The following is a 62,282-nucleotide window of genomic DNA, read 5'->3' as shown; positions in this document are numbered from 1 at the left end:
CGACGCATTGGATTCTATCGCTAATAGCAATTAATATATATATATATATATATATATATATATATATATATTTTTTTTTGGTACAACAATTAATATATTTTTTCTGTTGAATGAAATTAAATGCAAGAAATTTCCCAATTCTTTGTCAAAATACATTTGTAATATTAAACAAGATGAATCATAAGTATCAAAAAACATTTAGAAACCAAAAGACATTGTAACTTTTTTAGTTTTATTGCGTTATCACACTACTTTTGTATCAAAAGACATTGAAATCGTATCTAACATAGTATTATTGCATTATACTTGAAACTAAAAGTTACAATCAAAGTCTCAAAATTATATCCTAAATATAAGTATGTGGACACGAAGGTGGAAGGATGATGCGGATCTGAACGTGAAGGTATATGTGAATGACCTTGTGAAAAGACTCCATACTTTAATGGAATTGCTTTGAGAGGAATCCTCCATGAAGTGTCTCATTCAAATTCGGACACTAAATAGAGTAGTTAAAACTTCCGGTCTTTGCCTCGGTCCTCATATCTGCCCTGTGAATGAAAGAGTGCAAGTCCTCATCTACCCCGTGACTACAAGAGTGCAACGATTAATTGAAGCACTGATGATAATAGGAAACCAACCTTTAGTTGAACTGAACTTTCCGAGTGGGAGATCAGTCGCAGGAGTTCATTCAGGGGATGAGGAAGGTGACCATGCAACTCACATGGGTCAAAAGTAGAGGGTTGTTATCTAACTAGTCGCTACCCGGGAAGAGCCTTTGGTTCAATCCGTTCCGCAGTTCTAGTTTCAATCTACTTATAACTGACTCTCTGTGAGACAGGCTTCCCACTATAGCCGTGGATTTCCGCCTAAATCTACAAAAGAAACGCACAAAACAAGCAATAATAATTGTAAACAAGTAAACTAATGTGCAATCTTTAGATGTATGAAAAAAGAGCATAGACAAACAATATTTTTTTTAATTAAAAGAACTCGCTTAGTATAAATATGGTCTCAATAATCCAATTATATAGAAATGCTTCGATAGTGCTCACTTCATTAATCACAAAATAATCACAGAATTACAAATGTTAACTCAACACGGAATCCTTCAACTTGTACAACCATCTCATCTCATGAGAAAGATAAAAGTGAAATAAATTTTTTAAAAAAATGCGTTGCAAACACATTAAAGTTTTCCAAATTGAAAATTTGACTCAAGTCTCATATTGTTCTTTGGTTTCGTGCCAAACAACCTTTGTAAAATACTCTTTCTACCTCTTAATATAAGAATATTTTACAAAATTACGGGTGTATTTGAGAAATAAATTTGTCCAGAAAATGTGTAACCATTACTAAATTAAAATTTATGTATGAATGCATTCGATGTTGATTTTTCATATTTTAAGACAATTGATAGTATTATTAAGAAGTATTGTTGGAAGAAGATTACTGAATGCATCTAGATATTTATAGATGATCGTGTTTTTTTTTTTTTTGAAACAAATGGTCGTGTGTTTAGGGACAAACACTTTTGAGTTGTGAATAAGCATTATCCATGTTAATTTTTTTTTTACTAAGGTTTGTTTGTCAACATTGTGAGGAGTAATAGTGATTTCATATTCTAAATCAAGTCTTGATTTTTTTTCATAATTCTTTTTCTACAATAAAAATTACTTCATTTCATTCCAAATTAAAAGAGTAATTCCAAATACCGTCTTATTCTAATTTTTTGTTGAAAAGGAAAGGAAAAATTTTCTCACAAAACCAAGCCCGTTTTGGCTACTTCTTCTCTCTGCACCTCTTTTACAAACCTTGATGGTCTATTTTATGTTTATAGCCCTTTTTCTTTAAATCTTCTTTACCACTTTTTTCAACTATCACCCACACATACATCAACCTTTCAAAAAAAAAAAAAAAACACATATATCAAATTCATAAAATAATATTTTTTCCCGATAATTGAAGAGTTTATTAAATGGTGTAATTAGAACCGGTCCTAAGATTTTTGGTTCATGGGCGAAACAATAAAATTGTGCCATTTTAATTATTTCAATAGTTTTCTAACATTTTTTGTTGCAAAAGATTCATTTATAATCAAAATTTTAAAAAAATAAATTCTCAATATAATTAACCAAACCGAATTGAAAAGATATATATCTATATAGCACTACTAACTACTAAGTAAAAATAATAATTTTGATGCCCTTGAAATAATGGTGCCCTGGGCTGCCGCCCCTCCCGCCCACCCTCAGGGTCACCCCTGGGTGTAACCATAAGGATAAATAGAGAGAAGCTACAAACGAGCAGCATCTTTAGAATCAAGACACCTACTAGCAAACACCAACTCCTCAAGGAATACAAAAATATCTTCAAGAACAAGATACACTCGAGACCAACGACGATAAAAAAACACTTCTAAAGAAGAAGGAAAATTATGGGTTGACACCCTTTTTTCCATACCACTCCAAATGATATTTTTTATTTATATTTCTCCTCCCTTCTATCAATTCATTTTTCTCTCATCCACTAAACAAATGTCATATACAGGTGTACAATGGAGGGTTGCCACATAGGATGGTCTATGTATCATTACTCAAAAACAATACTATCATCTAAATCACATTGGGGTGAATTTGTTTCTTGAGCTTTGCCGTAGTTTTGATAAGTTCTCAAATACTTCCTCCTCCATATCCGCGCAAAGGCACAACTTATTACCAACCTCCCCCGGTATTCCAACTTCTGGAAGGTCTTCATCAAAGTTATCTCGAGAATTTAAAATGGCTACATCTTGTCGTTTTTTCTGTTTCGCTTTTGTATTTTTTGATCCCTTGGTCCCTTTTTGTGGGTGAAATCATTCATTTCTCATTACGAAATCCAGTATCTCTAACCACATTCTCGTGTGCCTGCTCATTGGGAGGGCATTGACCTAAAACTTTGAAACCAAGCGACTCAGTTTGAATCCATTGCTCGATAACACTTTGTTCTTGAGTCTTGATCAAGACTAAAAATACATTTTCTGTAGTTTTTTGTGAAGGCAACAATTTAGTTTAAAAAAGAATCCACGTTGTTTCAACATTTTGTACTTCACTCCTTGAATTATTACATACTCTTCAATGTGGATTCCCTGTGACACCTCCAAATTCATACAAGGATAAAAAGTAATTTAACGTAATATAAGAACCTTACTATAAATTATTACCAATATTACAACAATAAATACATAGTAATATATATATATATATATATATATATATATATATATATTTTTTTTTTTTTACTATAGTGAAACATAGTGATCAATGCTGGATCCAAAATAAGTTAGGCCATACTATAGGTGACCCAACAAAAACAATGTAAACCCCCTGCAGTTAAATGCAAATAGTGTCTACAATTCTAAACAAACTATAGCTCTAGGTAGAATCAGAAATACAAGAATGGAATTGATGTTACAATGCACGTGAAATGAGTTGTCGTTTCATAACTCATTCAAGAACCACATTATGAAACCGAAAAAATGTTCTAGAAGCCACGGAAACTGGTTCGGTCCAAAGAATCAAATCAACAATAATGTGTTAGGCATAGATACCATATGTCGGTAATAATCTAAAAAAATAAAAGTGATTGAATATAACCACCTATGTCGGTACCAAACTCGTCACATTTGTCGAAGACACTTTAAATTCAAATTTTGAAGTGTCGGTGCTACATATTATTGCCCTGCCCTATCTCAAACTTTCAATTCAAAATGTGCTCTCAAAAGAAACTTGGAATTGGGCTAGTAGATTTAGATGTGTGGGCTTTGGATTAGATGAAGTAACGGACCCTTAAAGCAACCTCATAACATCAATAGAGTCATCAAGAAGATGTTGCTGACTACGTGAATGTGTGAGATTGTTGAATGTAGACAATCCAAATTTTTTTGGGAGGAGCGGCTACAATACATACCTTACAGATATCCATGTTCAGCTGCACATCCCATCATTTTACATAAAAACCAATCACCTATTTTAATTGGTTTTTTTCTTCCTCTCCCATTCACAATGAACACTATTTTTATCATTATTAGACAGCGCATTTAGCACAACAAGGCTTAAGGGCTATCAATTTTATTTATAGAAGATTTTGGTACAATAGTACCATCCATAATCAAGAAATATCGCTCTTATTCTGAAACTATTTGATCAATAGACAAGTTCCAAAATCAGGAGAAAGAGAACCAACTCTAAACCCTAGGCCTAAACACATTCAGCACCTTTTGGTGTAATGATCTTTGCATGCTCTCTCCAAATCCTAAATAAAGCTGCGCGACCATACGACACATCATGAGAACTAACATATCGACAGTGTTTTTTGTGCCTCAATTGCTTCTCTGAATCACACAGTAATAGCAGAATATCAAGCATCAACTACAACATCTATCTCCCATGGATTAACCCTGATTGATGCACTTAGAGATAGAACAGCCTACAAACACTGACACAACGACCATGCTCGTACAAGGATAATAGATTTTTTATAGACGAAGCTTTATTCATTGTGCAATTCCTTGTCTACAGGCAACATATTTGTATGGAACTATATCATTCCATCCTTCAAAACATTGACAATGCAATATTCTGCCACAACATCGTAGGGACTCTCTCGAAATGAGGAATATGACGATCAATTAGACTATCGGCCTATATTGTTTTTGAACCATAAGTAACATTAATCCTTTAAGTAACTAACTACATTTTCTATTTCAATTTCGGTGGCCTAATTTGGCTTCTTAAAAAAAAAAAACTACGTTTTCTCTTTTGCTCCAAAAGCATCCCTGAGTCCCTAGCAGGATTCACAGTATGAACTAGGACAACTTTGTCTTGCAAATATGGATTATGTTGCAGTAGCTACTCAATAGGTAGAAGCTTAAGGCTAATGCCCTTAAAAATGTCCATGTCACCTACCTACCCTTAAACTCTTCCTGAATCTCTTTCAATTTAGCAGATGTAAAATGAACATTTAATACAGATTCAAGCCTACCTATATGAATGCCTACATGCAAGATTTTGATGAATATATCAAGCAAAAACTCCATTATGACTCGGTGTTCACAATGGTGTGAATTTACAAAGCTTGAATATATCTGTGTGGGCGTGTTTGTGTTTTGTTGTGATGAAACTGGAATTCCTTGATGCATTTAACACACCATAGAATTCATTATATAGGATCGCCTTTAGCTCAAGCTATTGGGCTCAAAACCATTATAGCTACCAAAACCGGGAACCTAACTGTCAGCTTGACAGTTAGCGGTTACCGAGAGAGAGCTGGATCCAAGTTCCAGTACTAAGGCCTGTAAGCATTCAATCATCAAACCCATGGTCTTTGTGACAAAGGTTTCAACAGACATCAAGATCTGAAATAACTCCAGGAACTGTCCTAATCCTTGGAATAGTTCTTGGGGTGTGAGGAATATCCTATAAACCTCCAGTTAAGTCGAGTAGATTAGCAAATAATCTTGATGACATGACTTATTGAAGATGACCGTCTTTTATTAATGCCTTTCTATCTTTTAATTCATAACCAAAAAAGTTAGTTAATAAATGAATGTTCGGAAGAAGATAAAATATTTTATGGACATTATATCATACAAATGAAATTTCATTGAACTGAACTTCTCAAAAAATTATACAATGACATCATGCATTATATAAGATATCAAGAGATAATTGCGGAGATATTTCTAGTGCGATTCTCACTTGCTTTTCATTCCCTTCATATTTGCTACTTGGTTCGAGTTATAGAGGCACTTGAACAAATAAGGTGATGGTATAATAGACAGAAAAGTAGTTAATGTAATGCAACATTCAAAACTGAAAACAACATTGAAATATGAATAATTATTTCCTAAAAATCATCAGTTAAAAAAAGAACAGAAGCAAAAGTTCAGTACTGACAAGTACTCATGCAGGATACATTAATCAAGTGAATTTTAAAAGGAAATCGTCACACGGGAAAGACGAGACGGATTGTTTAATTGACATTGAAAATGATAACATCATCTTGTCCTTATATATACAGGCCTCAACCTCAACAGTTATAGGTTGCATAATCTGTTAAACACAGTAATATTGACTCCAAAGTTGAGCTTGAAACAACAAAACAGGTACAATTATCAATAGGTGGTAATATGTAAAAATTATTTTGAGATCATTTACTGGTCTGTAGTAGATGAACGCTTAAAAATCACTCAAAATTTTAACTACGGCATCTTCACTTTAAGAAAAAGTCCTGAGTCCTACGTTTGAAACAATGATATAATTCAGTTTATATTTGACATAAAACAATTTGAAACGATCATTAACTTTCATTTTCTTGTTGTTTTCCAAACTCGATCAATAGAAATAGAATCATAGTATCAATTGTCCTAGTCATGAACACGAGTAATACTATAAACGTTTACTTACAAGGAACCACAACAATTAATGTTCAGAGTTTCAAACAATATTTAAGTATTGCACGTAATGTTTTTTTTTACAGCCAATATTATTACTCCAAAACTCTCAAGATGAGAGAAAAGGTGCCCAGAAAAAAAAACACAACACCCCAGCATATAAGCAATACAGGGCGGCCCAATGCCGGACAAATCGCACCTCCAAAACATGACAGCACCATGAAATACACCTGCTGCCCAGCAGCAGCTGCCACGTACAGAGGCAGAAAACCTACCTAAAAAACACCTAAACTGAGCGCAAACCAGCAGAAGAAAAGCAGCAGCCCCTATCCGACAGCAACAGCCTCAAAAAACACCAAAAAAATTCCGATCCTATCTAAGTAAACAATCCCGAGGGTTCCAACACCACTCATAATACAAACACAACGCTATTTTCAGCTTACTCATACTCCAATACCAAGCTAGAGCCTTGATATTCTCCACCAAATCCTCTATCACAACCACACCATTATTAAAAATAACCTCATTCCTTCTCTTCCAAATAACCCAAATGGAAGGAAGTCAAATCAAGCAAAATCCCCGTTTTATTCTCCTAGATGTAGCCTCATAATACCAACATTAAAAGTGAGCAAAAAGATCGTGTGGTATTAAGAAATTAAATTGTAGCCAACACATCACCCTTTGCCACACCTTCAACCCCACTTCACAAAAGAAAAGATGCAATGTTGTTTCCTCCACCTTTCCACACAACACACAATTATTTGATGCCTCCACATTCAACACTCCTCTAGACGCTAGGTGCACCCTTGTCGGAATTCTATCAAGTAGCATAGTCCAAGCGAAAGCCAAAACATTTGACGGAGCTTGGCATTTCCAAAGGTAACCAAACACACGCTCATCACCTTCAAGAGTATTGTCATCAATCATAAAAACAACTACTCAAGTATCTTGTAACATGAATTCACCGAAAAATCCCCCCCCCCACAACACCACTCATCTCTCTCCCTTCCCCAACACCAATGGAGTTCCGCTTCCCATACAAAAAGGTCTCTACGCTGCAAAAAACTCCATCTTCTCTCCCCCTCCAAAGAACTACAAACCTCCACTACATTACTATATTTTTGCATTGAAATAAGAAAAAGATCACAAAAGGGGATATCGGATCTCCATCTACGCTTCCAAAAGCTAGTACTCCTTCCGTCTCCCATCCTTCTAACCACCTCATGGGTTTAGTCGTTTATTGAATTATATGCATGCTGGACTTTTTGGTCCGTGTAGCAATAGAATGGGGAGCCCACAGATCATCGACGGTAATCACTGAACCACCCACTCGCAAATCAAATTTTTGTCGCTACACCATTAAATATAATTAACGTTATTTGCACATAATTACACTCCAAGGATGTTCTAAGTAAGTAATTCCCATGTCACCTTCACTACCCATGTTGGCCAGAACATCCGCACACTGTTAGCTTCTCGATACACATGCATGATCCTAATCAAATTAATCAAAAAAATTTTGGAAATAAAAATTAATCAAATTTGATTATAAAAATAATAATTTTGAATTGATTTATTTAAATTATCCATGCATTTTCTTTTTCTAAAATCTAATGCGGGCCTTGGTCTACTGTTGACCAATTACTTCGAAAATAGTCGAAATTCCAATGACGAAAGACATCATATCTAAGTAGAGTTTAGCCTTCCTCTTTAGTTACGATTGAGATAATGACCTCATTAATATCAATTTCATTAAAACAACCGGAAAACAAACATGTTCGTATTGAACCGACATCAATCATGTCACTGTCTTAACGATAAGTAAAGCAAGGAGAGTTATGAGTTTTGACTTCTTATGGCTTTGTTTGAGTGTTTGGAGCGGAGGGGAGACTTTTTGAAAAAAGAAGGAGCAAGTAGATGAAATAGAAGACATTGGGAGGAGAGAGTTTTGGAGGTTAATTTTTTATTCATAATAATACAAAATTTACCTCATTTGGAAAACTCAAAAATTGTATTGTGGAAGATTTTGGGAAGTTTTAGAGAGTTTATATAAGTTTTTTAAATTCTTTTTTTTTTTTGGTACATTGAGTTTTTTAAATTCAATCTATGCTATATACTATTTTTAAAATTAAAAATATATTAATCATAATTTTTAGCTTACCATTCTCTAAGAAACTGCTCTCCAGAAAATGTGAAAGATTTCTTCATTTTTCTATTTATTTCTCACCTCTAAAACCCTAGTTTCCTCTCCAAATTCCCAAACAAAGCATCCTTTTTGGTTAAAAGGTAATTTTCACTTTGTATTTTATTAATGAATTATTTATTGGAATTTTTTTTGATCGGTTGGTTTTAAGGGTGAGATGTTAGATTGACTTCACGTAAGAATTTCTCCAAAAATTGCTCAATTAAAAAAATAGAGAATCAAACGTGAAAAAAATAAAATAATCAATGTGACCCGGCGCAGGGAGCCCAAAACATTAGGGTTTAAATATTCCAATATAGCTATTTGAATAAGCAGCATAGCATTCACATTCACATTGACACAGACACAGGGATGCCTGGCTGCCACGAACTTCACCCGGCTCTTCGCGATGTCTTCGACAACATCGCATGCAAGGTCACTCGCCTCTCCAAAGCCGAGATATCTCGTCTCACCGAAGACGAGCTATCTCGTCTCATGGAGGCCGAGTTATCTCACCTCTCCGAGGACGAGATGAATAGACTTATCAAAGCCGAGTTTTCTCACTGCTTTGCTCTCATGGAAGGCCTGCTATCTCTACTTTTCCCTCGTAAAGCCAAAGACAAAGAGATTACTCCCCCTGAAGATGAATACATATCTGACTGCTTGCCTCTTTTGATCTTCAGGATATTTGTTTTGAGTTAGTACTTTTTTTCCTATCTCCCTCACACTTACTTTCTTTTTCACAACCCATTTGGGTTGGTATGGTGGTGTTGGCTTGAAACCTTGGAGTTTTGCTCTTCTCAAGGTCTCAGGTTCCATTCTCTCGATGCCAATTTCAGTGGACTAGTTTGGTTTTTGAAAAAAATATATAACTTACTTTCTTTATCCATTTTACTTCATTGCTCATCTCATCTTGTTGCTTTCTTTCTTGATTTAGGTTTCATTGGCTATATTTTCCTTGCACCCATAACAACTATTTCCTCAGATTTGTACAAGGTATCACAATCAATCCATTTACAATTTGTACACAATATGATTATTGTTATTACTAGGGTTTAACAATGTTCTTGTTTTCTGAATTAACGGTGTTATTTTCTTTATTATATGTTTGTTTTGGTCAAAGTGGTGGTTGAACAAAAGATATTTATCTTCTATTCATCAAGAAAGATTGTTATCTGCTATACGTGATGTCTTTTACACTAAAAATGCTGCTCAGGTAAACAAACTTGTCGTGGATCATTTAATGGTTTTGTTTTCAAATTGTACAATTGTCAAAATTATAGTGCCGGTTTCTGATGGGTCGGTTGTTAGCTCATTGCGTGCCAGCCAGTGTTAGGTTGTGTCAATTTTTTTAAATAATGGTCGGATTATCTGATGTAATTAATGAATATTCAACAGGAACGATTGAATCCTTCAAAGAAGCCCATTGTTTTGTCTAAATATTCAAGAACGTCTCCAACTCTGAAGGTGTTGTTCCATGTCGTACTTTGTTCTCTGTTTTTATTTTTCTAACCGTAACAAGTTTGGCTGGCATCATATGTTAGTAAGGAAATTAAGACAATTTTTATCTCTATATGCTACGGTATCTTGCTTTGAAATTTAATACATGTTATATGCCAAGTGATACTGTTTTCAACTTCAGGGTTTTAAAGGCATTGGAGAAATCTCCCGTCAAGAATTCTACACGGGCTTTAGACAGGTTAGCTTCAGATTATATCATATAGCAATGACTGTTGTTGAGGTTTGAATTAGCTTAGTTTTGGTTCTTTGAATAAGTATTTTGAATAGCAGGCTTATATCAACCGAATCGTGGTTGAGTATAACATGTTATAGATGGTTTTAGCTATAGCGAAAAATCAATAATATACTTATCTAGGCACAAACATTAGTAGAACTCTTGCATCTTGTTTTGTTCCTAATTTGATCTGTCAATCATACAAATTAGCTTTCACTTTAGTCTTTATGACATTCAACAGACTGGTGTACCGAGTAACCCTTTGAATTATGTTTTGTCCAATGGATTTGCCAACTGCAGGGAGTTGAGCGGTATCAGGAAGGCGCATCTAGAGCTGTTGTTCCAAGCCGTAGATCTACTGGTACGTGCACATCTTTCTTTTAATTGATTTTCTCTGTCGAGTTAAGGCGCAGATTTGGATCCCTTGTAAGGAAGAAAATTTGCAAAAGAAAAGTGTTTAAGTTACTTGTTTTTTGACTCCTGAAATGGTAGAAACTGGCAATATAAACATCTACCCTTTTGCTGTTTATAATTTAAAGATCCATTGCATGTGTAATTTTAATGCTATGTTGTACTTGAGTATTTGCCTTTTACTGTGCCATGTTTCTAATAACTGGAGTTGATTATCAATCTTGAACAAAATAATTAAACTGATGATGCTTCTGTTGATGCTGTTGTCTTTGCTGTTGCTGTTTTTTTATTCATCGTTCAACATACAATATGCATAAAGATGAATCTTTTGTGTCCTGCTTCTTGTTGTTACTATGAATGAAGCAAAGGTTTAAAACTTGTAAGTATTTATATTAGGAAGGTGAAGAGAAAATATCATCAAATGTTGAGAGAAAATGAAAATGGAAGACTAAAAGAAAGGTATATGTGATTTTAAATGTGATTGATTAGACAGTGGAATTAAATGTGATTTTAAAATTGAATTTGCTTCATTCCTTAGCATATCATATATCAACTTAAACAAGCGTTGATACCAAGTAGATTAAAACTAGTGTTATACTATTGTAAAATTATATCTAAACATTTTGTATGCTGCATAATGTTTACTGTGGTCATCCCTGGAATCAAGTCTAATGTATTATATTAATAATGTGCTTTATCAATTCCTTAGGGTAGGGTCTTTCTATGTGATATTCCTTATTTGACATATAATGAAGAGCTGCATATGGAACAATCTTTGGCACACTTGCTTTATTTCTACATATCGTTCTTTATCTATAATTAATGTTGTCTCCAATTTCTTTGCTAATATAATTTATTCATGCTAAAATTGAAAATGATGTCTATTGTAGGGAATATCGTCTGTCGTGAAGATTTGAATCTATCCTTGTTGGCGAATAGTCCATGTAAGTTATGTCTACAAGTTCCTCAACAAGCTCTTCGTGTTGCTTATTTACTTCTTTTTTATTTTGATGTATTGTTGCTTATTTATATTTCATCTACTTTCCCATTAACTTTATAATTTCTACTATTGCCATTTACTTGAGGGTGAGATACATGATAGCAATATGTATATAAATCATATATAATGTATAAAGTGGAAAGGGGGAAATTGCATTACAATGGTTTCATTTGTGTTGACAACTAAATCATCAAATCTTTGTTTATCATAGTTGATTCTCTTCTATGTGCATGGTTTACAAGGTTTATCTCTCCTTTGCTTTTTGTTAATTGTATACGAAATTTTAATTGTATTCTTGCATTCAGTAGAAACTATTTTTTTAACTCGTTGTTTTCAAATTTCAAGATATAATGGTTCTCATTCCTTTTTTATTTTTGTAAACTCCTTTAAGTTGGGATTTTTTTTATTTTTTTTAGTTCTCACATAATTGTCAATCATGAATTTTTGGTGCTGAATTATTTTATTTTTTGTATTTGCTGCTTTGATCTCTCTACCTGTTTCAAAAAAATCACTACTTATAATTGTGTTACTATGATATAATTTTCACATTTGTATAAGTGCTTTCTTCCCATGATGCAGACAGAGAGAAACGTATTAGGTAAAGAGAAGTTTGCTCTGAAGAGGAAAGATTCATCAAGATTGTCATTTTACTATTGAGTTATTTTGTAATACACGAAGGTTCTTAGCTTGAATGTCTTATAAGTTATCTTGTTTTAGACTTAATAAATATGCAAAAAGTCCATACAATCAGTGGTCACTTTGATTTTAGTCCCTGAAAACGTTTTTCACTTGCAATTTCAAAGCACTTTTAACTTGTTTGGTCGACAGAAGTTTTTGCTTTAGTGGATACTATTTGATGATTTGGTTTACATTAGAACTTTGAACTCTAATGAGCTTTTTTTTTTTTTTTTCAGAAGGAAAATGTTTAATTTAAAAAGGCTTGACAAAAACCAATTTGAGGATTTATGCTAGGATAAAAAGGCTAGGTTGTTAATAGTGGCAAATAGTGCCGCGATTATAGAGCGGATCAGTGGGTGGCAGCCTCCGTGAACACTTTTCGGTAGAATTCACAGAACAAATCACAGCATTATAGAATGAAAGAAAGGATTTATCTTGTTAGTTGTTTCTTGAATCTATTTCAGTTTAAAAGATATAGAATGAAGATTTAGTACATATTCAAGCCTAATTTTTTTGATGAATATAGTGCGGCCGAGGTAATCAAGTCCTTTCTTGCATGTACATAACAAGAAAGGAAGTGACGAGCATAATCAAATGTTTGAAAACCAATTAAATTAGAATTCAACAATCCCCTTATAATTATATCCCTTGCCGGAAAGGGAGTATATGGCCTTGGGATGGGTACACAATTTTAATTGACTATGCACTTTGGGACTGTCCATAAAGTGAGCTGCCAATTATATTGGTTTGGTTGTTCGTCTTGTGACATTTTGGGGGAGAAATTGCCTTGAGAAGACACTGCACCACACATTGTTGCTTGTGACAGATTCATTTTTTGTGAAGGATGAATAGTCCTTATATTATTAGAACGGAGAGAAATTTGTTCCTGAAACTACAATGATGTTGGTGTTGTCGGGTTTGTGTGTTGCAGCACTCATCGAGCTCAGATTTGTTAAGTCACATGTCGAGCTCAAATCGTACGTAGCATTAAGAAGCTGAAGTTGCAGTAGCAAGTATAGATGTATCATCCTTCATTATTGTATAAGCAAGATAACATTTTAAATACTATAGCTTAACAACAAAATGAAATTGATCGTAAGGATTATCCATAGATGGAGAACCAATTTTTTTTGCAGGTTATGATATTTATAAAGTGTGTACTTAATTAGATAGCATGTAAAACTTCACATAACCTTTTGTGGATGATTAGTAGCTTAACTCAAGCTTAATTGTTCAAACTGGACCGATAATGTCGGTGACACGTGATCGATGAAAAAGGTGCACTTGAGGTGCTCTTATTCAGAGTTTAACTTGAGATGGCCGATTGCTTAGATAATACGTCTTGTTGACGAAATCTTTCGGTGCCGGTAAAGTTAGATTGGTGCGCCAAAGGGGATTCTCGAGTTGTGTGACGGAACACTCGTCGAATCCTATCACAGTATGTAAACAAGTGTCATTTTTTGACAATAAATTTCAACTGAGCTGAGAATGGTGTTGAGGATGTTTAGTCCTAACACTGTTTCAGTCCTGTCGCATGAGAGTGTTGGTGCTACAACCAAGACTCATGGTATGCCAGTTTATAATGGATAATGATATGACATAGATACAATGATAAATCTAGCTTTTGGGGCTAACTGTATAGAGCACCTATTGTTAGCCAAACAAGATCATATGCGTATAAGAATTTAAAACTTGTAGTCTCCACATAGGAGTCTGCCAGCCTTGTATTAATCAAGGTTTTGCAAATTGAATATGTGAATTCAAATGATATGAACAACCTTGTATATAAAATCATTCAATATGCGAGCAGTGTATTGAAATAATTGTGTTTGACATACGATACTGAAAAATAAAAGAGCCTGAACTGACAATGATGTCGGGGACGTTTGATCGGGTTGGTGTTGTCAAACCATTTAAGCTTTAGTTCAATCCGAGGAGGAATCGGTCCAAGTAGGAGAATTTCTTTTCTTCTGTTCCACTCTTGAAGATGGAGTAGAATTTTTCATTGATTTAGTAACATAACATCCGAGTCCTCTAGCAAGAGTACTTGCCATAAAGGGTAAAATATTGTCTGTACCAACGACAATGTCGAAAATGTTGAGTTGGCTCATTTGGAGCACTTGTCTGTACTGTGAGCTGAAGTGGATTTTCATATTCTCAGTCCGACGACAAGAAAATTCGACGATGATGTCAGAGATATTTGGTCAGTGTGACGGAGCACATGTGAAAGCTTACATCACTGTCGTGTTTAGACAATGATGCATCCATGTCGATGATGATGTTGGTAAAGATTGGTCGACGAACAACACGTTTGTCGAACATTCGGAGATGCTAAATTTTTGTTTGCTTTGGATTATCACATGAGAGAGTAACGGCACTGTGGCATTTTATTGTCATGTGATCCCTGCAAAATCATCTTTAAACAAAATAACTAGAATCTACCTTGTTAGTTCGACACAATTTTTATGTGTTGTGTATAGAATTTGAATGTTATAGTCTCCAAATGATAATGACCGATCAGCCTTAAGTTGATGGTTGGTAGGAACTTTTGTATTTGTATGCAGCTTCCCTAGTAAAAAGTGAGATGAATTGCAAGTTGTATTGGCTCAAAGTGATGATACTTCGTGTAAGAAGTTAAATAGAGATTGTGAGTGATAACATCATTGCTGAAAAGTTTACTATATTACAGTGTTGTGACATCTTTTAAATTGGCTAATTTGATATAAACATGGTGGCGAGCATCTTTTGAGAATGCGGGAAGAAAAGACCTGACGATGATGTCAGTGCAATGGAGCACTTCGTGATTGTAAGCCGAAATAGTTTTTTGTCCTTGATTATGTGCTTATAAGATCCAAGGATGGCGACTTACAATTTCGTATGGTTAAACTCAAACTTATTTGTTTAAGATGAAATTCCATTCAATTTCAAACACTATATTGAACTGATAAAAATTATTGAGCATCAAATACTGAAAAGTATCAAGATATGATAACTTAAAGTATGCATAGGTGTAAAATTAGACGAATTGTCAGCCCGAATTGAGTTTCTTCTGCGTTTAGAGGACAAGGCCTCCTGGACTTTGAGCTTGAGGCAAAGATGAATCCGAAGGAGTAACATTTTAGATTGATGATAATTCTGATTGGGGAATTGGGGATGAATTCATCGTGATGAATTCAACCTCTAGTTAAGTTTGTAGATAGCCTTCTTTTTTAATGCCCTTATCATCTATCAATTCATAATAACCAAAAAATTAGGTAATGGAATATTTAGAAGATAAAACATGTTATGGACGGTATCATACAAATGTCATTGTTCGATAAGCACTCAACATTTAACTCCAGGCTCACAAAGGAAAAATAAAAGCAAATCAATTTGTGAACACTGGAAAGTAAGGCAAAAAATATAAGTAATCATCCGAAGGATTTATTACATGTATGGTGTAACTTTTTGATTAGATTGAGAGACATCCTGGGAACAACGCCGTTGTCAACAGAGTTAAACTATGTATGGTAAACATAGCAACTGATAACATCATTTTGTCTTATACATATGCAGATCTCAGCCTCAACATTTAAAAAAGATTGTCTTCTCTCAAACACAATAATGCACTACATAAATCTCTCATCTTATTAACAAGTTAACATGAACAATCTTTCAAAAAAAAAAAAAAAAGTTAAAGTGAACACATATTCTAGAATTTGAGAAAAATGAAATTGACAAAGTTAACAGACCTTCCAAATATAATCAGATCAAATGCAAACAGAGTAATAAAATGACCTCCAAGAATAACAAGTTTCTTGCTACAATCTGCAACTAGCGTATTCATTGAACATATATATAGAGCATAACATGAACCTATATTAAAATGCACATGAAAGTGAAGGTCTTGTAATAAGAATTAAAGTTGTCCAATTAAAAAAACCTATTAGAGCAATCACAATTAACAAATCAAAGATAATTGATAGCCAATATAAACAAATCAAAGATAATTAGTAGAACCGATTCAAACATCTGCTTGAAACATGTAAAGCAATATTTCAAAAATCTTAGTTAATAGCTTGAAACTGCTATTCAAAGATGAAATACAATAAATGCTCAAAAAATGTCACAAATGCAAAGCATCACAATACACAAAAGTGAAACAATAAAAATTAAACTAGCTTTCAATCAATCTGCTTAATCAAATGTAAAACTGAAGATCAAAGCAAGCATACATATACACAGACTACTACATGCTATATAGTTACTAAACTGCTAGTCAGAAAGTTTGGATAATATTATAATTCCAAAGACGTGTCATTTACCGCATTAAAGATCTATTTATCTAACCCATCCAACAATTATGTACCGCAATATGCATGTACAATTATGTATATGACCATGTAAATGAATAAAGTAATGAAAAGTAACATATAGTTGCCTCTTGTATAGCCATTGTAAATGAACCCTGATCATCTTTAGCTGCAACCATAAGACAAGGCACCTGAAAGCCACTATCTTCTCCATGACGAGCAATTTTTAACAAGAGTTCAGATGATGCCTGTAATATCCCGCTGTTCGGCAAAAGAATTTTATCCATCGGATGTATCAGAGAATAAGTGTTCCAAAATGTTAAGTACGACTGAAGATATTTTTATGAAATATCAGTCAAGCAAGGGTTTAAGTATCAGACTAAACGCGATTAAGACGAAGGGCGTTTAAGTACTTTCGCGCAAGGGAGTATATAAGTGAAATTGGGAGCAAAATCCTCATAATTTCTTCTTCCTTCTCTCTCTAGGTTTTGAGAAGAGAACTCTCTCCTCCTTCTCTCTAAAAATCGCCCCCTTTCCCTCAATCTTCTCCCATTAAAGCTTCCAAGTACATGAAATTGGTGATCAAGCATGGATCATAGAAGCTTCATGGATAAGAAACATCAAGAAGAAGAAGTTTAACATGATTGAGGAAACTTGAAGCTAGGGTTTGAACTTGAGCAAGATGGATTTGAGCTTGTAGATGCTACAAAACATTATGTGAGTTCTTAGATAGTTTAACCTTCTGTTGTTTTTGGATTTCCAAACTGTTGTATTTGGATTTCCAAATTCTACTATCTACCGAAGTTGTTACTAGGTTGAGTCACGACCAGGTCGCTCTCTTTAAGACGTTTCGTGGCACTACCCAAAATTGTGCAAGGTAGACTATCAACCACGCCGCCTCCAGGATAAAACAAGCTCAGCTACAACTGTGCGGTTAACTACTGCACTGTAGAAAACCGTTCGAGATATACACCCTCAAATATGGTACTAAGACCACTCTTTAATACTGAAACCACTTTAATATGGTATTATTACCATTCTATTATGGTGCTAAGACCACTCAAATATGGTGTTTCCACCATTCTAACCTTTAAGTTCTCCAAACTATCAATATGGTACTATGACCACTCAAATATGGTGTTACCACCATTTCTCCTCAAATAAAATTATTGAATAATTTTTATATACCGTTAAGATCATTCTTGATTCCGACGGGACATTATTATTTCAAATAGGGACTATGATCTTAAAAGTACTGTTTATTCCGAAGGGACATATATTACCGAAGGGACTATGAACTTAAGACCATTCTTAATTCCGAAGGGACATTAAACCGAAAAGGGGCTATGGTCTTAAGAACACTCTTAATTCCGAAGGGACAGAAAGGAGTAGAAAAAGGAGAAGGACTTGTTAAACAAGTCGAAGGAGGGAGAAGAGATGAAAGACTCGTCAACACAAGTCAAAAAAGGGAGAAGAGAGAAAGAGTTCCCGACAACTCAATGAAACTCTTTGGTGTGTGGAATGCACTGTGTGAGCTCTCTATTTATAGAGAAAATTCACAACTAATAAGTGAGAAACTTTGGGAACAAGTAATATGAGAAACTTTGGGAACAAGTAACATATTACTTTGTGATTAAGTAATTCACATATTAGATCTAGTACAAAAATATCTTAATTGAGTACTAAAATATATTAAATTTAGTACAAAAATATATTATATTATGTACCAAAATATTTTAGCAAAACTTGGGGACTAAGAAAGCACTTTCTAATAATGATTAAATTAATTATTTAATTTATCATTTCCAAATAATAAAAATATATATCAATATATATTTTTTCTCTAGTGCTTATGTACCCCCATTAATTAGAGGTACACCCCCACTATATAAACACTACTAATGTGTGTGTTCCATCCGATGTGGGACTTCCACTTTTTTTCAATTCACACAACACTAGTTCTACCCAACATGGGAATTTGTGTTTAGTCTTTTTTACTCAATTTCGACACATGTTCCAACAATCCCCCACTTGAATTTAAAAAATGGTTTCATAAATAACGTCAAAAACGTCTCCATAAGATTTGCTAGTAAACAAAGGTGTCGCTTACAACTTGAACCTTTGCATAGCGAGTAAAATTCTGATTAACAAGAGTTGCTTACAACATTGAACTCTATCTCAGACATAGAACCCACACACAAACCTTTTCATAAGGTGTATTCTAAAAGCCCGTGCGTTTATGGCCTTGCACGTGTATCCCGGTTTTAACGAACGCTCTAGGTATTCTGCCCCGAATCCCATAGGAACCGGCCCTTAGTTCCACATTCGTATAGGTGAGTCTATCAAGAGTACTCCTGTAGCTATGTACTCTACTCCAAATAGAGTATAGATCTCATTAAGAGTTTCTATTATCTCATCCTTCTATCGCTGCAGGAATCATGCTTTCTTACTTTTAACATAGCATGTTCTATCACTTGTGACTTGTTATTACCCATTGAACCTATTTCTTGGGATCTCCAGTCATGTAGGTCGGGTTACCATCACTTGTGACCTTTGGGCATTAGTCCCATCCTATTGGATGTGTTTAGGACTTTCTTTCTAGTAATTCCTTTCGTCAAAGGATTAACTAATTCTTTATCAATACGTACATGATCTACGTTAACCGTTCCTTTTGAGAGTAGCTAGCTCTCTAATCCTTTATGTGTTCATGCCTTAATTATCGTCTCTAACGATTCTCAATTTTTATAATAGCTGCAGACTATCACAATGAATTAACATTTCTGGAAACGGTTTTATCCACTAAGGGATCTCAATTAGCAAGCATCTTGTCAACTTGCTTCTCCACTAGTTTTCTCTAGTGTTCTCATCTCAGATTCATTCCATAGTGGACTGAGTCAATATCATTTGTTTTAACAAACAACTCCTCTAGTGATGCTCAATGTGCAAACACTAGTCGCTAAATATTCATCTGAAAGATGTTCTATTTTATATCTTGTACCATTTAAGTACAATAGGTTACTCCTAGTGAAGTAATCTTAGAGTCATAATCTTCTTAAGGCACCTCACGACTCTTTCTATAGCATGGCAATGCTTCTCATCCGTCTACTAGTAAACTTGCACAAGAGTTTTACGACATCGACAATGTCGGGTCTAATACATTCAGTGGCTTACCTAAGGACTGCCAATGATGCTCGCATATTTTATTTGTTTAACTCCATCTCAAGTGTTCTTACACTTGGATCATAATATATGATTGCAAGTTTACGGTGAAATAATAATATTTCCTTAAGAACTTCAACTTTTCCTAGGTCTTTCTTATCAATGTTATTGATAAACAATGATTTCACATAATTCATAACATGAATCTTTAAATCGAATATGAGCAAGTCATCTTTATAGAGACTTATGATCGTGCAAATATTATTTGTCACTTTCATTCACTTTGTACTCATTCGATAGCATTAGAATGCCAAATTTTTCATGTCATTCTCCTTAGGAGTTTATTATAGACCTCACAAAGAATTATCTAACTTACATACCTTGTTTTCTTGTCCATGAATCACAAAATTTTTCAGGTTGTTCTATATAGATTTCTTCTTCTAGTTCACCATAAAAAGAGGCAACTTTCACATCCATTTGGAGTACTATCGAGTTATGAACGGCGGCTAAAGGGACTAGTACTCTTATGGATATGATTTTCGTGACTGGTGAATGAATGTCGAAGAAGTCTATATTTTTCTCTTTGTCTAAAACCTTTGACTACAAGGAGAGCCTTGTATTCATCAACCGTCCCGTGAGGTTTTAGTTTCCTTTTCCAAATCCAAATACAACCGATTGATTTTGCAACTATGAGACAAGTCAACCAAGTGTCATGTTTTGTTAGACTCTAGAAAATTCATTTCATCGTTGATTGTTTTTGCCATAATTCAGCATCCAATGAGGATATAACTTCTTTAAGGCTTAATGGATCTTCTTCCAATGTATAAACCAAGTTCATACTCTTTAGCATTTTTAGCTTTCTTACCTCCTTGAGGTTCTATAACATCTCGTATGATGTTTTCATAACTATTTCTAATTACATGAATGTGATTAGATATAGTGCCCCCACTAGTTCTTAATTTTTAGAAGGGAATTTAGTTTACCCCCACTAGTGCCCCCACTATTCTTTAATTTACAGGGGTACTTACTTCATAAAAATCAGCATCTTTTAATTCTATGATCACGTTAACATTTAGGTCTTAAAACCTATATGCTTCGTTATTTATAACATACCTAATGAATACACATTCATAGGCTCTACTAGTGAGTTCAACTCTCTTGGGGTCCAGGATCTAAATATAGTCCAGACAATCCCAAGTTCAAAAATAAGACAAGTTGGATTGTCTTTTCTTCAAAAATTTCTTAATTAGAATTTTTGTTCTTAGACTTGGGTACTCTATAAATTTCAATTTTCGTTACAAAAATTGAACATTCAAGCATATCAATTTTATTTTCCAAAATTCACAGTCATCAATAAATATGATAAAAACATCATTTTATCATTTCTAATTTATGTGTCATCAAATTCACACATATCATAATTTATTATGTTTAGAGATTCATATTCTCTAAATTCTGATTTATATGAACTTTTGGTTCATATTTCTTGACTGCAGTAAATAAAATTGTCTAATCATATAACGTTGGAATCAAGTCCAAGTTATTCAAGTCCAAGTTACCATCAGAGGCGCAGTAATGCTCATAAAAATGCCAAAATTTGATTGTGAAGTTTCTTTACTGCCTTTCAATAATACAAGTACAACATATCAAGAGATTATAATTTGCTGTTGCATTTTATTACTGAAGTAATCAAATTTCAGTTTTTTGCATAAACATTGTTTGCTGAATGGTGAACTTCTATATCAACCTTTCATGATATTTAAAATTAATATCATATTTGTTATGTCGACATGTTCTTATACTTGCGGCCCTTATGACTTGGTTTTGCACAATTAAATAAATTGTGATCCATTGTCATTTTTTCAAATCGACATTCCCAACACAGTAAGCCGCAACATCATCATGCATCATGAGAAATTTGGGAATCCATGTGTCGAGGGGAAGTTATAATTATCCACAATTAACTTCATGCTTTACCAATAAAAGCGATATGTGAATTTCTTAGTGTTGTTGTTTTAACAACAATCACTTCATTGTTTCAGTTTAAAGATGTATTTCTATAATTTGATTTATCCTTTTTATTTTGGGACAACTTAACCTCAATAAGTAACTTCTTCGGTAGACATAAAGAAACGTCTTAAAATTGTTGTTTTTGGATTTCCAAACTGTTGTATTTGGATTTCCAAATTCTACTATCTACCGAAGTTGTTACTAGGTTGAGTCACGACCAGGTCGCTCTCTTTAAGACGTTTCGTGGCACTACCCAAAATTGTGCAAGGTAGACTATCAACCACGCCGCCTCCAGGATAAAACAAGCTCAGCTACAACTGTGCGGTTAACTACTGCACTGTAGAAAACCGTTCGAGATATACACCCTCAAATATGGTACTAAGACCACTCTTTAATACTGAAACCACTTTAATATGGTATTATTACCATTCTATTATGGTGCTAAGACCACTCAAATATGGTGTTTCCACCATTCTAACCTTTAAGTTCTCCAAACTATCAATATGGTACTATGACCACTCAAATATGGTGTTACCACCATTTCTCCTCAAATAAAATTATTGAATAATTTTTATATACCGTTAAGATCATTCTTGATTCCGACGGGACATTATTATTTCAAATAGGGACTATGATCTTAAAAGTACTGTTTATTCCGAAGGGACATATATTACCGAAGGGACTATGAACTTAAGACCATTCTTAATTCCGAAGGGACATTAAACCGAAAAGGGGCTATGGTCTTAAGAACACTCTTAATTCCGAAGGGACAGAAAGGAGTAGAAAAAGGAGAAGGACTTGTTAAACAAGTCGAAGGAGGGAGAAGAGATGAAAGACTCGTCAACACAAGTCAAAAAAGGGAGAAGAGAGAAAGAGTTCCCGACAACTCAATGAAACTCTTTGGTGTGTGGAATGCACTGTGTGAGCTCTCTATTTATAGAGAAAATTCACAACTAATAAGTGAGAAACTTTGGGAACAAGTAATATGAGAAACTTTGGGAACAAGTAACATATTACTTTGTGATTAAGTAATTCACATATTAGATCTAGTACAAAAATATCTTAATTGAGTACTAAAATATATTAAATTTAGTACAAAAATATATTATATTATGTACCAAAATATTTTAGCAAAACTTGGGGACTAAGAAAGCACTTTCTAATAATGATTAAATTAATTATTTAATTTATCATTTCCAAATAATAAAAATATATATCAATATATATTTTTTCTCTAGTGCTTATGTACCCCCATTAATTAGAGGTACACCCCCACTATATAAACACTACTAATGTGTGTGTTCCATCCGATGTGGGACTTCCACTTTTTTCAATTCACACAACACTAGTTCTACCCAACATGGGAATTTGTGTTTAGTCTTTTTTACTCAATTTCGACACATGTTCCAACACCTTCCATTGGGTTGTGCAATTTTAGCAAGAAAACAAGATTTATGTTAGTTTAGTCATGAAGAGAATTTTAGTACCCCAAAGCAATTCTTGTTGATTATGTGTTAGATTGCCATGAAATATGTTTATTTATGCCTCTATAACTTGATGGATGTTTATGGTGCATTGCAGGATTGAATTTGACGAGTTTTGGGTTAAAATTTCAAAATCAGCATCACAGACCCGAAGAAACTCGGTATTAGCGAAATTATTTCGCTAATAGCGAAATTATTTCACTAATAGCGAAATTCCCCAGGCTGCCCAGGTCGCTAATAGCAACTTTCTCCGTCCTAGCCAACTTGCTTTTGGCTTGTTGGCTCAATGTAGGGTCGGTGGTGCGTTCCAAAGCTTTTCTTTCACCGTTTTACAACTTTATAACCCCAAAACAACATCTAGGCATTGCACATAACATCAAATGATTCTTGAAAAGAAAATCATGGTAATCTTAGCATATATGGCAAGAATGACATAGAGAGTATAAGCCGATTACTCTGGTAGAAATGAACTAAGAAAGGGATTAAAAGTAGAGCCTCGACATAGCTTGTCGAGAACTAGAAAGTTAAGTAAGAATCCTATGTAGGATAAGGCACGAAGTATATTCTCTTCGCACATGATCAAGAAGGTTTAAGTATATAGGTTAAGCTGTGAATTGAAAGTATATCTCTTCGCAAAGATCAAGTATATAGTTTACCTCTAGTGGGATCGTTTGAGGATCCGAGGTAAAAGAGATAGCATGTTTAGAATTAATCTTCATGCATGAATAGATCAAGACTTTTAAAGATATAAGTGCCATGTCTCTTGTAATCCTTCCGAGGTTGGATTCAAGGGGTTCTCCGAGGGGAACGGGATTACCGTAAGGGGCCCGCATGTCACTTAGTAAGCAAGATGTAGTTGCCGTGACTCTTGTGATCCACACTAGGTTGGACTCAAGGGGTTCTCCAAGGGGAATGGTTTAGCCGTAAGGGAGCCGCGCGTCATAGCAGGAGTGATGTTGGTTGAACCTTAGTTAGGTTTCCATCGGTTAGAAGGGATTGTGCTCGGGTTTACTCCACCCCGGGGCTCTCCGTAAAATGAACTCAGATAATTGTTTGTTTATTCAACGCTAACCTAATGAATGAATGAATCTGACTATGCATATTGATTAGACATTTATATGTTATGTCATAGAGCCTTGACGTATATCGTCAAGAATTAGTGAAGCCTTGACGTAGGTCGTTAAGAACTAGTATGATAGCAAGAATGATATGTTGTTGGACACAACACATTTATGCAATAGAGCAAGTAGAGAAGGTTATGCCGATGACGATCTTAGATTTCCCCTAATCTTCCGATTTAGAATCGTGTCATGATTATAGTATGTGTAGGCCTCGATGCGTAGAGCGTATCTTGGCATTGCGGTCTTAGTTTCCCCTTTAACCGCCATGACACGTCTAGAAATAGCAAAGCCTATAAAAAGGTAAGAAGTACCTATGACGGGTCTAGTATGCACGACCGTCTAGGAAAGCATGACCACACACGTATAATCAACCGTCAGGTTGTATTGTAGACACGTGGTGACCGTAGGTTTCCCTGAGGTTACCTATAGCCTAGGATTACGTAGAACTCACTGAGACATTATGTCTCATCCCAATCCTTATTTGTTTCAGATAAACAGGTTGGATTGCAAGCTAGTGACCGGATGGATATTTCAGCAGATGCTCGTTCATACCCGCTGCAGGATGTTATGGATTTTCAAGGATGTATTTGCTATGCATTAGATGAGATGTATTGTGTTGTTTTTGTACGAACGCGTATTGTTGTATATATTATTCATTCGAAGTGATTATTGTTGTAAATTTTAATGTATCCAGTACTAAAGATAACGCTCATGCTAAACTTTCAAGATACGTCTAGTATGGGTGTTACAATGTCTTCCATGAAGACTCATCATACCTAAAATTAATATTTAGTTAGATCCTAAACCCTCCTTTTGTATGTAAAAAAACATTGTGAAGATTTTTTATTTTTTTTCGAAAGGAACACTGTTAGGATACTTGATTGAATATTTTTCCACAAATATTTTCCATCCAAGGACAAACCAAATCAAATAGTCAAAATAGTGGATATCAATTTTCAAGGTGACAATTTTTGGCATTATTCTTTTAAAAATAGTAAAAAAAACACTATCAAGATACTTGATTGAATAATTTTTTACAAATACTTTCCATCCAAAGACAAACCAAATCAAATCGTCAGAATAGTGAACATCAATTTTCAGAGTGATAGTTTTTAACACTATTCTTTTAAAAATAGTGTCAAATTCAATGTCAACCATCTGTGAGTTCAAAATAGAATCTTTAAATGTAAAAGTAAAATTATCCGTTTGATAATATTAACATAAGAAGGGCGAGACACAATTTGTAGCCGGTGTTTGATATGGGTGTTCATACTAGTTTCTCTATATATATACAGTATATTCTAATTTAGAATTTTCATACTTAATGACAAGATAATGTTAATTACATGATTTTTTTTTTACATGAAATTAACTTTCAACCCATCAAATAATTAGTATATAAAATTTGTGCTAACCTATTTCTACTGTGACAAAAATAAAATTGAAGGTCGTGATATAATCCTAAAAAGGATTGCAAACTCTACATTAGATGGCGCAAAAAAAGCCTTTAATGTTAAAGGAATGACTCACTCACAACACCTTTTTCTTTTAACCAGACATATTTTTCCTTTCAGCAACCATTATTCCAACCTTCACAACGACTGCAAGTCCAGCTGCAATATGATGTGATAATAAAATCATTTAAACAAAAAACAAAAGCCACATCTATATTTTCTAGGGATTTAAATTAATATAGTTCAGAACTCCAAAGCAGACCTGGTCAAAAGTTTAATAAAAATTTCAAAATATTGGTAGCAAACTGGTTAATAGCTCGTTTTACTAGTTAATTAGCATAATAGAGGGAACAATTTTAATATACAAAGTCAAAAAAGAACAAAATGAATAACTATCAAGTAATCCTGAAAAATAATATACCTACAATCATAAAACATGGGTACTGCTTGCGGAGTTTTGTAATGCTTAAATGAAGGTGCTCGGCAGCAGTTGCAATTCGGCGAAATATATTGTTGACAACCCCAAACTTGTCACTGATTGGCACACAAGCCTCTACTCCCATGTACTGCTTGTGGGTTTTTCCAGCTTCATTTTTTGGAATGCTTAAATGAGGGTGCTCAGCAGCAGTTACAATTTGGCGAAGTATATTGTTGAAATCCCCTAACTTCACACTGATTGGTATGGGAGCCTTTACTCCCATGTCCTTACTAACCTACAAAACACATTGTCATTGTCATTGTCAAAATTATTAAGTTGCTAGAGTAGTGTCAGCTCTTGTAGTATTCAGATAGAGTAATATGCCAATGAGCCTCTTGTAACAAGATACATCTGCAAAAGGTTTGCTTGTATCTTGGTGCAATTTGGGGCAAGTGTCCAAAGGTGTACTGGCAGGTTTATATCCCAATAGACCAGAAGATTCAACCAAATCTAGGCGATATTTCCTCTGTGAAATAGAAACGCCTTCTATAGAATGTGCCGCTTCTAACTCAAGAAATTATTTCAAAACCCCTAGGTCTTTGGTTTTGAAATGTGAATCTAAAATGGATTTGATTCTCTGGAATTCAGTGAGAGAAGTACCAGCTAAGATAATCAACATAAACTAAGAGAGGTGTGAAATTATTTCCTTGCTTGAAAGTGAACAAATAATAATATGAAGTTGATTGAGAGTATCCCTCAACTAATAGAAGTTAAATTAACTTCTCATACCACGTTTTGCTTGCTTGTTTTAAACCATAGAGACTCTTTTGTAATTTGCATTCTTTGCCAGGATCACTACTTACTCCTTCTAGTACTGTCATGTATACACTCTCTTGCAAATCACCATGAAAAGAATGCGTTGTTTACATCTAATTGATGTAAAATGCCAGTTTTGAATTGATGCAATTGTTAAAAGAATCCTGATTGTAGTTAGCTTAGCAACAAGAGAGAAAATATCAAAGAAATCTTGCCCTTTAATTTGATTGTGACCTTTAGCTATCAATCTTGCCATATACCTGTCAATGGAGACATCTGCTTTGTGTTTGATTATGTACGCCCATTTACTACCAATAGGTTTCACATTTGATGGCAGATCGACAATTATCCAAGTGCCATTTTTTGCCAAGGCTTCTAATTCAGCGTTAATTGCTTTTAACCAATGTTTAGACTGACATGCTTCTCTATAGGTTTTAGGCTCAGTACTATGTGTGACAGAAATAGAAAAAGATCTATGTGGAGATAAATGGTCAAAAGAATGAAAAGATGTAAATTGTAATAAGGTAAGGAGTACCTGAGTTGACATATGTTGATGACTGAGAAGAAGAGTTATTACACACATAATCTGCCAAATAAACTGGTGGCTTTTTTATTCTTGTAGATTTATGTAAAGTGGGAGATATAGTAGAAATATGTGAATTTTTAAAATCAAAATCAGAATGGTTTTGTGTAGGTGAAAGATTCTGAATATTTAATACTTGGTCAGAAGAATCAACAGACTCAAAAATAGAAGTGATATTTGTATGATAGTGCCAAGTAGAAGGAGATGGAATATGTTGATAAGGAAATATGCATTCATGATGAGTGGCTTTTCTTGATACAAAAATTTGTTGTGTGAATATTCTAATAACACAACACCTTTCATGCCACTTTTATAACCAAGAAAAACATATTTTCTTGCTCTAGAAGCAAGTTTGCTTCTGTGAGCTTAAAGAGTTTATCCAAAAACTAATGAACCAAAAACTTTTAATTGATGTAAATCTGGTAGTTTCTTATGCAAAAGAAAATATGGAGAACGATTTTGTAAAAGTGGACTAGGGACTCTATTCATGATGAATACAACATGCACAGCTGCTTATGACCAAACCAAAAAGCTATTGAAAAAGCAGTGTTTTAGTGATATTCAAAATGTGTTGGTATTTCCACTAAACTCTAGAGTTTTGTTGAGAGATAGATTGTGAATTCAGAACTATTATCACTTCTCACAATTTTAACATGACAATCATACTGATTTTCAATTAAGTTTATAAAATCAATTACACATGGCCTTGTTTCACTTTTAGATTTTGTTAGAGTTAACCAATTGAGTTTATAAAATCAATTACGTGACCCTCCATTTGTATGTAAAAAAAAAACACTGTGAAGATACTTTTTCTTTTAAAGAAACACTGTCTGGATACTTGATTGAATATTTTTCCACACATATTTTCCATCCAAGAACAAACCAAACCAAACCAAATCAAATTTGAAGGTGATAATTTTTGCCATTATTCTTTTAAAAATAGTAAAAAAAAAAACACTATCAAGATACTTATCGAATAATTTTCCACAAATACTTTCCATCCAAAGACAAACCAAGTCAAATCGTAAAAATAGTGGACATCAATTTTCGAATTGATAGTTTTTGACATTATTCTTTTAAAAATAGTAAAAAAAAAAAAACACTGAGAATACTTTGATTGAATAATTTTTCACAAATACTTTTCATCCAAGTGAACATCAATTTTTAGAGTGATAGTTTTTGACATTATTCTTTTAAAAATAGTGTTTAATTCAATGTTAACCTTCTATGAGTTTGTAACCAAAAAAAAAAAAAAAGACAACCTCATTTTCAAATAGAATCCTTAAATGTAAAAGTAAAATTATCCGTTTAATAATATTAACTATAAGGGTGAGACACAATTTATAGCCCGCGTTTGAGATGATTGTCCATACTAGTTTTTCTACATATATACACAGTATATTCTAATTTAGAATTTTCCTACTTAGTGACAAGATAATGTTAACTACATTCCCTCAAAAAAAATGTGAACGACATGAAATTAACTGTATGTTTGTTGTTTTCGTTCTGTTTCCAGGAAGTAGAAGGTGGTGGTGGTTTGATCCGGATCTTGGTTGATGTTAATCTTAAATCGAGTTTTTCTTGATTTAGGATCTGGTTACAAAAAGTTTTGTTTCATCTGTGTGGATTTGATTCGACAGATGTTGCTCGAAAGAGTTTGGTGCGTTGTCGCTCCATGTTGGCGGTAGTAGTCATTAATGTACCTTCAGAACTGTTTAATCTGCCATCGGTTGTGCCGTTGGTGGACTGTGTCCGTCGTTTGTTCTTTGTTCGGGACTTCGAATGGATTGGCTGCTGACGTATTGGACTCATCCCTTGATCTGAGTTCTTACGCGTTGTTTTCGCTCGAAAGAGCATTTTAGGCTTGCTGTTTATCAGGGAGCGGTTGGCACTTGGATTTTGTTACCGTGTTGACGGTCGATCCATTCGCTATAATTAAACTCTAATTGTTCTTTACAAAATTCACTTTTCATTCTTTTTTGTAACTAGGTTTTGCGCCCGTACGCGGGTTCGCTGAGTTGCGCCTTTGATTAGTGAATTTTTGTTAGGATAGCTTAGAGTTGATCCTCTTGGACTGATGTATTACGATGTATTCCCGTTTGGGTTATTCCTGGGTTAGGCCTAATGTCCCCCCAGTCTTTGTACTCCTTTTTTATTTATGTGATTTTTATTTGGCTTAAAAAAAAAAAATTTCAACCGTGACAAAAAAAAAAATTGAAGGTCGTGACATAATCTTAAAAAAGATTACAAACTCTACAATAGATGGCGCAAAAAAGCCTTTAATGTTAAAGGCAATGTAACTTAGCCAGCCTATGGAATGACCCATTCACAACACCTTTGGTCCTTTAACCAGACGAATTCTTCCATGCAGCAGCCAATCAACTGTCACAACGGTTCCAAGTCCAACTGCAATATGATGTGATAATAAAATCATTAAACAAAGAAACAAAAGCCACATCTATATTTTCTTGGGATTTAAATTAATATAGTTCAGAACTCCACAGCAGAACTGGTCAAAAGTTGAATAATAATTTCAAAATATTGGTAGTAGACGCAATATCCAAATATCCAAAAATTTAGAAAGTTAAAAAATGGGCAGCCCTGTTTCATGCCATTACATAAATATGGTTCCCAAGAAGGTCCTTTATTGTAGGGACGACTTGGTAATGGATATCAAGTCTTCCAACAACAACACAGGAGTAAGTTAAATGAGCAAAAGAAAGAACACATGAACCACTACAAACCATATCACCCAAAATTTAAACAGGTTAATAGCTCATTTTACTAGTTAACATATAATAGAGTGAACAATTTTAATATACAGAGTCAAAAAGAACATAATGAACAACTATCAAGTAATCCTGAAAAATGATATACCTTGAAAAATAAGAGATGGATCTGTGAGTCTAGGGTACTGCTTGCGGATTTTTGTAATGCTTAAATAAAGGTGCTCAGCAGTAGTTACAATTTGGCGAAATATATTGTTGACAGCCCCTAACTTTACACTGATTGGCACGAGAGCCTCTACTCCCATGTACTGCTTATGGGTTTTTCCAGCTTCATTTTTTGGAATGCTTAAATGAGGGTGCTCAGCAGCAGTTACAATTTGGCGAAATATATTGTTGAAATCCCCTAACTTCACACTGATTAGCATGGGAGACTCTACTCCCATGTCTTTACTAACCTACAAAACACATTGTCATTGATGTAGTAAAGTATTTTCTTGAAAATTTATCAGCATCAAGAAAGAACATGCCATGATTATACCCATAAAAGAAAAAGATAACATTATGCTCTTCACTTTCTGCCTTCGTTTGTGAGTCAATAGAAAAAGTTGACAAATATGGACCCTGTTTACTTTCAGAAAACATTTTCTATTTTCATTTCCTAAAATCTGTTAGTTTTTCTTGTTAACAAACAGAAACTAGACTCTTGTAGTGAACAATTGTCTTACATTTCTGGAAACAATGAAAATGATGCAACAATTATTGTTATTATTTTATGAAAAACATCATCCCTGACCCTTGCTAGTATTATATCCTCTCTCCATCACAATAACTCATTGTAGAAGTCTTTCATCTTATTAGCAAGTTAAAGTGAAAAATTATTCTAGAATATCAGAACAATTATTTTTGACCAATAAAACAGACCGCTCAAATGTAATCAGATCAAATGCAAAGGAAGTCATAAAATGAACTCCAACAATATCAAGTTTCTAGCTACAATATGCACCTAATGTATTAGTTCAACGTAGATAAGACAAAACACGAACCTATATTAAAATGCACATGAAAATGAAGGTGTTGTAATAACAATAAAACTTGTCTAATTAATAAAGCTTCTTTGAGCAATCACAACTAACAAATCAAATATAATTTATTGCCAAAAAGAAAATCAAACATAATTAGTAGAACCAATTCAAACTTCGACTTGAAACATGTATAGCAATATTTATCTAAATGAGGAATGATGCTTTATTTAAAATCTTAGCTAATAACTTGAAACTGCCACTCAAAGATGACATACAATAAATGTGCAAAAAATTTCAAATCCAAAACATCACAATATACCTAAATATGAAACTAGACAAATTAAACTAGCTATCAATATGCTTGATCAAATGTTGATCTGAAGATCAAAGCATACATATATACACATCAAACAATTATATACAACAATATGCATGTACAATTATGTATATGATCATGCAAATGAATAACATAATGAAAAATACCGTAGTTGCCTCTTGTATAGCCATTGTAAATGAGTCCTGGTCATCTTCGGCTTCAACTATATAACAGGGAACCTGAAAGCCAGTATCTTCTCCATGGCCAGCAATTTTTAACAAGAGTTTAAATGATGCCATCCATGTATACCTACAATTAAAATTTAGTGCTCTAAAATATAAGTAAATTTAATTACTTGCACCCTAGTTGAATGAGATCATCACTTACTTATGAGCTAAAAATCAAATATAACTTTTGAGTTTATATATACTCAAAAGTCACTATGTAATAATTTAATAGTGAGACCTATCTTATAATAACATAAAAAAAGGTAATCCATAATTTCCAACATATGCTGGTATTATGAACTTTAATATAAGTGGTCACCTGTCATAAACAAAAACTGCAATGTCACATGAGGCCAAAGACTCCTTGTTGGCCAACAGCTTTGAGACTCCACCTTCAGAAATCTCTCTCAGCACAAGATATTTTTTGTTTTCCTGCAAATAAAATGATAAACCATGAATTGGAAGATATAAATGTCAATATGCACAAAATGAATGCAAGAAATGAAGACTTTGGTGTGGGAAAAGGTGAAAGAAATGAAATGTCTTTCTTCGTGACAATAAGAAGCTATTGTTAAATGTCAATCAAGTATCAATTACCTTAGAAATATCAACAACTTTTACAGCATAATGATCCTCATTGGTTGGATTGTGAGCTTCAGAATGTGGCCTGTAGTATGAATTCCACAAGAATAGGATCATGCTCCGTAATTGAAATTGTGTTATCATAATGAACCTCAAGGTAACAACTAAAATACCTTCCATTGAAAGAATTCAATAACACAGATTTTCCTGCCTTCACAGGCCCAAAAATGAAGCACTGCAATACATTTCTTTCTGAATGCTGTTTTTGGCGATCTACGTGTCGCCTCCTAGTCACACGGATAGCAGATGATGGATCACCAGGATAACCAATGTACATCAGATTCTCCACACTAATGGTTGGGTTTAGAAGTGTCATGAGTGCCCACTGTCCTCAAAATATATAATATATTATATAAAAATCAAAGGTGATGCAAATTAAATGCTATATGCACCTAAAAGATACACAAACCAGACATACAATCATGCGTCATGTAAAACTTAAGCAACCTTGATTCTCAAAATATTTTCAAATTGAGTGATAAAACTATTCACTCACCACTTTTCCACAAACATTGTTCTACAATATATAAGGAAGAGGGACAATTGAAGGTGATGATTGGTGGTGTTGGAAGCCGGAAGACGGGGGGAGTTTTTTCTGTGAAGTCTTGCTACAAAATCCTACAAGACTTGCGGTTAGTAGAGGGGGTTTGGAGTGGGGAAGAGGAGGTGGTGTTCCGAAATTTTTGGAAGAGTAAGGCACCGTCAAAGGTGTTGGCATTCTCATGGAACTTGCTTCTTGATCGCATTCCAACCAAGGTTAATCTTGCAAGAAGACATCTTTTGGCGGTTGAAGACTCTAAGAGGTGTGTGTTTTGTGGGCTTGAAGATGAAATGGCGGTGCATTTGTTTTTACATTGTAGAGTGATATCTAGAGTTTGGTTGGAGGTGATGAGGTAGTTGCAATTCAAAGTCATCACCCCGTTGAATTTATTTATTCATATATTAATGGTTGGTTGGGTGAGATGGGTTTGAAGAACTTGAAGAGAGGGGCTTGGTTAATTTGGCATTCGGTAATTTGGGTTATTTGGAAGTCGAGAAATGACCGGATCTTTAACAATAAGGTCAAGGAGGTTGAAGAAATGGTTGAGGAAGTCAAGGTTCTCTCGTGGCAATGGAGTTTGAACCGGCTAAAAATTCCGTCTTGCTTGTTTTATGAGTGGTGTTGGAATTCTAGAGTGTTTGGGTAGATAGCTTGGAAGTTGTTTTTATGGTGTTTTTTGTATGTTTTCTTTGGGGGTGGTCTCTGTTTTTGTTTTCATCTTCATAGTCGGTTGTTAGCTTTCCTAGCTTTATGGTGGTTTTTGCTATGCCTCGCTGCTGGTGCTTAGGCTGGTTTTGTACTGTTCAGCCGTGTCTCTCTCTTCTTGTGAGGACATTTTGGCTTATTAATATATTGCTGTTCAAAAAAAAAAAGAGGAAGACGGACAATAGAAAAAGATAAAAGACTTGCGCACCTCTGACAAAAATGCATCAAGAGATAGTCCTCCAAATTCATTCCTTTCTACGGCATCCTTGTATGGATTTTCAATCCAGGGACTACAATTAAAAATCATGAAATTTCAAATAACATTGCCAAGATCAGTCCAAACTGAAATTCAGATACAGGAAAGGCATACAAGCAATCTACCTTTTTGGGACAGTAGAAAACAATTCATCTAGTTCGTGAGGTTGCAGCACCTTATCCTGGAGGAAGGAAAACATATGGTTAATTTGCAAATTGTATAATGATAAAGTCAGTAGAGAAAATGTACAAAAATGATTTTCATAGAAACATGAAAAAGTGAAATTATTCAAGGTTATTGCTGCAAATGACATACAAAATCACCATCAAATTTATCAAAGATTGTCTTCAAGTAATCAGTTGCTTCATTTGTCAATTCAACACTCTGTAGACATTAAATCCAATGGGAATAGAATAAGATAAGTTCTCTATTGTCACCAAATTGAATACAAACAGGCATAACATATATTGGACAAAATATATGAGGCCACAATTCATCTCAAAAGAAACACCTGATCAGGTGCACGTATAAAATGTAGGATGAAATCATCAGCGAGCTTGATATCATCAGTATATCCAAAGTTCCTGAGCATAGTCCATGTTTTCTCAGGAGTCCCTTTTTCGAAGAAAAGAGCATGAAGACATAGAAATCCTGGCAATGTAAGTCCTCGTTCATTCACACCTTCAGACAAATTTTCTTTCACAACCTTCTTTATAACGAAAAACTCGTGTGGTAGCAAATGACTACCGAAACATTGAACCTGTAGAAAGTTTTGTTACAAATCTTATACACGGGTTAAGCTACCATAAGCCAATGAGATTAAGCTTGTTTTCAAGTTACAAGGAGTCGGACATTATACTTGGGTAACAAACAAGTCACCATTTTGACATTTAATATGAGAAATAAAATTAAAACCTGAACATCATCCAGTTCACAATCGCTAAGGGCACCATCTTTGTCATGGTCACAAAGGATAAAAATCCGCTTCAAAGCCCGCCTACATCGAGGCGTTAGAGTCTTTGATTCCTTATCAAATAAAGGAGCTATGGGAAAAAGGGCAGCCTTTAATGCTGAGAAGAAAACTCCAGTGACCTTCAACAAGGAAATTTAATTACACAAGTATATTGCATGGAACAAAACCCAGATATAATTAAAGCACTTTTAAAATAAGATTTAGAAAAGATTATGAATTTGATTGCAGTGGTATAAATAAAAGATACCTCAGTATTCCTATATGCTGAACACTCAATGTATGATTCAATCTCGCAGAACTTCTGCTTTAGTGGTGACATCATCTGTTCTACTCTCACATACTGATATTCATCTTGAAGATCAAGCTTACAACCAACCACTATAACTGGGACTTTGACCTGTTCATGAATTTCAAATATCCATATCAAGCATAGATTCTCTAAAAATGATAATACAAACATATCATGTGCAACTGAATATAGAGCTTTTGAGATGCAAAACCAAGAAAAAGAGAGATCACAACCTCTAATTTGCGAAGAAGAGGAAGCCAAAACGTGCTTAGATTTTGAAGTGTATTAGGACGATCGCATGCATAAGTGAGAATAACTGAGTCAGCCCGTTGTAGTTCTTCAGAAACTCTACCACTGTCCTCAATGCTGCAACAAGAATAAGAATAACAAGAACTCGTGCGTCCATTATTCAAGTTCCAAAACGTGGTTACTTAACTATCAAGTTAACGAATGAATCTGGATAAGAATGAAAGTTACCGGGAAGAGGTGTCTATGATTGTGATTGGCACACAATCAAAATACAGGTCGAGCTTAACCTGGACTTTAAAGGCGCCTGCGGCAAGGACGAGGCTGGTTTTACCCGTTTGAGTGTCTCCTGCAACGACAAGGCGAACTGCCTCCCCGTTCCGTTGGGGCTTAGAAAAATCTCTCATCACTCTCATCATGGTAGAAGAAACCTAAAATCAATATGCGTGCGTGGATGGGAAAGAATTTAGAGAAACTGTAACTCTGACGATGTGCCAACACAATTCGCCCTTTTATATTTATTTTGTTAAACGAATGAAGTCTAAGTTAGTAGGGTGGAAATACGATAACTGAGTTCAAGACTCAAATTTGGCAATTTTTGTTTTGTATTTTTTTTTATAATTTATTTTATTTGACAATTAGTGTATATATATATATATATATATATATATATATATATATATATATATATATATATATATATATATATATATATATATATTTAAAAATATATATATTTTTATGTTAAAGGCGTTTTTGCTCTTTTTATTGCGCTAACGTGTGTAAATTATGAACGGTATTTTATATAAAATTTTGATTTTGATTAAAATTATACACATTTGTGACTTTCAAATTGTAACAAAACCAAAAGAACCTGTTTATCTTTTTCAATAACAACAATAATTTAACAAATATACTATAAATTCTTATCTTTTTGAATACTACCAACAATATAACATTAAGGCTTAAAAATACAAATAGTCTCTGCAAATAGAGCTTATTTGACTTTTGGTCCTTGCAAAAAAATTAAAAATTAAAAAGGTCCCTGCAAAATTTTCTGTCTTTTAAAAAAGTCTCTGACCCCATAAAAGAGTTGAAGTGACATGATGTTGGCCACGCGACAGTTGATGATTGTGCAACTTTTGCCGCGTGGCGCTGACGTAAAATATGATTAAATGTGTTTTAAAACATATTTAAAAATATCTAAAGAAAATAAGATATAAAAAATATATGATTAAATGTGTTTGATTTTGATTAAAATTGAGTCGAAGAAAAATGATTTATATTTAGATTCCTTCGTAACATGATTTATATCAATGATTTTTTTAGGGAATTTATATCAATGTTGTATGGATAATTTGAATCAAAATTATTCTTAGCTCTGTAAATTACTATGAATTTTAAAATGTGCAAAGTTGAGAATTTTCTCATGGCTTTTTGAGAACTACGTGTTTGATTTTGAAGGGTGTGATGATTTGAATCACTTAGCGCTAGCTTCATGACATTTTAAATTTTAAGCTTGTTAGACATATTGCCTCGATATAGACGGGGTGAATAGATCATTCGTTCGAAAATCAGTGATTTTAAAATAATTTCTCATAGATTTTTTTTTGGAATGACAAACATCTATCCCAAACGTTACCAATGAACAGTATAGAACAAAATGTTTTTAATACAATACTAGTTTAGAGACCCGGTGTTGTCCGGGTTAGATATTAAATAAGTTTTATAAGTTTGTGTGCACGAATACACGTGTCAGTATATTAGATTGAATTTATTTAAATTTACAATTATAATAATATCGTAAAAAATATATAAATGATGAGATGAATGTCCAATGCAAGAATAAAAAGTGTAACAAAATCAATAATGAATTAGTCCAAGTGGTAAGAGTTTTGGGTCCCTTTAAACATGTGGTCATGAGTTTGTTTCGTGGCCCATGCGTATGAGAGAGAAAAATCGATTGAAAAGGAAGAAAGTGGTTGATATATATATATATATATATATATATATATATATATATAAGAAATAATAAAAGTGGTGTTTGACAAACCTGAAGAAGGAAAAATGTTAGATGAAAAGAAGGTTTGGGGATTCTGCTTGTGCTCAAAATATGTAAATATGTGATTAACGAAAATTTATTTATTTATAGTTAACATTTGCATTAGAATATGCTGCTAAAAGATAACATAATAACTAATCGAACCTTTTTTTTTTATCAAAAAACAACTATCGAACCTTTTTTTTCCCTCAAACATAAAAACTAATTGAATGATATAGTGCTAAAAGATTAGTAATAACTAATTGAAGCTTCTTTTCCAAAAAACAAATAAACAAATTGGAGTCTTTTAATCATAAAATAAGATCGTATATGTAAACTTTGTTGAAAGTATTATGTGTAGTTTGTTGAGATATTTCCATTACATAAATTATTAGAAATTCAATAAAAATTTAAAAAAAAAATACTGAGTGCATAAGATCAAAAGTTTGTTGAGATATTTATGTTAAATAAAATATTGGTTTTTAAAAATAGAAAAAATAATAAAAATATTGAGAATGAATGTGGAAGTGACACGTGACATAAATAAACCTTACTTTATATATATATATATATATATATATATATATATATATATATATATATATACTATTGATTGATTAATTAATTGATGTGTAGTTTGTTGAGATATTTCTGCTACATAAAATATTAGAAATTCAATAAAAATTAAGAAAAAAAATACTGAGTGCATAAGATCAAATGTTTGTTGAGATATTTATGTTAAATAAAATATTGGTTTTTAAAAATAGAAAAAATAATAAAAATATTGAGAATGAATGTCGAAGTGACATGTGGCATAATATATATATATATACACACACACACTATTGATTGATATCAGGTCGTGAAATATTATTATTAAACTCAAAACGCTACTGATTAATAATATTAAAACGAAAAGGACCTGAAAAAATAGTATATGTGATAATAGTATAGGTGATTAATAATATAAAACGCTACTGTTGAAACGAAAAGAAAAAAAAATAGTATAGGTGTTAGTTCAAGGACTTGAAACAGAAACAATAGTATAGGTGTTAGTTCAAGGACCTGAAACTCGTAGGTGTTTGTAATGGATGTCAGCAACAATAGTTCAAGGACCTGAAAGAAAAAAAGAAAAAAAAAACAATCGGTAAACTCACTCGTAGGTGTTAGTTCCCTCTCATATTATATATAAAAATAAAAATCTAAGCATAAATAAAAGAAACAATAGTATAGGTGTTTTTCAAACCTGAAGAAAGAAAAAACTTAGATCAAAAGAAGGTTTGAGTTTCAGTTTCTGCTCAAAATATGTGTTTACGTGATTAAAAAAATTCTCCTTTATTTATAGTTAAAAAAAAATAAAAAATCGAATCCTTTTTTCCTCAATGAAAAAAACTAATTGAAACTTCTTTTCCTAAAAAAAAGAAAGAAAAAAGTAAAGGAAGATTTAATGGATAGTATTGAAAGTATTATATATAGTTTGTTCAGATATTTTGGCTACACAAAATATTAGGAATTAAATATAAAATTAAATAAAATATTTAATGGATAAGATCAAAAGTTTGCTGAGATTTTTATGTCAAATAAAATGTAAAATAAAATATAGAAAAAAATATAAAAATATTGAGAATAAACGTGGAAGCGACACGTGGCATAAAAAACCTTACTTTATATATATATATATATATATATATATATATATATATATATATATATATATATATATATATACTATTGATGGATTATAAAAGGATCTAAGAAATTTATCCAAAACGACTCAAATTAATTTGAGAATGTTCACTTTATTCTTCTTTGGTAATTTATTGAATCAAGGTTTTTAGAGAAATATGTTTTAAGTGATTATACACACAAGTACACGATTTCCAATTCAACACTAAAATAAGACAAATTTGGTTTTGACAATTTCACAAATTTCTTGTGTGCAATTTGCATCAAGTTTGATTCAATCTTTAAATGTTCAAATTTTGTAGAAGTTATAAGTTTGAAAATCTTGTAACTTAGATTATACAAAGTAGTAGCAGAGAAATTTCACTTAAAGATTCAATCTTCCTTGCTCAAATCACTTAAAAGATTGATTATGAAATTTGACAGAACCAAGAAAAATTTATGTTTTTGTCGAAGAAGAAGAATAAGAGGAAGAGGAGGAGGAGGAGGAGGCAGAGGAGACAAGGTTGTTGTTGTTATGGTATCCAAATTTCCACAAAAAAATACAATTTATTGTTGTTATTCTTGTATCCAAGACCATCCTATTTGCAAGGTTCAAAGGAGATGATAAACGATCTAGAAGAAGAGTCCAAAAAAAATGCCAATACTTTTGACGGCGCCAAACATTTTCAAATGTACCTGAATATCACTTCCTCCTCCTTACTCACCCCCTCTTCAACCACTCACAACTTATCAAGGATCCCATAACATGATTTCACCATTAAACCCTCTTCCTCTTTTGATCACCACCCTAAGCATTGTAACCCTGAAGCGCCCCTACATGTTGTAGAACAATCTCCGCTTCCCACATAAATAGACCATGCTTCCAAAAGAGCTCCCACACACCTACCCACTTTGATGATTCTAAATGTCTCTCACATTTAGCTCTTTTGATTTGATAACCCCCAAAGGTGCGGGAACAACACTCTAGTTAGAGGAGCACAAGCCACACATAGATCCTTCCAAAAACTAGTATCTATTCCACCACCCACCTTTCTCACCACCTATGTACTGAACCAATTTACACCCACACTATCCTCTAAGAACATCAAATCCTTCCACGAAAGAGACAGGTATGTAGGCCAAACCTCACTTCCTAACTCCACGACTCCACCCACACTAGAACCATATATGTCTATAAGAATTCTCTTCCATAGTGGTCGATCTTCATAAAGTAGTCTTCATCACCATTTAGCAAGAAGACTTAAATTTACCAATCTTATATCCCTAACACCCAGGCCTCCCTTATTTCTCGGGTGACACACCTTTCTCCATTTCACCCAACAAATCTTCCACCTTAGGCAGCATTTTCAAATAAGAAAGGTAGAAAATAGGGACAACATTCAACACCGAGTTTAAGATGACAATTCAAACACCCAAACTCACATACATATTATCCCACGAGAGAAGCCTACACCTCAATTTCTCCAATAAAGGTTCCCAAGTGGCCAACTTGCGCGAATTTTCACTCACCAGGAGTCCCAGACATACATTTCAAAAAGTTACAAGCCATAGTCATAAAGTCTGGAGACACATTCACACCAATTAGACAACTTGTGTGAGAGTTGACCATTAACCCCGATACCATCTCAAAGCCCCTTAACACCACATTCAAGGTCTATAGATTATCCATTGTTGCCTGCCCAACACAAAGGGTATCATCCACATATTAAAGATGAGATAGAAGTGTACCTCCCCTCTTTACCTCAAACCCCTTGAACAAACTTGTACTTACAAGATTTCTCATTAAACCACTAAAGCCTTCCGGTGCGCTAAACTTGCCGAACTGAGCATTAATTAAATTAGGGTGAAACAAGTAAGGAACTATAAAATCACAAAATGGGAAAACTTGAAGGGCCAAAACAACTCCAAAAAAAGGCAAAGGGATAAACTCACGTAATTGAGAAAGTTGGAGCATCCAAAATAAAATTAAACCATTTTTTTTTAAAGACGTTGATTTATTATTGTTTATGAGAATAGGTTGTACTCTAACATAAGCACTATATAAGTGCTTGGATTAGGGTGTGTGGTGTTACTGATTAGGGTATGAGTGATGAGTGTTTTTCCTTTCAATCTCTTTAAATGTCTTTGATACCGCTCTGAGAGGGCTTGGATTGTCGATTCTAGTGTCACTCATTTCATGTAATTTGATTCTGAATCCTTTTCAAAGTACATTTCTCCTTCTGGAATTCCTTATACTATTATTTCAGATGGTTTCGTACTCATGTTTATGGATGTTGATGGTTGTGAAGACACCTTCAATCTTTTAAATTGACAAATGTAATTCATGTTTGCGGTCTTCCGAACAATCTTATCTTATTTATTCAATAGCTTACAAATGATAATAATTATGAAGCAATCTTGTTTGATTCTCAATGTGTTGTTCACGATCTTGCAAGACAAATGATTGTTGACATGTATGCAAGGATTTGCAAGAATTTTATGAACACAAATTCGACCGCAAATTAAGGTTTTTCATAATAAAAACAAATAGATTCATTTGAGGACTATGTGGAAAATGCACTTCATGATACACTGTTGACTTTAGGTTCGAGGACTAACGTTAATAATTTTTTGAGGACTTGTTTGGTGTCTCCAATGATGCGGGATCTGGGTTTTAGAAGCTTGCTCTTGCTGCCAATAAACAGAGTTCTAAATATTAATGTTTACATGATGAGTTTCCTTTCTTCTGCTATTTTGCTTACTTTGTCCGTTAATTGGATCAATTATGCTAATAGTTGTTTTTCTATGTTTGCCATTATTGTGCTGATGGTGTTAAGAGTGAGTCTAGATCTATAAAATAGTTTTGGAAATTGATATTATTGTGCAGTGTATTTGGGTTTCGATGGATAACAACAAGGTGGTTGAAACATGACAAGGAAATGAGGTGTGTTGTTCATTTTGTTCTTGCCCTAAATCCCCAAATTGTTTTTTTTATCAAGCCTTGTTTATTAAAGCATTTTTCTTTTTAAGAGAAATGATCAAAAGTGTTTATCAAGCCTTGTTTATTAAAGCATTTTTCTTTGCCCTAGTCATGTAAGCCACGTCATCAAATTATGTCCACTTTTACAAAAGAAATTGTTGACGGACCAAATGAGAAGTGTTCTGAAATTGCAATGGTTAATTGGAAAATATCTCTTAGGATTAAAATCAAAATAACCCCTATATATTTATAGGGACCTTTTTCATATTTAAGTCTAAAATTAAATACCAGTACCCCATAAGAAGACATTCAAGCTATGTATAATTGTGTTAGTTACAAAATAATCCAATTAGTAATATACAACTCAAATCCAATCAATGGTTATGGAAATGGCAACATTTTTAGATCAAACTTCTTTTCACCTAACCTGTTTCTTTTTGCCTGCACCATGGGAGGAAAATACTCATTCAATTTTATACTCATATATACATACACGTCTTATGCAAACAATAAAAATAACCAATGAATGTGAAAATTCTATTGTGGTGGTAACGAACCACTTTCCATACTAATTAAACAATTATAAGGAGCAGGATCAAAGTAGCATACACAAAAACAAGAGTTTAATAGTTTTGATTGGTTGTGTGTGCAAAATTGTTTTGGACCGTCAACCCACCACAATTAAACTCCAAAAATAAAACAAAAAAAAGGACAAACATTCATTAAAAGATGAAATGATTTAGTCTTGTTTCCCATTTTCTCTCAACACGTATGATGATGTTTTTTTTTTTGGCTTTCGCATCGGTTTCCAACCCACTAAAGGTGGGCGACTAATCCGGCTCGTGCATAAAGGCATGCGCACTGGTCAAACGTTGATCCCCCTATGAATCGAACCCGGTATTCCCCGGATACGTCCTTGGAAGGAGCTCCTTGCCACTGGAGCCCAAGAAACTTGGTTATGATGTTTTCTTTTTACCTCCCAATATAAATACATTACAACTTTTGAACCTTTTTCATTCATTTCTATTATACACTCACTCACTCTCTCCTTTAGACAACACAACAGAGATAATTAATTACAACATAGTAACATCAAGAAGCACGATACAAAAGATTCATATCATCAAACTTATTTATTTTCATCTTTATGCATGTTGTATAGTCAAGGCTAAACCAAACAACAACAACATTAACTTAACATCAGTTTAGTTATATTTTGTTCAAGATTGATAATCAACTCCAGTTAGAAACATGGCACAGTAAAAGACTCATACTACAAGTACAACGGAGAATTAAAATTACGCGTATAATGTACCTTTAGGTTATAAACAACAAAAGGGTAAATGTTTATATTGCAATTTTTTATTATTTCTGGAGTAAAAAAAACAAATAATTGAAACACATTTCTTTTGCAAATTTTCTTTCTTAAAGGGACCCAAATCTGCACCTCAACTCCACATAGAAAATCAATTAAAAACAGGATGTGCAAATTCCAGTAGATCTACTGCTTGGAACAACAGCTCTAGATGTGCCTTCCCTATGTTGCTCTACTTCCTGGATTTGGCAGATCCAATGGACAACGAAATTCAAAGGGTCAGTTTGTATAATTGGTAGAATCCAATGGACAAAACAAGACAGAAGAATTCTACTAAAGTTTGTGCCTTGGATAAGGATTTTATTTGTTTAGCTATAGTTAAAATCAACTCTAACATGTTATGCTAAATGTATTGCAGTGGAGTAAATAATAAACATAATACACTTCTTAACTGTATTAGTTATTGAACTTCCATTAATACCCCTCATTTAATGTGAGTTTTATTTTACCTAGAAGTCATCTTCCCTATGCAAGATAATTTACTAGATAAATGGTAAGGTATTTTTGAAATTAACTCATGGAATGTGTTCCTTGGCATTTGTGATTGTCTCTTTTGTTTCTTATAAATAGAACCGGAGTAATATTTATTTGTGCTGACAATAGTAACATTAGCAACAGTAATTCTGTTATATATTTTGATGTCAATCCTCGTCTTTTCTTGCGATATTTATGCTGAATAGATTATGCCTCTCCCTCTAGAATTTCTGCTTTTAATGTAGTGCTTAGCATTTAGGTTCCTAAGTAGTGCTAAGCATTTAGGAAAAATAAGAACTCATATTGAGCACCCAAAAAATATACAGACATTTGCTCGTTACAACCTTCTTGCTTAAGCCACCATGGGAAAAAAAGAGCATCACCGCTCTCAACACTGATCTTGTCACAAACAACTATACCCTTCCACTTCCACCTGCAAAACCTGCTCCAACTCTTACATAAACAACAACCACCCAATCTGCAACCATTGGGATAGAAGTAGAGAAGACAGTATTCTCACATAAGTCATTGTCGCAACCATCATAACACCTACATGGGCGAGCCAACACTCCCATCATTTGTGTCTTACCAAGATCTAATGAAAACTGTGCTTGATTTGTTATTTACCATGAAGGTCGAGTTCCTCCAACAAATGAATCCAAGTGAAAGGCACATCGCACACATACGTGGCTAAGGGAGGATTGTGCGATGGCGCATCAAGAATAGGATGACAAGAAAATGCTATGCAAGAACAGACTTGAAGGACAAACCATGACTTCGACAATTAGAATGGTGACGACGTTGTTCAACGGATGATTTGTGACAGATGATGAAGTTTTTCAGGAGATTTGAAAGGAAATCCTAAATGAGTAAGTAAATGGAGAAGGAAGCTTACTTTAGACATTTGTGAGCATGAGAATAAGATAATGTCTTTCAATTTAGTTTCATATATCTTCGATAGCATTCCCTAGAAATGCTTATGTCATAAACGTTATATAGCTGTGTTTGCCGAAATACGTCTATAGCCCTTTTTTTTTGAAAATACAAAATTTATTGATAGGATCTACCCCAAGCACAAGGAGTGCAAAGAATAGATCAAAATGAAAAACACCGGTACATAATTCACATACAATGAACTGTGCTAAAACATGTAGCAAAGAATCAGGCTCCCCCTTACTGAGACAATATTATTCCAATCACCTACATTACTTGTACAATTCTCCGAAACTAAAAAGACAGAAGCTAGAAAAACTAACGCCAGAACCCAGGAAAACTAAACTCCCAATTTAGCAATCTGACCGCGACTAATTGAGTTAAATGACTCGCTTGCTGCCATAAGAATAAATCTATTTTTAACATGCCGCATAACACTCACAGAGACAGCAACATGTGCAGCAGCTCCTGCTCAAAATAACGTGATTCGCACTGAGCAAAATGAAATTCAAAACCGGGTTACACCAGAAACGATCACCCTAATGCGCTGTAGAAAATTGCTCAAGAGTTGACAACATTGAGGGAAAATCAACCTATGCTCCAATTGTCTATAAGCGCTTTGTTTGTAATCTCTTTTATAGTACGTTCTCTATAAAGCGCAATAAAAAACCGTTATTAAAACCTTTTTTCGGCATAGTGGATGAATGTCAAGATATTGCAAGGTTTTTCTAACACAATGTCATAGCTTTCAAAATGTGGCAAGGAGTGAAGAATTTGGTGTTACTCTTTAATTTGTTGCAAAACATGGATAAGGATTTAAGCCACCATCATACCATGACATTACGGTCAAGTATTTAAAGCAAGAAGTTCAAGCCACAAATGAGGCAGGTTTTTTGTTTTTTAAAAAAAAAGCCACAAATGAGGCATTGGCACCCAAGGCTACATGGAAGAAAACAGGTTGCAAAATAATGATGGATGCATGGACCGACAAGAGGAGGAGGAAAATACTTAATTTCTTGGTCAATATTCCAAGGGGAACTGTATTTCTAAAGTCTATTGAATCATCTTCTATCAAAAACAGAAGACAAGAACTTCAAGGTGATGAATGAAGTAGTAGAAGAGTTTGGTGATCAGACAACGTGACAAACTACAAAGCTGACGGTGAGATGTTGATGGAAAAAAGGAAGGGGTTGTATTGGACGCCTTTGCTGCACATTGTGTTGACTTAATGCTAGAACTGGAAGATACTCATTCAAGAGAACATTTGAAAAGGTAGAAAGAAGCATTACAACCTATATTTGTTCTTGGAATTTTCTCAATTCTATTCTCCAACAATTCACAAAAGGAAAATATTTGGTGAGACCGAGCTTAACTTGATTTGAAACATCGCACTTAACTTTAAGGTGTCTTCATGAGAAGAAGGGGCCATTGATTAGAATGTTCAAAAGTAACCAATGGAAGACCAGTAAGTTTGTAACGTCAAGAAATGGAAAGTAGGTCAAGGATGTGGTTTTGGACGACAAGCAGTATTGGAAGGGTATTGTAATTTGTTTTAAGGGTGCAAGTCCGCTAATCAAAGTGGGTCGAATGGTCGATTCAGATGGCAAACCAGTCACGGCGTTAATTTGAGGCCACGAGTGGAGCTAAGGACAATATAAAAGAGTTCAATAGTGTCATAAAGAGATACATAACGATCCTTGTTTGTAGCATCAATCAAATTTTAACTTTAGTTTTCAAATTACACACTAATTCAATCTATTCTTGAATGCAATTATTTGCCTATATGGAACATCATTGATGGAAGGTGGGATAACCAGCTCCATAGGCCTTTCTCATGATGCATGGTATTTCCTTAACCCTGAATTGCATTATGCCTCCTAATTTTAAAGTTGGTATGTTTTTATGAAAATTTATGTATCCAATGCATTGAAAATTAAAGTATTTGACTTTTTTAATTAATAATTTCTTAATTTAGGATAGTGAGTGATCTAGAAGAGTGTAATGAGTGATCTAGTAGAGGCATGTTAGCATTTCCCTGAGGTTAAAAAGGGTCTAATGAGTTGTATTATGTATAGAAAGAATAGTGAGTGGTCTAGAATAACAAACTACTATTGATCTTTAACTTAAACATTTCGAGTTGCAACAAAACCAGTACATTACATGATAGAATCGGAAGCTGACCTGTCTAAAGTTCCTGTTGGTTTGTTGAATATAGGTTTCTCTCATGCCTTTAAAACCCTGTAGTTGAAAACAGTATCACTTAGCACACAATATGTATTGAATTTCAAATTACTAACTAGGGAAGCCGGATATGAGACAAAAAACATCTTAAACTCCGTCGTGGCATGTGATGGTTGATATAGAGAATAGAGTAGGAGATAGAAAATGACCTTGAGATGTGGAGTTCTTGAGTAATTGGAGAAAGTAAGACACCTCTTTAAAGGTTTTGGTTGCTGAACCTGAATGTTCATTATTATCTTAATTAATTAATTAACTAACATTGATACATGCATGCATATTGTTACATTACATTACAGACCTGAGTAGCAATGGTATTTAGAAATGCTTTGCCAAAATCCTAATTAACCACAAAAATGAATTAAAAAAGAAAATTGTGAAACCCTAATAATAACAATAAGGATGAATGGGTGAAAAAGTGAAGTGGCTTTAATTAGAATACCTGGATCATAAAAATCAGATCGAGAAAGTAGCCGTTTACTATCCATTCGAGTCCAATACCGACTAAAAAAGAAAGGAATGAATGAGATAAAATCGATGAAGAAACTAAATGATGATGTGTGTAAAATATAGAAGAAAAGTACGTACATGTTGTAAATATGATGATGCAACGAACCACTGGGTGGTTAGATATGTCTATTTCGTCAGCATCAGCCTCGGTGAGATGGTTGACGATATGAGCAAATATGCTCTAAACAAAGAACTTATTTGGTACCAAGACGAAGCTCCGATGACAAAGCTCTGATTTGAAGATGGTTAATAGAAAGTCAAACCAATATTGATCAACTATGCATTAAGTTTTGAAGACAATCTCTTATCTGAAGATGAAGATCTGAAGCATTAAGTCAACGGTTAACGCTCTGAAGAATATTTGACCAGTTTTGTCCCCTTCTTATGTTGTCTTCTTTTGAAGAAATTTCATTGTCTGCGTTTTCCAATACGTTCTTGCCCATGCTAAATTAAATAAAGAAACGTTGCAGAAACATGCAAAGCTCTTGTAAGACAAAGAGAATGCATCATATAATTCTAAATGAAGCAAATAAATTATGAAATGTTCAACATAATTATCCCTTACAACCAAAAATTTCAAATCTAAAGAAAGCTCTTGATGCGCTGGAAATTCCTTCAAGAAATTTTTTTATTCATTTCTCCTATAAAAGTTGAGTGACTGAATCATAGAGAACTACACACTTTCAATTGTGTTAAATTCCTGATCAAATCACCAGCACAAATAGAAACTTTTATTTTAGAATTTCTTAAGTGTTTGGAAAGAGTCTATGCTTAATTTAGTTTACTACTCTTTGAGTTTGAAGTGTAAACAAACATCAATTCTATCGAAAACTCTGATCTTGTTGGGTTGTAGGAAGTCCTGAAGGAGAGGCAGGAAATCATAGACTAGTGTGTCTAAGTACTCTTTAATCAAGGCTGATTAAAGGTGAAAAATCTCTCAAGTGTGAGAAGATTGGACATAATCCCGGATTGTGGGGTGAACTAGGATAAATATTTGTGTTGATTTTCTCTCTCACCGTTGTTATCTTTTCTCAAACGTTGTTCTATCCTTAACCTAGAAAAGATTTTTCAGAAAAAGTCAACGCAATTCAACCCCCTGCCCTTTGACTTTGTCTAATGAAGAGTAAAAAAGGGGTTGGCGATCTTAATTTGTTGATCTGAAGAAGATTGTTGCAAAAGATTTCTTGTGATACTTTAGTTTGAAAGAAATCCGAGAGGAGGATTTGTATTCTTCATGTTGAATAGACTTGCTGAGGATGAGATGCGAGGCTATCTCTCAGTTGAGCATAGGATCTCGGACAAAAAAGGACCTGGATGAACGTAGTTTGTTGTGGTAATATTTGTGATACCTTAATTTGTTTTCACTGACATTTGTTTTCCTAAATGATATCGGTGGTCGTATGAGTTTTCTGCCTTGATGTGTAACTAATCCCATTTACGAAATTCAGAGTATTGGGCTAGTCCACAACAGTGCATACCCACAAATTTGGCATTTTGTAGTTTAAAAAGATGATTGTGTATGATGCAAACAATACGAAGGTGTGTCAAACAAAACAGACAATTTGTATCTGGTATGCATCAGATGAGGATGGATTAGAGAATTAAATCATGTGTTGAACATCCATTCGAGTTATTTGTGTTTGACGGAAAGTGTTGAGAATAAATTGTATCCATAAAAAGAATTTGGTTGACATGATGTATGCGGAGGTAGATAGCCTTTTATTTCTTTGATAGTCTCGCGGGGAGACGGTGTACTGGAGAATTGTTTTGATATCCTTATGTTTTGAGTGATTTAACGGTGGAGGAACCTTCATTGGTTCACCGTCCTGAGGCATGAACATCCCATCTCGAACTAGGCGTTCTGCTCGACTTTCTTATAGATGGAGGAGTTGTTGGATGCTTCCTACCCTGAAGCGTAAGTTATATCTATCGAAGAGATAATGCCTTGCCTGATTTTTCTTTGAGGAGAGTGAACTAGCATGAAGGTATCCATGGTATTTGTGCTCCATTGTCTTGAGTTTTTATGAATTAGTACCTGGCTACATAAACAAGTTGTGGCAACTTATAGTATTGTTAGATATTGGGTGTGTTTGTTTCAGCTTTAAAAAAAAATAGATTTTATGTCAAAAGAATCTAGAGATTTTTTTTTTAGAGATTTAAAAAAAAATCTGAAGTTATTTGTGTTTGTTTACTATCCATAAAAATCTATTTTTTGAAAAAAATGAGTTCTAACATGCACATGTGTTATCTCCTTGTTGTTGAAAAAAATAGATTTTGAGAGAAGCTAATCCTAATAGCTTTTCATTTTAGGGTCAAAATAGATTTTTTTTTTTATAAAATGATTTTTCTAAAAATCCTAAACAAACACTTAAAAGTGAAAAATATGATTTTTTTTAAGGGAAAAAATAGATTTTTTTTGGAAAAAATCTGAAACAAACAGGCCCATTGTATTTTTTTTTTTGTGTTCAGGGTTCGAACCTCGAACCTTGCATATATTATGCATTGTTTGAGTTAAGCTCACGAGGACATTAAATATTGTATTTGTATTGGGTAGGAACCTGACAACTTGTCGTAGTTTAGTTGATCTAATATATGGTGATATTATCGAGGTGTCTAATAATATAGTATATGAAATTTTTATAATGTTTTAAATATGTCTTCAATAAATATACATGAATTTAACAACAAAGATTAAAACACAAATTTTACAAGGACGAAAACGTGTAACTTTCTTAAGGATGAAAAAATTTATTTAATCCTTTTAAAAAATATTTAATTTAATCCATAAATAATAAATAAATGATCACAAAAATAAAAAATTAAAAAAAAATCTGCCAAATTTAGTTTTTGAATTTGCGTGAAAAAATATCACAAAGAAAAAAGGGCGAGTTGTATTGGTTTCTTCACGTAATTTTACCCCCCATTCATTCATTCTTTCGCGTTTTGATTTTAGGTTTCTTCTTCTTCTTACTCCATGCTGGGAGTGAGACGCGGTGGTGACGTAGTTCGTGTTGTTGTTGCCGGAGACACTGGAACCGGTAAAACCTGCCTCGTTCAAGCCGCGCCTTTATTTCCCCATTGCGATAATGTCCCGATCACTATCATCGACACTTCTTCGCGGTAAGGTTCCTTTTTTATCAAGATTCATTCTCATAGTTTTCAAATTCCAATGATTAGAAATCTAATGCTCTGAATTCATGCTTGTATTTTTATCTACCCTATTGCGCTTCTGAAATCAAATGTTTGTGCTGCTTGTTTGTTCCAGTGTCAAGGACACTGATCTAGTTGCTGACGAACTACAGCGGGCTGACTCGGTTATCCTCACTTATGCATGTGATCGCCCCGACACACTTCAAAATCTAAGCACATTTTGGCTTCCTCATCTTCGCCAATTAGAGGTTCTCATCTCTCTTTTTATTGTTTTTCCATTTTTAGAGGATGTTTGCTCGAAATAGATATTTGAACGTCATGAACAGGTCAAAGCTCCAGTTATAGTGGTTGGTTGTAAGCTTGATCTTCTAGATGAAAATCAGCAAGTGAACCTAGAGCAGGTGATGTCACCACTAATGCAGCAGTTTTGTGAGATTGAAGCATGCATGGAGTGTTCATCATATAACACCGTCGAGGTATCTTTTATTCCTTATATTGCAAATCAAATTCTTTTTTTTATGTATACTATTGTAATTAAGTTTCCTTGTTGAAGGCCCTTGAAGTTTTCTTCTTTGCACAAAAGGCGGCTCTCTATCCCATGTCTCCTTTGTTTGATCGTAAGTCACAGACTCCAACGCCTCGTTTTGTGCGGGCTTTGAAGCGGATTTTTTTCCTTTGTGACCGTGATAGAGATGGTTCCCTTAGCGATGTTGAACTGAATGATTTTCAGGTTTTAATTTTTCTTTTCATATTATATGTCAAAATTGTGTGTTTTTTACTATCCGGGTGTGATAGTCTGTCACCTTGTAGCTTGAATATAAGCTTGTTCACATCATCTCATCGTGGGTTAACTTAAGTATAAGATTTGTGAAAAATCTAACTAAACTATCCACAGGTTAAATGTTTCGATGCTCCTTTGGAACCATGTGAAATTTCGGATGTAAAGAAGGTTGTACAAACAAATTTGTCTGAAGGTGTGAATGAACGAGGACTTACTTTGAAAGGATTTTTATTTCTTCATACCTTTTTCATAGAAAAAGGGCCTTTTGAGGCAACATGGACGGTACTCAGGAAGTTTGGATATAATTATGATATCAAGCTTGCTGATGATTTATTTCCACCTTTGAAACGTGCACCTGATCAGGTGTTTCTTTTGAGATAAATTGTGGCATCATGTATTATATTCTTTATTCTTTATATGTTATACATGTTTGTATTCAATTTGTCGACAACAGGGAACTTATGCTACTCTCATTGGATTTAATGTCTGCAGAGTGCTGAATTGACAGATGAAGCATTTGATTTCTTGGAAACAATATTTCATGAATTTGATGGTGATTTTGTATGTCATGCTTCTCCCCAATCATTTTTGGGCATTATCTCAACTGGACTGTATCGTTGTACGATTTGCAAATTAATTATATCTTTTCCTTTCTCCAGGATAAGGTGCTGCAACCCCGTGAACTTGAAGAACTGTTTTCTACTGCTCCGGAAAGGTAGATTGCTAATGACCTTTCCTATGTTGAGCAATTTTTCAAAGGATCTGGCATATGTACTTGTGACTTTGCTTCTTCATTGTTTTTTACGAAGTCCAGCTATGACATTTTTTTATATGTATGCCTTTCCCAAGTCTGAATGCCAATTAGGACTCTTGGCAATGTTATTTGATATTTTGTGACTTTTAATTGCAGTCCCTGGATTGAATATCCATACAAGGATGCTGTAGAAAGGAATGCATTTGGAGGACTATCACTTGATGCATTTTTGTCAGAGGTGCACAAGTCTTTTATCTTTGTCTCTAGTCCCTCTTCCTTGTGATTTGTTGAGCAATGTTTTTAGAAAAGTGGTGGGCTTCTATGGATAGTTTATGACTGCATGTCTGGTTTGTGTATCTTTCCAGTGCATATATCATTTCATTTGCATCATCATTGATTTTTATAATATATATTAAATAGAACTGGGACTAATGTAATATAGGTATTATTGAATTTTATTGAAACAGAGACATACACACAACTCAAGAAGTTGGAAACGGACTTAACACATACATAATAACAGATTGACACATATGTATATTAAATGATTGACACATATACATAAGTGCTTTCTAACGAACACTTGGAAGTCTTTGACTTCTAACAATATTAATGTTTTCTGGACAGTGGGCACTCATGACACTTCTAAACCCAACCTTCAGTGTGGAAAGCCTTATAAACATTGGTTACCCTGGTGATCCATCATCTGCTATCCGTGTGACTAGGAGGCGGCACATGGATTACAAAAAACAACATTCAGAAATAAATGTGTTGCAGGGCTTCGTTTTTGGGCCTCGGATGGCCGGAAAATCTGCGTTGTTGAATTCATTCATTGGAAGGTATTTTAGTTGTTACCGTGAAGATTCCTGGTAACAAAACTTTAATTATTGAGCATCATCTTACTCTCATTGAATTCATATTGCAGACCATATTCTGAAGCTTACAATCCAACCAACGAGGATCGTTTTACTGTAAATATAGTTGATATTTCTAGGGTAAATGATACTTGATTGATTTTGGACAATAGCTTCTAACTGTGATGGAATGATATTTCATTTCTTTTGCCTTTTCCTGCACAAAGTCTTCATTTGATGTATTCATTTTGTATATCTTGGCAAATATATCTTCCAATTCACGGTTAATCATTTTGTTTGTAGGAAAACAAAAAATATCTTGTGCTGAGAGAGATTTCTGAAGGCGGAGTTACAAAGCTGCTAGCCAATAAGAAGTCTTTGGCCTCATGTGACGTTGCAATTTTTGTTTATGACAGGTGACAACTGATATTAAAGTTTCATTATACTAGCATATGATGAAGTTATGGATTACCTTTTTTTCTGTATTATAAGGATAAGTTTATGATAGACCCATGGCACTAGAGGCTGGTTTGCATGAAGTTTACAACATGCGTGGAAAGTTTATGAGAGGAGGAATGAAAAAGGAGGAGTTGGGAGTAGCCATTGGACACGTGGCACGGTAAGAGTGTAACTTGATGAGGGAACTTCGGGGATAATAGTGCGTATGAGATTGCCGTAGAATAATGTGAGAGAGGGATTCTATGGAGAAGTGCTAAATGAAAAATGTTAGTAACATTTGGTTTAAGATATGTTGCCAGATGTGTTTATTGAGAATAGTTAGTAACATTTTCCAATGAGTTTCCCGTCCAATGTTACCGAAGGTCAATAGTTGCGTTATTTTTCTGTTTTAGTTATAAGAATTAGGGGAGAGAATGAGTTGGTCATTCATTTAGTTATTTTTCTTGTTGTGGTAGAGGCAGTGTATGCACTCTGAAGGAGCATAGCCCTTGCAGAGAATCCATCAATTTCCTGAGTTTTTGTTCAAATACATTCAATAATATACTCTACACCTTTCTCCAATATCTATTCTACTTTGTTATTGCTATTTCTCTGTTTCCAAGAAAAATGTTAGTTGTATAGAAGTGCTCAACTGACTAAATATTCATCTCAGGTCTGACGAGTCTTCATGGAAAGCATCGTATGAGCTCTTGTTAAAAATCGTTAGACACGGAGAAGATACTGGCTTTCAGGTGCCCTGTCTTATGGTTGCAGCTAAAGATGATCAAGATTCAGTTACAATGGCTATAAAAGAAGAAACTAAAGTATTTTTCATTCACTTATTCATTTGCATGTTCATATTCATAATTCTACATGCATATTACTATAAATAATTGTTGGATGGATTAGATAAATAGATATCTAATGTGGTGAATGGCACGTCTTGGAATTATGATTTTGTTAGGAACCTCTCCTCCAAGGAAATAACACTTTTATTGATAAATAAAAAAGAATAGGAGAGAAATCTCTCCTCCAAGAATTTCCCCTTCAAAATAGACTTGCTACTCTATTAGAAAATGATTACAATATTCAATAAAGATCAACTCTACATATATTGTATTCTCCTACTTATACAATAGCCCTATAACAAACTCAACAGCCTAACTAACTTCTAACTACTTATCAACTCTAATTAATCAGATTTCATCCAAACTTTATGATTAGCAATAATTATACAACATGTAGTAGTTTGTGTATATGTATGATTTGATCTTCAGATTGACATTTAATTAAGCAGATTGAAAGATAGTTTAATTCTCTTGTATACTATATTGTGACATTTTTTTGGGCATTTACATTTACTTTGTCATATTTGAATGGCAATTTCAAGCTATTAGCTAAGATTTTCGAAATATTGCTATATCTCATTTACATAAATATTGCTATACCTTTTTCAAGCAGAAGTTTTGATTTGGTTCTACAGATGATCTTTGATATGTTACCTGTGACTGTTTTGGTAAGCTTTATCAACTACAGTTGCATATTGTAGCTCGAAACCTGTTGTTGTTGGTGTCCAGTTTATGAATCCAATCACATTTGATCTGGTTATATTTGAAAATTTATAACAGTCAACCTTTTTTACTGACTTGCAAGAGACGCCTGAGTTATCTTTTCCATTTATGGTTATGTATATCTGAGTGTTAGAACAGATTGAGGAAAAAATATTGTATTCTGATTTCTTCCTCGCTATATATAATCTTGGAATATGATTTTCTTGATGCTGAGAAATTTTCAAGCAAATGCTTTATCGTGGATCAATGTTGACATGCCAGTGTGCTTTGTAGGTTAGCCAAGACATGGGGGTTGAGGCTCCTATTCCAATCAGTGTGAAGTTAGGGGATTTCAACAATGTATTCCACCAAATTGTAAGTGCTGCTGAGCATCCTCATTTAAGTATTCCGGAAACTGAAGCTGGAAAAACCCACAAGCAGTTCCATAGGGTCATAGATCGATCTCTTAAGTTTGTTTCAAGTAAGTTTTCAGGTTTACTTGTTAGTTGTTCATTAAATTCCTTTTGACTTGTATAATAGAGTTTTTCAATCTTGTATGGTCTAAGTAAATAAAATGAGCCTTTTAACCAGTTTAAATTTTGGGTGATGTGAGGTTCATGAGTTTCTCTCTTTTGGTTTCATAGTTCATTTTGTTTTTTCCAATGTCTTATAATCTTGAGGTGTTATGCAACTGAATCGATTCCTATTGTGTTTACATTTAGATTGTTTTGTTTCTCCTGGTCCATATTGGTGTTTCCGAAGAGTATTAATTTAAATCACAAGAAAATATAAGTGTAGATATTGTTTCTTTGTTTAATGATTTCATCATCACATCATATTACAGCTCTAGTGGCTGTGGCGTTTGTGGTGGTTGTTGCAAAGAAGAATGTTGCTGCACGGAAGAATGCGTCTGGTTAAAAGACAGGTTTTGTGAATGGGTCATAATCCCGACGTTGATCTGGATGCATCCTGCACTTGGCTAAGCAACATTGTCTTAACATTAAAGGCATATTTTACGCCACATATTGTAGAGTTTGAAATCTTTTTAAGGATTATATTACAACCTTCAATTTTATTTTTGTTAGGGTTGAATTAGATTAGCTATAATTAGCATATCAATGTAGTGGTTGTTCTTCCCATTGTGACTAAAAAACTTATTCATACTAAGATGAAACCACTCACAAGCGGTCCCCGATCAAATGTGAGCTTGGGGTCAGTGAAAGTTGAGTCAAGTACATGTGCTCTTACTTGTTATATTTCACTTGTTTTGGAACACTAGTAAGAGTGGAAGTTGGAAGATTAAACATAAAGATCCACATTAGATAGAATTAATGTCGTATGAATTGAAAAAATGTGGAAGTTTCATATAGGAGAGAACACACACATTAGTAGTATTTATATAAGAGGGAGATCACTTTCAAGGGTGTGTGCTTGGGGTACCCATATTTGTGAATAGAGTAAGCACTTGAGAAAATATATATCCGACTTAAATGCAACTTTTCCTACTATATTCTCGACTTTTTTTTTTTGACAAAAATAAAAGATATTCATTCATTCAAATTGATAGAATACATCGATACAATACAAATCCAAATTCGCTAGAAACAAAAAAGATGAATCTATGAACAAACTCACAACATCCATGTTAACATCATAAAACGGCAAGTACATATGCCTACAAATAAGACTAATATCAATTCGGAGGGGTGATTTTTGGGTCAAAGTTGACCTTAAATCACCCCTCTAAAAGAAGAATAAAGGGGTGACGGCTAGGGTTTGAGAAGGAGAGAGGAAGAAAGGAAGTCACGCAGCACGACTCCGACTATTTATTACTCTCACTTATTTCAATTCTTTAATTTATCTTTCCTATACCAATAATGAAGAATTTTTTTGTAAAATTACTTATAATTTCTCTTTCTCATACTACATTGATTACATATCTCAATTTGTGTGAAATGACCAAAACGCATATAATTTGGAACGTAAGTCTAATTACTTATAAAATTTTCCAATAATAAAACACAATTCAAATCCAATTAATAGTTATAAAATTTCCCAATAATAAAACTCAACTCAAATCCAATCAACAATTATGAAAATGACCCTTGATGAATCTTTTCTTTATCAACTTCCGAACAAAAACTTCTCACCAAATATGTTGCTCCTGCATCATGGCAAAGGAAAACAATAATATAATATTACTCATACACCTCATGCATGCAAAAAAAAAATTAAATAGTTAATGAATGTTAAAATTTATAATAAGGAACCATTTTCCATATTAATTTAACACAAACAATTATCAGGAGCGAGATCAAAGTAGCTTACACAACATAGAATTCATCAAAAGATAAAATGATTCAGTACCAAAAATTCATTATTGAGATTTATGTGAGAACTACAAATTTCCAGCTTAAAGAAGTTTGCAAAATTCAAAAAGGAAAGAGAACAATCCTAGCTAGAAATTTGAAACCAGAAAAGTGCCACAATCCCAGCAGTAGCACTCACTAGTTACAGGTGCCCAACAAAGAATAAAAAAATATAGAGGAATTATTATTTATACCAAGTACAAGAATGAAATTATAATTTTAAATTATAACAAAAGCCAAAAGATAAACCTTGCAAACCAGACACAGAGAAAATAATCAACTATATATGATATAAATAACTAAACAAATTATTGGTTTTTTCATATATGATATATGATTAATATACATATATGCTTCATGGACAGAATGTGAAGACCAAATGCCAATAGTAGAAATTATAAAGCTAATGGTAAAGAGAAAATATAAGTAAAGAAGGAGCATAGAGAAAGACTCCCATTCCCATTCATGGCAGACTCTTTGGGATCATCAACTACAATAGAATAGACATTTTAAATTTTAGCATAAATGAAATAAATTGGAAGAGAAGTTATTGGGAAGACCCTATAACTCACCTTGTGGCAGGGTCACTCTCCGGTTTATATTAAGTAGTCACCATATTTTCATTACCTTCCAATTTATTTTTATCTTTATGCATATTTTAAGTTGAATCAAACAACAAAACCAACATTATCACCAAAACAACATAGACAATAACATGAATAACATCATCATCAGATACAGAAGTTTTGTTATTTAGTTCAAGATTGATAATCAACTCCAGTTAGAAACATGGCACAGTAAAACACTCACACTAAAATTAAAATAGAGCATGAAAATCACAAGTACAGGGATACATCATACATGTTTATATTTTCATTTACTATCTTTTGAAGTCGAAAATATAGTAATTGAAACACTTCCCTTTTGCAAATTTTCTTCCATAAAGGGATCCAAACTTGCACTTCAACTCTACAAAGAAAACCAACTAAAAACCGGATGTGTGCATACCAATAGATCTCCTGATTGGAACAACTGCTCTAGAAGTGCCTTCCTGATGCTGCTCTGCTTCCATGTTGCTTCCTCGACTGTAAATTTCTCCAATGCATTTAAGTCCCTGAATCGAAAACAATATCATTTAACATACAATATTTGTTAGATTTCAAAATACAAGTTAGGGAGGCAGGATTAACCCATAGCATATAGCGATAAATATTGTCTTAAACTTGTTATCGTTAGAAAAAAATTAAAATAGAGAACAAAGTAAGAGATAGATTAACACCTCCAGATCGCGACTATAAGGCACAAAGTTGGGCCTCCTCAGAGGTCTTGGTTGGTCCTGCTGAGAATTTATTAATTAACATGAGAACATTATCTAAAAGGGAAAATATGGGATATAATCAATAACAACGGCACAAGAAACAACACTTTTTGCCCCCTAGGTGTACCCCTTTTGAAGAAGGCTGATTTTGACTTGGTCAATTATAGGTGGCACCTGACTTAGTTAAGTCAAATGCCACATGTGTAATTTTTTAATTTAAAATAAAAGAAAAACAACTTGTTAGTGTTTATTTTGTTTTTGTTCTTTTTTTTTTTTCCATCTTCTCTTCTTTCCTGTTAACACTTTCAACCCATCAATCCATCAAACCAATAAAAATCAAACCTCTTTTTCTTCAGCTCATCTTCCAAAATCGACCATAACGGGCACCTACAACACCCTTTTTCATCACCCTCGTTGACCACTACCTCCCTTACGACACCCACAACTTCTACGACATCACCATCAACTCCACCCTCACAATCCCAACCCTCCACACCTCATCCCCTTCCCATTAATGATCATATTTCAATGAAGGGTTGAGATTCCAATACTTATTATTTTCACTTAGTTTTCTGAAACAACGTTGTTTCCACAGTTTAGTGTAGTGTTTTTTTGTTTGTTTGTTGCAAACAAGGTGATGGAGTCGAAGGGTCGAGCACATCAGACTAAAGAAACTTGTGGTTAAACTAGGTTTTAAGTAGTACTCCCTCCGTTTCAAAATGAGTGTCGCTTTAGCCAAAAAAATTTGTTTCAAAATGAGTGTCGCTTTCAGTTTCCAATGCAATAATAACTTTTTCTTTTCAATTGTACCCTCCAATTAATACTCTGCACACTACTTCCAAAGTATTACTTTTAAAACTAACCAATAGTTAATAAGGATAATTTGGTAAAATAACCATTCTCTTTCTCTTAATCATTGCATTTCTTAATATGTGTGTAAACACCTAAAACGACACTCATTTTGAAACGGAGGGAGTAATAGAAAAGTCGATGTATGTATTTAGTCCATATGCATCAATTTTTTAACTATATTTTTGCATATGTTTCATTTCAGAGGGAGTAGTTCAATATTTTAAAATAATATCGGTCAACAAGTTGGCACAACCTAACTTAAGCTAGCATGTAACGAGCTAGCCTAGCTCATACTGCGCTAGACAAAAAATCCCATCGGAGATTGGCACAAATAGTTTGAAAACAAAAACATTGCAACATAGACAGGCGAGGAGTTTGTTACCTGAGCAGTATTGGTAGGGACGATGACAACTTGTTCTGGAGATCTCAATGTTGACCAAGTGTGTTGCATTCCTTGAATAAAGGTAATAGTTTCGTAAATCCTCTGGGACCAAAACAAAGATATAATAAAGAAAATAACACAGTTAGCTCGGGAAAAACATCCTAACACCAAAATAATAATAATAATAATAATAATAATAATAATAATAATAATAATAATAATAATAATAATAATAATAATAATAATAGTAATAACAAAAATAATAATAATAATTACCTCTTTAATCTTGGAGTAGATTAAGATGCAAAGGATACCTAAAGAAAGGAATGAGATGATGATCAGTAACATAATAAAATTGGATGAAGAAGATAAATAATTAAAGAGAGAGATAGGGAAGTACCAAATCCAACATAGAAAAAGCCATCGATGATCATAATTGCGGTTTTATTTCTTTCAACGAAATCGGAAAAATCATGAACCAGTTTTTCGTGTGTAGTAGCGAAATCAGTAGCTAAAGAGCTCAATACTGCGTCCCCGGTGCCATCGAAGAATTTGGATATCTCGGCTTTTAGGAGGCAAAATTTCTCGTCGTCAGATAGGCGAGATAACTCGGTCTCGATCAGACGACCTATCTTGTCGTCCGAGAGTCGAACTATCTGGGATTCGGTGAGGCTAGTGATTCTGCTTGCGACGAGGTTGGCGACAGCACGAAGGGCCGGTTGATATATGTTATCATATTCAGTGAGAGCGAGAGCAAAAATGCGAGATGGAGACAAGTCGTCGGGGTTAATCTCGGCGGGAGGAGGAGGAGGAGAGAGAGGTATGCCGGAGAAGGGGTCGGAGTCAGACATCCTGCTTTGCCGCTTGGTTTGTTTGGCAGGGTACACGTAACTTGCGTTTTCAAATATCAAATATCTAACCCTAATGTTTTAAACTCCAAATATGATCATCGCTCAATCAATTATTCCACTCAAATAAGCAGAAACGTACTTGAAGAGGAAATCACCTATAAGGGTCCGTTTGGTTCGAGAATTAGGAGGGGAGGGCAGGGGAGGGGAGGAATTTTAACGGAGGGGGGGGGGGGGGGGGGGAGGAGAGATATTTATTCTCTAATTATAAAACTTAATGTCTACCAAAAATACAATCTTACCCCTTTTTAATTTTTTGACACGTCAACAAAATTATATCCTTGTGTCTTTTACTTCAACATCCCTCTATTTTTTCTCTTTTAAAAAACAAATTAAAACAAACTCTCCCTCAAAAAAAAAATTAAATTCTCTAATTATAAAACTTAATGTCTATCAAAAATACAATCTTACCCCTTTTTAATTTTTTGACACGTCAACAAAATTATATCCTTGTGTCTTTTACTTCAACATCCCTCTATTTTTTCTCTTTTAAAAAACAAATTAAAACAAACTCTCCCTCAAAAAAAAAAATTAAAACAAACTCATTCGATAAAAAACACTAACTTAATCTTTTTTTAAATAACAAACAAACTTAATCTTTTATTTTCTAATTATCTATTCTCTAATTATGAAACTTAATATGTACCAAAAATACAATCTTACCCCTTCTTAATTTTTTGAGTCGTCATCAAAATTATATCCTTTTGTGTCTTTTCCTTCAAACTCCTCCTATATTTTCTCTCTTAAAAACAAATTAAAACAAACACACTTGATAAAAAAAAGAAAGATAAAACACTCTAACTTAATCTTTTTAAAAGAACAAACAAACTTAATTTCAATCCCAATCAAAGTAAATTTTTCAATAATTCAACTTCTAAATATCTAAAGAGTTAAAAAAATTTTACAATCTATTATCTTTCTCTAATTATTAAAGTTAATCTTTCTCTAATTATTGAAGTTGATGTAATTTTGTAACAAAAAAACTATTTTT

General features: G+C 33.7%; 4 protein-coding genes and 1 pseudogene across 5 annotated transcripts; 2 read left to right on the top strand and 3 right to left on the bottom strand.

The window, feature by feature from the left end:
* Positions 1-2,272: 2,272 nt before the first annotated feature.
* On the bottom strand, positions 2,273-17,015 carry LOC146921113 (putative alpha,alpha-trehalose-phosphate synthase [UDP-forming] 10; annotated as a pseudogene).
* On the top strand, positions 8,924-12,588 carry LOC146921114 (uncharacterized). The gene is made up of 8 exons (XM_085714537.1): positions 8,924-9,309; positions 9,550-9,608; positions 9,736-9,828; positions 10,011-10,079; positions 10,255-10,311; positions 10,648-10,708; positions 11,649-11,702; positions 12,338-12,588. The coding sequence occupies exons 1-8, from the start codon at positions 8,985-8,987 to the stop codon at positions 12,358-12,360; spliced, it is 741 nt and encodes a 246-aa protein (XP_085570663.1). The 5' UTR covers positions 8,924-8,984; the 3' UTR covers positions 12,361-12,588.
* Positions 17,016-29,986: 12,971 nt separating the features above from the next.
* On the bottom strand, positions 29,987-35,093 carry LOC146921112 (mitochondrial Rho GTPase 1-like). Its single transcript, XM_085711252.1, has 11 exons — positions 35,052-35,093; positions 34,723-34,971; positions 34,527-34,595; positions 34,337-34,392; positions 34,164-34,245; positions 32,823-33,034; positions 32,665-32,734; positions 32,387-32,499; positions 32,008-32,149; positions 30,651-30,957; positions 29,987-30,179 (listed from the first exon to the last, which is right to left on the bottom strand). The coding sequence occupies exons 1-11, from the start codon at positions 35,091-35,093 to the stop codon at positions 30,100-30,102; spliced, it is 1,422 nt and encodes a 473-aa protein (XP_085567378.1). The 3' UTR covers positions 29,987-30,099.
* A 15,726-nt stretch (positions 35,094-50,819) lies between these two features.
* LOC146921111 (mitochondrial Rho GTPase 1-like) lies at positions 50,820-56,723 on the top strand. Its single transcript, XM_085714526.1, has 14 exons — positions 50,820-51,055; positions 51,201-51,333; positions 51,412-51,561; positions 51,639-51,815; positions 51,981-52,229; positions 52,359-52,427; positions 52,526-52,581; positions 52,777-52,858; positions 53,248-53,459; positions 53,546-53,615; positions 53,778-53,890; positions 54,586-54,736; positions 55,757-55,943; positions 56,307-56,723. The coding sequence occupies exons 1-14, from the start codon at positions 50,910-50,912 to the stop codon at positions 56,378-56,380; spliced, it is 1,869 nt and encodes a 622-aa protein (XP_085570652.1). The 5' UTR covers positions 50,820-50,909; the 3' UTR covers positions 56,381-56,723.
* A 622-nt stretch (positions 56,724-57,345) lies between these two features.
* LOC146921110 (uncharacterized) lies at positions 57,346-61,345 on the bottom strand. 2 transcript variants are annotated; one of them, XM_085714525.1, is made up of 6 exons: positions 60,784-61,345; positions 60,660-60,697; positions 60,384-60,485; positions 59,111-59,167; positions 58,840-58,945; positions 57,346-57,626 (listed from the first exon to the last, which is right to left on the bottom strand). In XM_085714525.1, the coding sequence occupies exons 1-6, from the start codon at positions 61,232-61,234 to the stop codon at positions 57,553-57,555; spliced, it is 828 nt and encodes a 275-aa protein (XP_085570651.1). In that variant the 5' UTR covers positions 61,235-61,345; the 3' UTR covers positions 57,346-57,552. The 2 variants fall into 2 exon arrangements, with proteins under 2 accessions (XP_085570651.1, XP_085570650.1); XM_085714524.1 differs by having other exon boundaries at positions 59,111-59,170; positions 60,784-61,344.
* Positions 61,346-62,282: the final 937 nt, after the last annotated feature.

This window comes from Medicago sativa, chromosome 5, assembly GCF_051527215.1.
Source record: "Medicago sativa cultivar Bolivia chromosome 5, Bolivia_mono, whole genome shotgun sequence".
NCBI classification, from domain to species: domain Eukaryota; kingdom Viridiplantae; phylum Streptophyta; class Magnoliopsida; order Fabales; family Fabaceae; genus Medicago; species Medicago sativa.
This window is presented reverse-complemented; position numbering and strand designations above follow the sequence as displayed.

Excerpts from the sequence above, each read along its gene's own strand:
- LOC146921114 (XM_085714537.1), top strand. The coding sequence starts at position 8,985 with ATGCCTGGCTGCCACGAACTTCACCCGGCTCTTCGCGATGTCTTCGAC. Across the intron at positions 9,310-9,549 it reads CTTCAGGATATTTGTTTTGA|GTTTCATTGGCTATATTTTC; the intron begins GTTAGTACTTTT and ends TTCTTGATTTAG. Across the intron at positions 10,312-10,647 it reads TCTACACGGGCTTTAGACAG|GGAGTTGAGCGGTATCAGGA; the intron begins GTTAGCTTCAGA and ends TGCCAACTGCAG.
- LOC146921112 (XM_085711252.1), bottom strand. The coding sequence starts at position 35,093 with ATGGTGACTTGTTTGTTACCCAAGTATAATGTCCGACTCCTT. Across the intron at positions 32,150-32,386 it reads GCAGTTTTTGTTTATGACAG|GTATACATGGATGGCATCAT; the intron begins GTGACCACTTAT and ends TTTTAATTGTAG. Across the intron at positions 30,180-30,650 it reads TCCATCTCTTATTTTTCAAG|TTGGACTTGGAACCGTTGTG; the intron begins GTATATCATTTT and ends ATCATATTGCAG.
- LOC146921111 (XM_085714526.1), top strand. The coding sequence starts at position 50,910 with ATGCTGGGAGTGAGACGCGGTGGTGACGTAGTTCGTGTTGTTGTTGCC. Across the intron at positions 51,334-51,411 it reads CTCATCTTCGCCAATTAGAG|GTCAAAGCTCCAGTTATAGT; the intron begins GTTCTCATCTCT and ends CGTCATGAACAG. Across the intron at positions 54,737-55,756 it reads CTATAAAAGAAGAAACTAAA|GTTAGCCAAGACATGGGGGT; the intron begins GTATTTTTCATT and ends TGTGCTTTGTAG.
- LOC146921110 (XM_085714524.1), bottom strand. The coding sequence starts at position 61,234 with ATGTCTGACTCCGACCCCTTCTCCGGCATACCTCTCTCTCCTCCTCCT. Across the intron at positions 59,171-60,383 it reads TCCCTACCAATACTGCTCAG|CAGGACCAACCAAGACCTCT; the intron begins GTAACAAACTCC and ends ATAAATTCTCAG. Across the intron at positions 57,627-58,839 it reads TCCAATCAGGAGATCTATTG|GAGCAACATATTTGGTGAGA; the intron begins GTATGCACACAT and ends GCCATGATGCAG.